The sequence below is a fragment of the Mustela erminea genome, chromosome 3, assembly GCF_009829155.1.
Source record: "Mustela erminea isolate mMusErm1 chromosome 3, mMusErm1.Pri, whole genome shotgun sequence".
NCBI lineage: Eukaryota > Metazoa > Chordata > Mammalia > Carnivora > Mustelidae > Mustela > Mustela erminea.
Window position 1 is genome coordinate 122,121,872 of NC_045616.1, and position 72,089 is coordinate 122,193,960.

The window sequence follows — 72,089 nt, forward strand, 5'->3', positions numbered from 1 at the left end:
TATTTGATGCATTCCTGTCATAAACATAATTTCCTTTAGCTTTTTGGAACTCTAAGAGCTTCTTTGGAGTCTTTGCCATATAAGTTCAAAGTTTGGGCCTCCTCAAAGTAGTTTCAATTGCCATTGTTTCTCTTGTATCGAGAGAGATACTCTATTTCTCTGCATCTCTCAGTTTTTGAGATAACAAAGGTTGGTGTGGCAACTTTGGATTCTGATACATCCCTCTCAGGGCTCACTGATGTCACTTTGTTTTGTTAATTTTGTTAGTTGGCTTCATGGTTTCCCTGGACTAGTTTCTGTGGAATCCATTTTCCCTGACAGTGTATAGTGTCTGAGGTCAGTGCTCAGTTTCCCCATGGGCTTCCTAGAAGTCACCCCAGCTCAAAAACTGTAATTTCCAGCCAGTGATCAATCAGAGGTTGTGCTTAAGCCCCATGAGCCGGTAAGGCTTCCACTCCATGTTCACGGATCTGTGTATGACTTGGGGAATTCTTTCAAGCCTGCCCCATGTCTAACAGCGACTAGCACCTTTCAAGTGCCTGTCTGGTCTGTCCTTGATGTGTGCGTGATACCTAGACAGGCGCACAGCCTTCCAGATGGATTACTGTAACTACGACTGTGCAAGGGCACTTTTTAGCTATTTCCCTGGTTCTTTCTGTTAAACTTCTGGATGGCCTGCCGTTTCATTTGTTGTTACTCATTTTATAGAACTAGTAGAGTTATAATTGTTTACAAATAAGGTCTCTATTTTCACCAATGTCTAAGTCATACATTCCTCCCACTTTGTACCAAATTAAGGCAGCTCCTTCTGTGGAGCTGCCACCCTCCCTTCTTGTCTTTCCCTTTGGACAGATGTCTCATGGCTCCAGTGCAATAAAAGAGCTGGAAGGGTCAGCCAATTTTTCCTGGAGTGACACATCTACCCTACAATTGGAGCTGTGGAGACTTCTTGGCTTCTCCTCTTGGCATGTTAACTCCACCCAACCAGTGGGATTTTGAAGGAGAAATGGGAGCTCAAGATCTTTTTGAGTCACCCCTTCCAGGACAGAACATCTGTTCTGTAAGTGGGGCCTCGGAGGATGATAGCTTGCTATCCTTTCACCTTGTTCCCTGGCATGAAACATCAGCCCTACAAACTAGAGCATGGTGGTTGGGGTGGGATCAGGATCCCAGTGTCCTTGGCTTTCCTTGCCTTAGGCAGAGCCTCTGCTGTACAAGCAGGATCTAGGTTGGGTATGGAAGCCCCAGTTTTCTCAGCTGCAGCTAACTAAAATTGAGCTACTGTAACATGGAGCCAGATCGGTAGATGTGGCTCTCCTTTGAGGATATCAGACTTGGATGAGATTTCAGAACCTTAACAGGATCTTTTTTCTGAGTCCCTTTATTTCACTGAAAAGATTTATCAGGTTTTTGATATTTAAAGTCTTTTAGAGGTGTGTGGTTGGCTCAATCCATTGAGTGTCCAACTCTTGATCTCAGCTCAGGTCTTGATCTCAGTGTTACGAGTTCAAGCCCCATGTTGGGCTCCATGCTGTGTGTGAACACTATTTAAAGAATACTAAAGAAAAAAATAAAGAAAATACAGTACTTTAAATCATTCTCTTATTATTTGAAGTCTAGGATAGTTGGTTTTTTTTTTTTTTAACTCTGTAAGTCTCCAAATGTCTGGACTCTATTTGTTTTCATTTCATAATATTTTGCCCAAGATGATCTTTCTTGTAAGAGTTTGCCAAAGGCAGCTAATATCAATCAGCAAATCTTACCAATATTCTGTTTTCTAATATTGAGGTGTCAGCACGTAGGCTTATGTAGAGGAAGGCAATATTATCGTATGTTTTGCCAGTTGGTCACCATCTTTCCAGGCTCTGACATCAGTTTTCTCTCTGCCCCAGTATTAGGCCAATGTTATGTATCTTAGTTTTTGTTAAATTAGCAGTACACTTCTAGAAGCAACCTCTAAACAAAGTGGCTTAATACAGGAAGGAGACAGGGCAGTCGTTCCAGCGGCATACCCTTGTGAGAATGAAACAGAATGATACATGCACGCCCCCACAGACCTATCCCTTCCATCAAAGCCCTGATCACAGTGAATCGTTTCCTTATCTGTTTAATTACAATAGGAACTCCAATTATACCCTTGGAAAATACAAAAATAGCTAACATCTTGTGAGAACCATACATACATGTATAATCCTTGCAATGACCCAAGAAATCATGACACTATTCTAATTCACCAAAGAGAATATGAGGCTCGAAACAAATCCAGAATCCAGATCTAGCTGGCCCCGGAACGAGAGCTCTCCCAACACCTTCTGTATGCTTCCTGTCTGTACTCCTAAATCTCTGTTAAAACTCACTTCCAAAGAATGAAGCTCCATCTTTAATTAATAAATAAGGAACAAGTAGATTTCTAATACCATAGATAGTCCTATGTGAATTTGCAGGATATCTCCACAAGTTTAATTTTTAAAAATGAATGATTCTCTGGGGTGCCTGAGTGGCTCAGTCAGTTAAGCATCTGCCTTTGGCTCAGGTCATGATCCCAGGGTCCTGGAATCAAGCCCCTCATTGGGCTCTCTGCTCAGCAGGAGGCCTGCTTCTCCCTCTCCCTCTAGCTGCTCCTCCCCCTCTTGTGCTCTCTCTCTCTGTCAAAAAAATAAAATCTTTAAAAAATAAAATAAAAATGAATGATTCTCTCTGAAAAAAATCCCTACATTTCTGAATTCTAAAATCCTTATTAAAGTATTTCTTACTATTCTAACACAAGGTGAATTAGGAAATGCCAAATAGACAGAAATGAACAGTACAATGAACCCACATCATATTGTTGGGTTACAAAATACTTATAATTTGTATCTTCCGCTTTATGAAGTAATCCAATGAAAAAGAGCATTAGCGTGTGTATTAGTTTGCTAGGGCTGCCATAACAAAATGCCAAAAACTGGGTAGCTTAAGAAACAGAAATTTGTTTTCACATACTTCTGGAGAATAGAAGCCCAAGATCAAGGTGTCAGAACGGTTGGTTTCCTCTGAGGTCACCCTCCTGCTGTCTCTTCACAGGGTCTTTCCTCTATGCACCTGAATCCCTAGTGTCCTAATCTCCTCTTATAAGGACACCAGTCAGATTGGAGTAGGGCCAACCTCATGGCCTCATTTTAATGTCACTGCACTTTAGAAGCCCTAACTCCAAATACAGTTGTACCCTGATACTGAGCATTAGGTCTTTAATTAGGGAAGACAATAACAGTATGTAAGAAGAGGGTAATTTAGTCACTGAAAACAATTATTTAAACCAGAGTGAATGTTGTAAGAAGATGTGGTTATTTTCTTCCACTCATTCTTGTATACCTATATCATACATATGTACGAACAATAATAATACATTGTCATATTCTTTCATTGATCAAAAATCAGAAGTCAAATATATGTGTGTATATATACACATACATATATATGTGTATACACACACACACACACACACACACATGTATAGCAATCAACAGAAAAAAGTTTATTTTAGACCTGGATTTTTTAAATTGAAGTATAGTTGAAATATAATATTAGTTTAAAATTCTTGAATGACATGTTTTGTGTTAAACAGAAGAAAATAGTATTATTTAATGTGGAAGATCTTGGTCAATGTCATTGTACTTGTAATACTTACTTTATATTCATATTTATATAACTTCAAATGTAGAATTCCAATATATGATTTATGTTCTGTGGTGCATAACATATTATAATACAACTAGAACTATAATGTTTTCATACTTTGCAGATTGTCCATGTATGCTTTTCTAATTATGTTCTGATTAGTCCACTTATGAATACTCCAATGGTCTTTACAGGCCACAGTGAGCATTTATACTTTAACATGGATAACATCTGAAATATGATTTCTACAAAAACAAAGCTGCATGCTTTAAAAATATGTTGAATTAATAGGGTTGACTTCTCGATACATATAAGATTTGATTTCTCCTGAGGCTTTTATTTGAGGATATTCCCATATTAGTTTCTCTTTTAAGGAATTTTTTCTTTATGAGTCCTTTTATGTCAACAGAAGGCTGAGCTATGTCTGAAGGCTTTCCCACATTGACTGCACTCATAGGGCTTTTCTCCTTTGTGAGTTCTGTGATGTATACTGAGGTCAGACTTCTCAGAAAAGTCTTTTTTACACTCATTACATTCATAAGGTTTCTCCCCATATGGACTTTCTGAAGTTTCATAAGGCAGGACACTTCACCGAAAGCTCTCTCACACCTGGTACACACATAAGGTTTCTCTCCTGTGTGTATTCTCTGATGTACAAAGAGGTGTGACTTCAAGCTGAAGGCTCTCCCACATTCATCGCACCCATAGGGTTTCTCTCCAGTATGAGGTCTCTGGTGAATGTTGAGGTGTGATTTTTGGAAAAAGGCTTTCCCACACTTAGGGCATTCATAAGGTTTCTCCCCAGTGTGGAGTCTCTGGTGTTCGATGAAGTGTGACTTATGGGTGAAAGCTTTTCTATATTCAGTACACCCATAAGGTCTCTCGTAAGTATGGATCCTCAGACGGATAACAAGATTGGATTTCTTGCTGAAGGCCTTCCCACACTCCATACACACAAACGGCTTTTCTCCTGTATGAGTTCTCTTATGCATCATGAGGTCTGACTTCTGGAAGAAGGCTTTCCCACATTCGCTACATTCATTCTTTCTTGCGTATGTTCTGTTACCATTAAATGAACCCAAATAATTCAAACTCCTGTCACAGGAGTCATATTTTGGGGGTCTTTGTTTGGAAGAAACAAAGTCTGTGCTCGGAGGAAATATATTTCTAAGTGCATTACACTTGTTGCCCTTTTTCCCCAGCACAGTTTCCTGGTCAATGAATGCAACATACTTCAAAAGTGTTTCTTGGTTCTCTTGCTGCCTTTCCAAGTGGTCATCAAGATGCCAGACTTCTTCTATAAGGAAGCATAATTAGCTATATGTTTGTGAATATTTCTGCTAATGTATTATGGCTCAAAATTTTTCACCCGATAGTGAGAATGAATCTTTACCTTAAGGCTAGTATCTCTAACAAATAGAAATACCAAGTTTAATGGAATCTATACCCTTGAGCTTTGTAAGAAAACCACAACTTAAAAAAAAAAACAACTACATTTGCAGAAACAGAAACAGAGATTATGACCAAGAACACAAATATATCTTGCTATATGCAAATAGGACTTTGCAAACTGGGAAGAGAAATGAAAATGATTACAAGGTGCAATAAAAAGGGGAAAAGGAGGACAGCTCTTACGGGGTCCACAGGAAGAGCCCATCTAGAGAATTACAATGACTGGGTGAAGTGGTGATTAGACGAAGTAAAGGAGACCCTGGAGGAGGAACAGAGAGATCTGAGCTGGTGCCTCATCGGCTCATTGGATTGCTCCAGTTTAATCCTCACACATCTCTTTGCTTCCAATGTCTCTGAGCTCTTGTCTATTCATCCACCAACGTGAAGCTGATTTGACAAAGCCATCAAGCCCGCTGGCAAGCAGGAACACCTTTGTAGCCAGTGCTTTGAAAAGCTGTAATGGTAATTCGTTCTTATATGGGTTTGAGGGCCCAGGAACTCCGTATCCAGTGACAGAGAAAAAAGCCACAGGATAAGCCAAATACTACCTGCCTCAGGGTTAGATTAACTATCGAATTCTCACTGCTGAGTGTCTCATCTTAGTCTAAAATAGTTCACAGACACTGCATTAATCCTGACTTTTAAATACTCTCCCCACCTTCTCTATCTACCACATATGGAAGAGGAATCACAGTTAAGAACACAGGTACTTAAAAAAAAAAGAAGAACACAGGTACTGAGTCCAGATTACCAGGGTTTCAATCCTAGCTCCATCACTAATTAGACATGTGGCAGAGGTCACGTTCCTTGATGTCTTTGGGCGTCAACTTCCCCTTTTATAGAAAAGGATAACAACAGTGCTTACCTCATAGCATTGTCATGAGAATTAAAGGAGTCAACAGATGTAAGGTACTCAGAATACTGCCTCACACATAATACATTTTGTTCATGAGACACCATGATTATGTGTATTATTACTGACAACTATGTGCTTGCCACTTTTGCTTTACATCATGTTTCCCAAATTTCTGGGTGCTATTAATGTGGAGATGCTAAGCAGCAGATTTCTCACTCTGGATCTAAAATCCTGTCTGTCTTCACTTTCATCTACTTTGTAAACCTCTGACAGTATGTGACTACTGTTCAACTTATGCTACCTACATCCAGAGCAATAAAGTCATTCCTTGGCTCAAAATTCAAAAATCCTCCGGAACTTCCTAACCCACTTCCTGACATAAAAGCTATCAGTCTTTAAAGACAGTGAGTAGATTTCCATTCTTTATCCAACACTGGTTCCCCAGAGGCTAGACTAGACGCCTCGCCTAGGAAGATACACAGATGGCGAAAAACACATGAAAATGTGCTCAACCTCACTAGTCATTCAGTGTAAATCAAAACCACAAAAAGATACCACTTCATATCCATCAGGACCACTGCTAGAAAAACAAAAAAAGTAACAAGTGTTGGTGAGGATGCAGAAAAACTGGAACCTTTATGCACTGCTGGTAGGAATGTAAAATTGTGTATGGTAGCTGTGGGAAAGGTCACAACAATTCCTTAAAAATGAAAACACAGAGTTACCACATGGTCCAGCAAATTCATTCCTGGGAGTATACCTAAAAGAATTGAAAACAGGGGCTCAAACAGATATTTGGACACCAATGGTGTTAGAAGCATTATTCACAGAAGTGGAAACAACTCAAATCTTCATTGCAAATGAACGGATAAGCAAAATGTGGCATATACACACAAGAGAGTACTATTCAGCTCTGAAAATGAATCAAATTCTATCACATGCTCTACAACATGGATGAACCTCGAAGACAGTATACAAAGTAAAATAAATCAGACATAAAAGGGCAGATACGGTTTGGTTTCGTTTATATGAAGTATCCAGGATAGTCAGATTCCTAGCAAAGCAAATAGAGTAGTGGTTAGCGCAGCCAGCAGGGAGGTAGTGTGGGGAGTTGATGGTGATAATGAAAGAGCTTTGGAGGTGGATGGAGGCGATGGTGCCACATCAGTGTGAATGTACTTAATGCCACTGAAATGCACACTTAAAAACAGTAAATTCTATGTGATGTATATTTTGCAAAAATTAAAAAAAAAAACTCCTCAAAGTCTTAAATGAAGTTGGTAAGAACCACAGGCAGAATGTACCTGGAAGGGGAAATGTTGCTCTCTAATAGCCATGCAAAGAGGGCACTAATATGGAAAGGTGATCTATGGAAATGGCATTCAGGTAAATAAGGAAATTATGCCGACCATCCCAGCTATTTTCAAAAGGTCCAAGGGCTTCAAGAAGAGAGTCCTGAAGCATATTTTTCAAACTGTGATCAACTGTGATCTTTAAAAAAAAATTCCTTTTAAATTCCAGTAAATATATAGTGTTGTATTAGTTTCAGGTGTACAATAGAGTGATTCAACAGTTCCATGTATTACAGTGCTCATCGTGACAAGTATACTCTTAATTTCTTTCCCCTGTTTCACCTAACCTCTCACCACTTCCCCTCTGGTAACCATCGGGTCAACTGTGATCTTAATTTCATTCCCTTCCAGTCACATGGGAAGCTAACTTACCTGCATGGCTAACCTGCATGGCTCCAACTTGGGATTTCTCTCTCCATCATCCATGGTTCTTCACCTTGTTCCAACTTGTGGATCATAGATGGCTTTGTGGTTTGATATCCTGTCAATGGGAAATGATACGGGATTTGGACCTAGCTAACTGGTCCTTTGAACCCTGAACTTCATCAGGGACTGCCTGATGAAGGTACCCATTTGTACCTGAAAAAGAGAGGTCTTTAAACAAACCTGTAGCCATACCTCCCAAAGACAGTCAATCTTAAATCTAATAAGACCTAGAGCCATACTTGTAAAAGTACTTCAAAGGGCTGATTATTTGGAGGAACTAAGAAAGGAAAAGTAGTTAACTAGGCACATGCCATCAACACTGGGAAGTGGTCCTTACCCACTGAGATGAGGTTGATATAGTTCTCTAGCATCACATCCCTGTATAGATCCCTCTGGGGAAGCAGATACTGCCACTCCTCCTGGGTGAAATCCACAGCCACGACCTTGAATGATACCGGTCCCTGCAACAACACATTCCTATTCCAACTAAAGTCATCGGTATTGCACAACATGAAAAAAAAAAAAAAAGCATGGCAACTTGTTTAAAGCATGTTCATTATTTGATAACGTTTGCTGAACTTTAGCCCCATTTCATTTTGGGTGATATTATACTAATTTGGTCTCATTCTGTTTCTCTAGCACTATGTTTTGATGTTCATTTTTCTAGTTTTATGTTTCATTTTGTGGGTAACACAAAAATCACACTTTACACTGTGTGTTCATTATTCATTAGACCATTCATTCACTAAATCATCAAGCAAACAGTTACTGAACACTCCATAAATATCTAGAACAGATTGTCCTAGATACAAGGACCAAATATTGAATCCAATCCAAATGGCATGGCACAGAAAAGATACTCACTTGGTATCAAGTTATACAAAGAGAAGAAGGCACCACATCAAACGCTCTTGATAAGTTGTTTTTTTTTTTTAAAGATTTTATTTATTTATTTGATAGAGAGAGATCACAAGTAGGCAGAGAGGCAGGCAGAGAGAGAGGAGGAAGCAGGCTCCCTGCTGAGCAGAGAGCCTGATGTGGGACTCGATCCCAGGACCCTGAGATCATGACCTGAGCTGAAGGCAGCGGCTTAACCCACTGAGCCACCCAGGCGCCCCTTGATAAGTTGTTTTAACAAAGAAATAAAATATTTTAATTGTCAATGCTTCAAAATAACAATGTACTAAATATTTGTTTTGCTACTTTTCATTTTTCTATACTTGTATGATCAACAGTAAGAGGATTTAATGTTGTAACCAAAATTTTTAAAGGTCATAGAACAACTATAACCATTAAAAAAAAAAATCCCACTGATTATTAAGATTGCTTTGCATGGTTTTAGCTCACATGGTCATTTTTAGTCTTCCACTACTGTTCCTATATAATGGAAAAAACTAATTCACTTGGGGCTTGGTCATTCTCTGCAGCCTTTGGGTAAAGACAGAGATCTATGAATACAGAGGTAAGGGGAAGGAATGGAGCCATGACAGACCAGGTATGACTTGAAGATCCCAGAATCACTGGTGTAACAAAGCCACACATAGGTGCCTCAGCTGTTGGGCTGAGGAAGCCACTCTGTGGGAGAATGTCTCCTGGGCCCTCCAGAATTCATTGTGAGAAAAACCACAGATTTGCAATAAGATTTGTCTGCAAGAATATCTGTTGCAGCACTTTTTAACACACTGAAAAGTTGGAACAACCTAAGGAACTGGTAAAACAAACAAATACACACTCCAAAGGTAATTTATAGTCATCAAAAATGATGCTGCCAAATATTTAACTGCATGTAATGGCAATTGGTGCCCATCCTTCTCTGACCATTTATTCATGCTTTCTGTGGATCCTAACCTAGGCTGTAGGAACACAGACAGGTTGGAGTCTGAAGGTAGAATATACCAGCAACACGTTCTTAGTGGGACCCAGGAACTGCGGAAGAGACACCAACAGACCCTGGAAATATAATGTCTACATGGTGAGATTCGTGCAACAGTCTTTCTGGAATCTTTCTCAGGGGAGGTGAGATCCCTGTGTTTTAAGCTAAGGGAGAGCAGAGATCAGTTAAATGCAATGTTTTAGATTGGGAGACATATAAAGAGTAGAAGATTTGGAGGAAAATATTTGGGTTTGAATTTACCTGCTGGCTATTTGATCTTGGGCAAGTGAGTCAATGTCACCTCTCCAGGCTCAGTAAAATTAGAAATAATATCTGTGTTTTATCAGTGATTAAGATAAGAATCATTGATTAAGGTAACACAAACATATTTTACAAAACAACCTAATGTTAGTATGTTAATGTGTGTGTGTGTGTGTGTGTGTGTCCATACTGACTGTTCCCTCTACCCAGCACACTCTTCTATTTCTTTCTTTCTTTCTTTTTTTTTTTTTTTAAGATTTATTTATCAGAAAGACAGAGAGTCAGGGAGGAAGGAGCAAAGGGAGATGAAGAGAATCTCAAGCACACCCCCCAGCTGAGCATGGAGCCAGACACAGGGCTCCATCTCATGACCCTGAGATCATGACCTAAGCAGAAAAAAGAGTCAGATGCCTAACCAGATTGAGTCAACCAGGTACCCCCACTCTTCTATTTCTTCAAGTCTTTGCTCAAAAATTACCAAGGAGGCCTCTGCTGTCTACCTAATTTGAACTTAATTCCCCCCATCTCCCTTACCCTGATCTACTTTTTGTATAAATTCTAATGTATCATTTACTATCTAATATACTATATGATTATGCTTATTATTAATTAGCTGTCTCTACTTATTACAAGTAAAACTTCATAACAGCAGGGATTTTTGTCTACTTCATTCAGTACTGTATATTCAGTACTATATCCCTGGCACCAGAAACAGTGCCTGGTTCATGGATGCCCAATAAATAGTCATTTTTAAAAATACAGTTATATGTAGTAAATTTCATAAAATAAGCCTTATCACAAGGGTATACATATGCAGTATTTTACAGTATTTTATCTATTTTTTAAATGTGCCTGCTTACTGTAGGATTCCATTTATATGATATTCTACAAAGGCAAAATTAACCTAGAGAGATAGAAATTGTAAAACTGGTTGGTTTTTAAGGAGATGGGGGGAAGGGCTGACTAAAAAGCAGCAGAACTTTCTGGAGAATTAAAATGTCCCGTATTTTGATGGGGGTGGTAGTTACACGGGTGCATCAACACACTTTACACTTTTGTTCTTGTAAATTATATGCAAATCATTCTGTGTAAATTATACCGGACCCAAAAGTACTGGTAAATAAAAATACTAGTCTTGGCTCATGAAACAGATTTCACCACTCATACTCACTAGTGGGTTGCAGCCGATGGTCTGAAAAACTGACTTAGAGGGCTGCTGTAAGGGTTAAAGGTTAGATGCCTTTGGAAAAGCAGGCAGCACTCCACCTAAAATATTTCAGACGTTCAGTAAAGCTCGGTTCTGTTTCTACACCCGGGAGGGCGCTTCTCACCTTAATGTCCACTACTAGGCGCGCACTGGCACCGCCGCATGCGCTCCAGGCACGACACCTGCAGCGCTAGCTACACCAGCAAGAATTCAGTCCCGGGACCTCGCCCACCCCGGGCTCACAGACCCAGGTTGAGAAGGGTCGCTGTAGCTTTTGACACCACCCCCATCCACGCATACCCCAAAGTCTTGCTGAACCCTATTGTTCTTTCTTATCCTCCACGAGCCCGCACCTCCAGCCCCGACCAAGACCAAGCAGACGCGGTGCTTAGAGCCTGTGGACTCGCCCCCTCCCCCGGGACACTGCCGTGAGAATCAGGAGGGCACACATGCGCGGAAGAGGGCGCCACGCGCGGGGCTCACGGGAGCCGGGTCCCTTCGACTGCGAAATACATCTCCCAGAATGCCTGCGCTGCGGCGCTGCACATGCGCAGCGAGAGTCCGGGAGAGCGTGAGAGGTCGCGGCACTTTGCACCTTATGCCAACACTACGCCCCCTCCCGGGGTCTCCAAGCCCTTGCTCCAAATAGACCCAGATGGAGGGACTAGTGGGCGCACTGAGCTAGGAGTCCAGCGACCCGCCTTAAGACCTCCAACGTTTCGAGAATTCTACCAGGCGTGAGCACGTTTCTTTAAAAGTTTGAGGACTTAAATCTGGAATTTGAGTTTGAGCGCAAAGCCTTTCAAATTTTTGTGGTCAGCCATTCTGCTTCCCTGAATGGACCTGTGAGTACAGAGTTTTGACGAAAGGGGAAATACGTCTCAGAGATTTCATTAAAATGCCTGTAAATCAAAGTTAACAATGGCATATTTTCTAAGAACACACACAAATTAATTTTGATTGCACAAATATGAAGATCAATAGCTAACTCGTCTGAGTAATAGTAAAAAGAAAAAACTCAGAGGGGCACCTGGTGGCTCAGTGGGGTAAAGCCTCTGCCTTCGGCTCAGGTCATGATCCCAGGGTCCTGGGATGGAGCCCCACATCAGGCTCTCTGCTCAGCAGGGAGCCTGCTTCCCTTCCACCTCTTTGCCTGCCTCTCTGCCTACTTGTGATCTATGTCTGTCAAATAAATAAATAAAATCTGAAATTAAAAAAAAAAGAAGGAAGGAAAGAAAAAGAAAAACTAGAGAAAACCTAGAAACAGTTTACCTCTACAGGGCAGTTCGATGTTATGAAGATGTTGTGGCTCCAAATTGATCTAGTGCCACGTTAATCAATGCTCTGATAGGTATCTGTAGTTCTAGGGAAATTTTATTTGGCAAAAAAATAATTTTGGATGATCATTCTGTGTTGTGCCAGGTTCCTGGCTTAAAAGTTACAACAAAAAGAAATACCTAAATAACATTTACTTGGAGTAAAGAATATGACTAGCAAAATAAAGATTTGTCCTTGTTTACTGAAAGGTAGCCTTTAGATGCTTGGAATTTCCCCAGTAATGTCCCTCCTAGGCCCTGATCATTCATCCTACCTAGATGATTCATGGTGGGCCCTTGGATAGTTAACAGTAAGAAGATGACTCAGGGTAGGGGCTGAACACTCCACAAAGATGTATGCCTAGAGAGTTGGGGTTTTGAATCACAAGATAGCATTTGGTGGACCTCTCAACCTCTGAGGGGTGAAGCAGGGTTGGAGATTGTGTTCAGTTTGAAGTCAGTGATTCAGTCACTGGCCTTCATGCCTAGGTAATGAGACCTCAATAAAAACTCTGGACATTGAGCTCAAATGAACTTCCCTTGTTGGCAATATTATATATATCGTCATACATTGAGATATTCAGAGGGAATGACATCCTGACTCAACACAGAGAGGACAACAGATGTTTCATTTTTGTAACCCTTTCCGACCTCACACTATGAGTTTCTCCCTTTGGTTAGTTCTCCTTCATATCCTAATGCTATAATAGAACTGCAATCATGAGTATAGGGCTTTCCTGAGTTCTGTGAGCTATTGAAGTATCATAGGGGTACTGAGAATCCCTGAATTTTTAGCCCACTAGCCAGAGGTGCTCTGAGGGTGGTCTGAGAACTCCTGGGCTTCTGGCTGGGGACTGAAGGGCAGACTTATGGAGGATTCTGCCCTTAACTTGTGAGGTTTGGCCCAGTTCCAGCTAGTTGGTGTCAGAAATCACTGAGACTATGTATTATGCATGATTCTAGGTGCTTTAAATATATTAACTAATTTAATGCTCCCTAACTCTATGAAGCAGATTCTATTATTAACCCCATTTTAGGCATGAAGGAACTGAGACACACAGATTAATCCACTTATTGGGGTACAGAACTAGTTAGTGGGAGAGCAAGGCAAAATGGCTGTAGAGCATAGGTTGTCAACTGCCACTCTCTGGCCACATCAACCAGCTGCCTGTTTTTGCACTCTCTGTGACCACAGAATGTTTTTTACATTTGTAAATGACCAGAAAAAAATTTTTAAAAGAATAGAGTTTTATTTGGGTCTTCGTTTATAAAAGTGCCTTGTGATGACACAGAGAGGTCTTTTCATTGAAAGAAAAGTTTGATATTACTCAAAGTTTGCCCAGAAATAGGATACAGGGTCAAAGTTTCTGGGTCCCAATTCCACTGAGGACATTCCTCACACCAACAATAAGCAATACTCTGACATCAGCCAGGTGTCCTAATATCTAACTCAATTCTGCCACATCTCCCGGGAGATAGCATCAGATCCCACAGGTTAAGGGTTCAGTCCTACAAGACTGACACCTTCCCACTTCAGACCCTAGCCACAAGCCCAGGTTATTATATGCTTCTAACCCACCAGCTACTGAGTGGAGTTCTATGCCTCTTTCTTCAATTACAGATGCCAGTCACAAGTCCAGTTGTTATTATAGTTCTGACTGACTATAAATCAGAGGTTCCTGCCACCCCTTCCTTGGGTTCAATTAATTTGGTCGAACCGCTTAGAACTCAAACATTTTACTTACTAGATTACTGATTTATTATAAAAATATATGACTCAGGGGTGCCTGGGTGGCTCAGTGGGTTAAGCCTCTGCCTTTGCTCAGGTCATGATCTCAGAGTCATGAGATCAAGCCTCGCATCGGGCTCTTTGCTCAGCTGGGAGCCTGCTTCCCCCTTTCTCTCTCTGCCTGTCTCTCTGCCTACTTGTGATCTGTCTGTCAAGTGAATGGATAAAATCTTTAAAAAAAATTAAAAAACATATGACTCAGGAATGCTGAATGGAAGACATATGGAGGCAATAATGGGGAGAGGGTGTGGAGCCTCCACGCTCACGGAACAAGCCACTCTCCCCATATCCCCACATGTTCACCAACCTGGAAACTCTTCAGACCCTGTCCTATTGGGTTTTTATGGGAGTTTCATTACATAGGCATGATTGATTAAGTCATTGGCCATTAGTTTTTTATTCAACTTCCAGTCCCTATCCCATCCCTGAAGATCAGGGAGTGGGACTGAAAGTTTCATCCCTGTATTCTTGGTTGGTTGCCCCGGCAACCAGCCACAACGTTTAGGTACTTTCCACAAGTCACATCAGTAATGTAAACCCAGTTATGGTGGAAAAGGGCTATTATGAGTAATAAGACACCCATTTCACCTTTATGGCTCTAAAGCAATTTCAGAAATTGAGGGCAGGAGACCAATAAGATGACAAAAGATGCTCCCATTGCTCTTATCACTCAGGAAATTCCAAGCGTTTTGGAAGCTGTGATACAGGAACCACTGACAATACCAAAGGTATAGAGAAATAGATTTTGGTCACCTGAGTGACCAGGTATGTTTTTCTTATAGATTATAGTATCACACGGGGCCATAGGGAGAAGCACCAATGTTAAGAGGTAGGAGTAAAGGCGTAGACCTTTTTTTTTTTTTTAAGATATGAGTGCTTTTGAAAAATTCTAGTATAGTTAACATATAGAGTTACATTAGTTTCAGGTGTACAATATGTGATTCAACAATTCCACACATCACTGAGTGCTCATCACAATAAATGCACTATAGACCATAGCCTTTACTGACGTTTTCATAGGAAAGGATAGGCAGAACAGAGCAAACAGTTTAGGATGGCTGGTTTGAATAATTCTGGTGGGCTTTGGGATATTGGGACTGTCTTTAATTTTCTATTACCTGGGCCTGGATTGATTTAGGGCCAGAGAATATTAGCTTTGTGTGTGACTGTTAGATAAAGGAGGTGGTTAAGAGCATGGACTTGGGATTGGCTGATTTACCTATGAGAGGAGTGCTGTCAGGCAAGTTATCACAGTAGGAATGAACTAGTTCTAGGAGTTTCCCCAGCCAGCAATGACCTCCATCCCAGGAGGTCAAAACAGCATAACATAGAGAAAATTAAAAATATGCTTAATATAAAATAGTATCTCAAGGTACATGAACATTATGTGAAATTCTAATTCTAACTTTATAAATAAAGTTTTATTGGAACACAGCAGCATTTATTTATTTACTATTGTCTATGGCTGCTGCTACTCTGCAATAGAGGAATTGACTTATGAGAGAGGCCATATGGCCTACAAAACCTAAATTGTTTACTATTCGGCCTCTTATTAAAAAAATTTGTCAGCCTCTGCTCTGTAGTAAATGCCCTTACTCTGTGTGAAATACTGCACTAAAATGAAACTGTAGGGGCGCCTGGGTGGCTTAGTGGGTTGAAGACTCTGCCTTCAGCTCTCCCAGGGTCCTGGGATTGAGCCCCGCATCAGGCTCTCTGCTCAGTGGGGAGCCTGCTTCCCCCGCCTCTCTGCATGCTTCCCTGCCTACTTGTGATCTGTCAAATGAATAAACAAAATCTTTAAAAATAAATAAATAAATGAAATGAAATGAAACTGTAAAATTATGAACATTTAAAAAAATATAAGGTTATATGTACTAAATCTTTGGGTGGGGAGACTCTTTAACATGTCACTATAAGGAAAAAAGATTCAAATGGAAAATATTAAAACTTTATGGTAAAGAACAATTATAAAGGTATTTCCACTTCTAGGCAGATGGAGTAGATACAGTTTTCCCTAATGCTTCCACTAAGGAAGAACTCAGAATTCTATACATCTTCTGGGACTGCATTGTTTTCTGGCTTTCTTAGTTTTTTGTTTGTTTGTTTGTTTTTAAGATTTTATTTATTTATTTGAGAGAGAGAGCAAATAAGAGAAAGCATGAGAGGGGAGAAGGTCAGAGGGAGAAGCAGACTCCCCTTGGAGCTGGGAGCTTGATTCGAGACTCGATCCTGGGACTCTGGGATCATGACCTGAGCTGAAGGCAGTTGCTTAACCAACTGAGCCCCCCAAGTGCCCCTGGCTTTCTTAGTTTCTATTAAGAGTCAATTGATAATCTTAGTCTTCAAAAGGAATATATCTGTTTTCCTGACTACTTTTAAGATTTTCAGCTTTTTAAAGAACATCTTCATTGAGATATACTTCACCCACTTAAAGTGTCTAATTTGATGGCTTTTAGTATAGTCACGGATATGTGCAACCATTGCCACACTCAATTTTAGAACATTGTTATCACTTCAGAAAGAAACCCCATACTCTTCAGCTGTCACTCCACTATTCACCACATTCCCAGCCCTAAGCAACCAGTAGTCTACTTTTAGTCTCTATAGATGTACCTATTCTATTTATATTTTCATTTAAATGGCATCATATAACATGAACTCTTTTGTGATTGGCTTCTTTCACTTAACGTAATATAGTCAAGGTTCACCGGTATGGCAGCATTTATCAGTGCTTCATTCTTTTTATGGCTGAATAATATTCCATTGTATATCCATGTACCATGTTTTCTTTATCCATTTAGCATTTGATGGATGTTGGCTTGTCTGTACCTTTTGACTTTTATGATTAATTATGTAAACAGTGTATACATTTTGGTGTGGACAAATCACTTTCAGTTGTTTTGGTTAGATTCCTGGTGGGCAGGGAGGTGCCTGGGTGACTCAGTGGGTTAAAGCCTCTGCCTTCAGCTCAGGTCATGATCCTGAGGTCCTGGGATTGAACCCCACATCGGGCTTTCTGCTCAGTGGGGAGCCTGCTTCCCCCTCTCTCTCTGCCTGCCTATCTGCCTACTTGTGATCTCTCACTCTGTCAAATAAATAAAAAATTTTTAAAAAGTAGATTTCCAGGACGCCTGGGTGGCTCAGTTGGTTAAGCAGCTGCCTTCGGCTCAGGTCATGATCCCAGCGTCCTGGGATCGAGTCCCACATCGGGCTCCTTGCTCCACAGGGAGCCTGCTTCTCCCTCTGCCTCTGCCTGACATTCTGTCTGCCTGTGCTTGCTCTCTCCTCTCTCTCCCTCTGATAAATAAATAAAATCTTAAAAAAAAAAAAAAAAAGTAGATTTCCTGGCAGGGGAATTCCTGGGTCCCATAGTAATTCTATGTTTAACCATTTGAGGAACTGCCAAGTGACTGTCTAATTTTATATTCCCACCAGCAGTGTACGAGGGTTCTGATTTCACCACATTGTCATTAACCACTAACATTTGTTACTGTCTGACTTTTTGACGCGAGCCATCCTAGTGGGTGTGAAGTGGTATCTCATTGTGGTTTTGATTTGCATTTCCTTGGTGACTAATAATGTCAAGCATTTTTCATGTGTTTGTCGGCTAATTGCATATAGTGTAAGGGAAGGACTCAGTTTCATTCTTTGTCATGTGCTTAGCAAATTTTCCCAGGACCATTCGTTGAGAGAACAGTCCTTTCGTCATTGAATCATCTTGCCACCCATGTCAAACACCACTTGAATATAGGTGCATGGGTTTATTTTTGGACTCTCCATTCTATTCTCTTGACCTGTATGTTTACCCATATGCTAGTACCACATTACTTTTATTACCATGATTTTGTAATAACTTTTGAAATGAGGAAGTGTGAGCCCTCCAACTTAGTTTTTCCTCAAGGTTGTTTTAGCTATTCTGGGTCTCTTGTAATTCCACATGTATTTAAGGATCATCTTTCCCATTTCTGTGAAAGAAGCCACTGAATTTTGATAGGAATTTCATTGAATCTGTAGATGCCTTTGGGGAATATTGCATCTAAAAAATATCAAGTTTTCCAATCAAAGATTGCATACTACCTTTACTTTTCCTTAGGTCTTTAATTTTTTTTTTCCAGGAATGTTTTTGTAGTTTTCAATGTAAAAGTGTTGTAGTTGTTTGGCTTAACTTATTCCTTGGTATTGTATTCCTTTGGAAACTTATAAATAGAGTTGTTAAGTTAATGCCCTTTTTGAATTGTTCATTGATATCATATAGAAATACCACTTACTTTCTATGCTGATCTTGTTGTGTCCTACAACTTCAATGAATTCCTTTAATAGCTTTAATAGTTTGTATGTGAGGCAGGAGGAGGATTTTTTTTTTTTTAACTAAGATTGTGTTACCTGTGAATAGATACAGTTTTACATCTCTCTTTCTAATTTGGATGCCCTTCATTTCTTTTCCTTGGCTAATTTCTCTGGCTGGAATTTCAACACAGTGTTGAATAAAGGGCTGAAAGAAAACATCCTTGTTCTGTGCTTGATCTTAGAGAAAAAACTTTTAGTCTTTTACTGATGAATATAATGTTATTTGTGAGTTATTCATAAGTAGTCTTTATCATGTTTAGCAAGTTTCTTTCTGCTTCTAGTTTGTTGTGTTTTCATCATGAAAGGGTGCTGGACTTTGTAAAATACTATTTCTGCATTAATTGAGATGCCTAGATGATCATGATTTCATCCCCCTTGGTTCTTAATGTACATTGATAGATTTTTAAATGATGAATGACTTTTTTATTTCTAGGATAAATCCCACTTTGTTTAAGGTGTATAATCCTTTTAATATGTTGTATTTGGTTTGATGACATTTTGTTGAGGATTTTCTCATATATATTCATAAGAGATGTGGGTTTGTAGTTTTCTTGTGATGTCTTTGTATGACTATCACTTCACACCCACTAGGATGGATAGCAACAAAAAGTCAAATAATCTTGGAAGGTCTGAGAATAATTTTCATTCATTCTTTATGTGTTTTATAGAATTTGCCAGTTAAGCCATCTAGCTCGGAGCTTTTCTCTTTTTTTGCTTACTGATTCAGTCTATTTGTTGTAAGTCTGCTATAAGACTGTTCTAGTTCTTTTTAAATCCATTTCAGTAGTCTGTGTGCTTCTAGGAATTTGTCTTTTTTCCAGGTTATCTAATTTGTTGGTATGGAGTTGTTCATAGTATCTTTATAATCTTACTCATCTACAGTTCTGTATTAATGTTGCCACCATCATACAGCATACATACACCATACATACAACCTTTGAACATCTTGGGGTTTAGGGGCAACTACCCACCCCCCATGCAGTTGGAAATCTATATATCACTTTTCACTCCTTCAATATGTAAATAATAGCCTACTATTAACTAGAAGCCTTACCAAAAACAGTTGATTAACACATATTTTGTATGTTGCATGTGTTATATACTGTATTCTAGCTAGAAAAAGAAAGTGTTACTAAGAAAATCATAATGAAAATACATTTACAGTAGCATACTGTATTTACTGAAAAAAAATCTTCATGTAAGTGGACCCATGCAGTTCAAACCCATGTTGTTCAAGGGTCAACTGTGTATGATTTTAGTAATTTGGGTCTTTGTTTCTTAGTCAGTCTAGTTAGAGGTGTGTGAATGTTGTTGATCTTTCAAAGAACCAACTTTTGGTTTTGTTGATGACTCCCATTGTTTTTGTTCTCTATTTTGTTATTTCCACTCAAATCTTTATTTTCTCCTTCCTTCTGCTAGCTCAGGGTTTAGTTTTCATGTCTTTCTAGTTACTGAAGTTGCAAAGTGAGGTAATTGCTTACAGTATTGCTTCTCTCTCTCTTGTTGTTTTAATGTAGGCATTTACAACTCCAAACTTGCATCCTTACACTGCCTTCGCTGTATCCCATAAGTCTGGCATGGTGTGTTTATTTCATTTGTCTCCAAGTATTTTTAAATTTACCTTGTGAATTCTTAGTTTACCCATTGGTTGTTTAAGAGTGTCCTGTTTAGTGTCTACATATTTGTCGACTTTCCAGCTTTTCTTCTCATAAATTTCCAATTTCATTCCCTTGGGTTTGGAAAACATAATATATATGATGTCAGTGTTTTAAAATGTACTGTTACTTGTTTTGTAGCCTAAAATATGGTACATCCTGAAGAATGTTCCATGTGAACTTGAAAAAATTAGTATTCTGCTATTGTTGGCTATAGTGTCCTATATGTCTAGTTTAAGTTTTAATCAAGTTCTTTATTTCCTTACTGATTTTATGTCTCTATGTTCAACCCATTATGCGAAGCGGGACGCTGAAGTCTCCTACTGTTATAGAACTGTGCACATCTCCCTTTAATAATGTCATTATTTGCCTCAATATTTTTGGTCTTTGTTGTTTAGCACATAAAGATTTATAATTATTAATCTTCTTGATAGATTGACCCTTTTGTCAATATATAAAGACCTTTTGTCTCTTGTAACAACTTCTGACCTTTTGTTAGTTTTGTCTACAATAATATCATAAAGATGAAAGTTAGGGAAGGGCAGAGTTGTAAAGGGTCAGTGCTTTGTGTGCTGTTGAAATTACGTTGGTAATGATTCAAAGTAGTTTGTTATACATTTAGGATGTTAATTGTAATTATAATAATTGCTAAATACTAAATAATACATATTCAAAGAAAAAATAAGCAGGGAATAAAAATAGTATACAGTAAAAAAAAAAAAATACAAAAGAAGGCAGTATTGAGGGATTTGAGACTCCAATATAGTAAGACACATAGAAACAAATAGCAAAATGACATAAGTTCTTAATAGTAGTCAGTTTAATGTAAATAGATTAAATTAATGGATGGGGGGGAAAATGCTCCAGCCATATGTTATCTCCAACTATATGCTGTCTCAGCACGTAAGATGTTTTCATTTTCTTTGATAAATTTATAGAGTGAATTGAACTGGCCTAGATTTACATTTGCAGTGTCTGTTGAACATTTTTTATAGATGAGCAAAGCCTAGCTTACAATTGGACAAGATACCAACAATTTTATATTGTCTTTAGTTTCATGAAAATCTTTTAAAAATGAAGATGATAGTTTGACCTCCACTTTTCAGCCCAAGAGTGAAGAGCTAGGGGATTTTTTTTCTTGTCCTGATTTGATGTATCATCTGACATACTGTTGAAAGCAGGATTGACTCTACACTGTAAGGGGCCAACACATCTGTTACCAAAATTTCTCTTTTTGTGTGTCCACAGGCCATTCTAGCTGCAACATTTGAGTTTGGAAATGTAATGTTATTCAGTTTTATATATCAATGAATAAAACTATACAATAATACATGTTTATGCTGTCTGTCTAATATAATTGGGCAATCACTATTTTCAACTCATTAACTATGTCTTTTGGGGAGACAAAAACCTTTTTATTTATTCAGAAGTACTTGCCTGTCATCCTAGATTTGTTTTAGTCTCCATATGTGCTTTCACTGCCCCTTCACCACCATGTCCAAGCCTGAATTCTCTTTTGCATATTGGGCAATTTGCTGTTTATTTACCTCTGTAATCCAGGTGTCGATGTATCTTTATATCTGTCATTAAAATAAGAGGTTTTTTGGTGATGTATGGGTCATGCTGTCATTGTTACTGTAATTCTCATTTTCATTTCTGAACTCTTAGAAAACACGGTCACAACATTTACAATATTAATAACTAAACTAGCGCTATGTCCGTACAAAGCATAACAGTTAATCCACAAAGCCAGACTGTAAATGCTTATGAGTGCCATGCATTTAAGTTACATACTTAAAACTCATCACTGCTGAGTGATGCAACGATGGATAGGTAATTCATTACTGCAAACCACAGCCATGGTTGCCAACATCAGAAACCGGCCGCGGGGGGGGGGGGGCGGGTTGGGGGGGGGTACAGCAATGATGACTAAGAAAGGCCCCAAATCTGTGCCTTATCCACTTGAGTTTAAAAACAGTGTTGCTCACCGCCTTACTTTTTGATTCACTTTACAGGTTTCACACTTTGCCTCAACTTTGCCCACCAATCTCCTCAAACCTGGACCTTTTCAGTCCAGACGAAGGATTTCTTGGGACATTCCAGACAAACCTGGACGGTCAGTCACCCTTCCCCCGTCTCTCTCTTCCACTCGTTTCAGTTTTCTCTTTCAGTGTCCCCCCTACCTTCATTCTCTCCTAGTCTCAGACCTTGGTCTCTCACTCTCATTCTTCCTCTCTCTCCTCTTTTGTCCCTTAGTCTCCCTCCATTCTGTTTCTCAGATTCTCCATTGTTTTGTGACTCAGTCTCCTCTTTCCTGTATAAATTTTCCTTTTTTCATCAGTCGGTCCCTGCAACATATTACTGTGGTTGTAATTTCCCTTAGGCAGATTCCTTCTCGTTGTTTTTAGCATAATTAGCGGTTTATAACACCCCTTCGCTCCCCTGGAACATCAGTTGTGCCCCCTCGGTCCCACAATGGAATCATCCGATGTAGGGCTGAACCATTATTAGTACTTTTTTTTCCCCCCTAAGATTTTATTTATTTATTTGACAGAGAGAGATCACAAGTAGACAGAGAGGCAGGCAGAGAGAGGAGAGGAAGCAGGCTCCCTGCTGAGCAGAGAGCCCAATGTGGGGCTCCATCCCAGGACTCTGGGATCACGACCTGAGCTGAAGGCAGCGGCTTAACCCACTGAGCCACCCAGGCGCCCCCATTATCAGTACTTTTAAGTAGAATCGCCTCCAGTGGATTGTACCATTCCAAATTCCTCTTTCCCAGTAAAGGACTGTACTATTGCAACTTCTTCTCCAATCCTCCTGTTAAAGCTCTCATTGGTTTGTGTAATACTTTCAGTCATCTTGCCTCCTTCCCCTCGCTGCCACGGTGGCACAGTCCAAACTCAGGTTAAGGATAAACCGAATTCCTCCGCGTGTACGGACCTGACAGGACTCTCAATATGGCGACTCCCACTAGGAGACACGGCGCGTGGGAGTCGCCATCTTGCTTCCTGAACAAAGCCACCGAGGACGCCGAGTGGGCAAAATCGCTCTGCAGGACTCGGCGCATGCTCGCGAGTCCCGCGCCGCACTCTCCCAGACAGGAAGCGGGAGTTCTTCGATGCATGTTAATCTGTGACAGCTGTCGGGGGTTATGCTGGGACGGACGTTTCGGGACCTGATAATCGAGCTGGGGGTCAGAAGGGGGATTTATGGATTAAGTCATTAGGAAGTCGGGGGTTGGGCGGGGGTCTGTGAGGGTCTGTAATTGGAGGTCTATGCAGACTGATGGAAATTCTGTGGGATGAATGTTGGGTACGTACAAGGGGTCAGTAATAGGGAGAGCAGTATGATCTGTGGGTCGGGGATGCAGGTGTTGGAGTATCCGTGTGCCAGTGATTTGTGGACCTGTATGGCCAGTCTTGTGATCGGGATTCCGTGGAGGTGCTCTTTGGGATTTGTGATTTCTGCATCTGGTGATTCAGTGATTTGTAGGGAGTCGGTAATGCAGCCAGAGACTGGTAAGGGTCAGCTCTAGTTTAGTGGGAAACACCTCACTTTACAATTTCTGCAGGTCAGAGGCCGCCCCCACGTTGAAACACCTCCTCAGATGTTTTCTCAAACCTCCATCTCCCTCCATCACTCACGTCCTCATAGAAGAAAACATCCTTTAGACATAAGACCAAACAAATCTAAAGGATTAACCTTATTATTGTCAATTCCCTCTAGTCAAAGACCACCAGGAACATCCTGTAGTTGAATAAGTTGGGTTTATGGCTCTGGCACCTAGCCGGGAACACGCACACCCTGGAGAAAAGGGGGGTGGGGGGGCCTTCTGGTATGAGAGCGTTAGTATTGGGTAATTTTGAGGAGGGCCTAAGGGGGTAGACCTTGCTCTGAATTGGATATTGAGAGAAGTGGGGTAGTTCAGTGATGGGGGATTTCAAATATCTAGGGTCAGGAGACTATCCTGTCAGTAAAGCTGTAATAGGTGAGGAAGTCGTCGTCGCTCCTATTAACGGAGAGGGGGTGTTTTGTGTATTGGACAATGTTGATGCTTCGTCTGTCTGTGTTCAGACATGATTTCAGGGAGGTCTTGTTTTTGGCTTATTCTATCACGGTCACAGAGTGACCTTGTCTGGTGTTGATGTTCTGTGTAATTAACTTAAAGAGGAGAATTTGAGGGTCAGGCCAGCTCTGAAATGTGAGGGCTGGTTTTTTTCTTCTTTTCTTATATGAGGTGTAATTTCAGCCCCGTGTCTTCCTGTTTATTGAAAGTGTTCTACATTCTGTTCCACAAACATTTAATAAACCCCTGCTTTTTACTTGTTTCAGAGCTCGGTGTCCAAAGAGGAGCATAACTATTGGATTGTTTGCTTCTAGGTTTATTTTGACACAGCCTGGGATAACCCCTTAGGAAACAGTCTGCCTTTCATGGGAGTACTCACTTCCTGTGAATGAGTTCAGCCTTCTCTGCATGACCCATTCTGGGACTGAGAAGAATTTACCAGGTAAGTATCTTTCTGCATTGTCGTATATTCCTGTTCATCTATGGTTCTGTGACACTATTTTCTTACATAGACGACTGCACTGTTGAATATCAGCAATACAAACTTAAACAAAAACATGTTAAAATCAACGAAGTCAACAGTTTTAATCTATGAATATTGATTTAGCAAGAGAATTTGCTAGATTAGTGGAAAAATGTAAAAGAGCTCTTAGGATTTTGTCAGCTGCTTGTGTCTAGGGAATATGGTTCTCAGTTTTCTACTTGGTCATTCCTATTCTTATTGTCAAGGAACTGCCTCATCTGTAATTAAATCTTACATACATATGTATACATGATTATTGTCTTATGGTAGAGCCTTACAGATAGAATTACAAATAGAACTGCTGGTTCAAAGGGGAACAATAAGGTGTTTGTGTATTAACAGAAATATCTGCATTCATCCAATTAAAAATACACCCTGTAGGGACGCCTGGGTGGCTCAGTGGGTTAAGCCTCTGCCTTTGGCTTAGGTCATTGTCTCAGTGTCCTGGAATTGAGCCCTGCATTGGGCTCTCTGCTCAGTGGGGAGCCTGCTTCCCCCTCTCTCTGCCTGCTGCTCTGCCTACTTGTGATCTCTGTTAAATAAATAAATAAAATCTTTTTAAAAATAAAAAAATTTTTAAAAATACACCTTGTACAAGATCTATGTAATCATATAATCACAAGAAGATTTTTTCACGTAGTGCTTATAGACCATTCTATAAGGATCAAATGACCTTCTACAAGGTGACCTGATTTCCATCTGACTTCTGGTGGTGGTTGTTTCTAGACTGGTAAATGGCTCCTGGAGACTGAGTCTTTCAATCCTGATTCCTCAGATCTCTGCTTTTTTGGAAGAGAAGCAGAAAATGACCAAGTCTCATGTAAGTTGCTTGCTTATTTTGTACTCAATTTCCCTATAGTCAAATGGAAAAGTGCAGAAAGCTAGAAATCAGAATTAGGGAAAAGGTAGAGAGAGCAAAGACTTGAAACGAGTTGCTGTGTACTATGTACATTTATGTGGTTTTAAGCCACATAAAGCAACTATTATAGTTCATGTATATGTTTGTTATATGTACATTTTATATAAATATAATCCATATCTATATTATGTATTTTATATAAGTGTGTAAAAATTAAAGTGCAAATTTGAAAAAAAATAAAGTCAAATTTATTCAGTCTTTTCTAGCAGCCACAGTGGAGAGGTAGAGGATATCATACACATGATCTCGCATTCTCCACAAATAAAATCAACTGAATTTTCAATGAAAGTATTTCTTGCCATTAAGACAAAAAGAAATTTATTTGGGGGGATCTTCTATAGATGATGTCCTGACCTATACTTCTGCATAAGTATGTCAGATTTTTTGTGGTTGTGCCTTTAAATATTTTTTTTTTAGAAGGCAGTGAGTGTAATGTTAGAGCTGAACTCTATAAGCATTATTCTTTGGGGGAACTAACGTATAGTTTATCCAGAGATAAAACCTAGAAAAGGAGGAATGATGAGGATCTGTATGTCTCAAAATCATGATTTCTTTCAAGTAGGCAGTTCTTTACTTAAAATTCAGTGGCAAACACTTGGGAATGCCGGGGTCTCTGATTCTGCGTAGCCTTTGCTATGGTCCCACAGTTGGTGAAGCTACTCCCCAATAGAATGCCAGTTTTGGTCCATTTTTTTCAATTTATAAAATCATTTTGCTATATTTTGTCTTGGCTTGAATTATCCCTACTTGGTAAAAACATTAAAAAACATTGAAAAATACAAAAAATAAAAATTATAAGGGCGCCTGGGGGGCTCAGTGGGTTAAGCCGCTGCCTTCGGCTCAGGTCATGATCCCAGGGTCCTGGGATCGAGTCCCGCATTGGGTTCTCTGCTCAGCAGGGAGCCTGCTTCCCTCTCTCTCTCTGCCTGACTGTCTGTCTACTTGTGATCTCTCTCTGTCAAATAAATAAATAAAATCTTTAAAAAAATAAAAATAATAAAGTCAAAGGGACCCTCAGTATTCCCTTTCTCCTGAGATAACCAGTATTAATAATTTGTGATGCTTTTTATTATTGAACTGATTGACTGTCCAGTGTTCCGGGAACTACTTGTTGAATACATTTATTTGAAATGCTGCCTTTATTGAATTCCCATTTGTGATTAAGCCTCTTTGCTCTTCTATTCTATTCTTTGATTCCTCTTGCTAAAGACAGAATTTTACATCATTTTTCTGAATAGGCATGGTGTAAAACTGGGCATATGATTTGGCATGCTATGGTAAAAATAAGAATGATCACTTCAGATTGAACAGGAACGTGCTGTTATAGGGTCCGTTGTCATTTGAGGATGTGGCTATAGCTTTCACCAAGGAGGAGTGGCAGCAACTGGACCACGCTCAGAGGACCCTGTACAGAGATGTGATGCTGGAGAACTTCAGCCACCTGGTCTCATTGGGTAAGGATGGCTTCCCCCATATCATAACAATTCCCAATCCAGTGCCTCTCTCTTCTCCTTTGATCAAGTTGGGTGGGTTCCTGGCATAGGTAATGACTGACTTTGTACTCTCTTTTTTCTCTTCAGCAGAAGGTCAGTGCTCTGCTGAGAGCCAGCTGGACAGCTTCACTGAGGGGCTCCTAAAATAGCACTTTTGTTGTTGTTGTTGTTGTTAATGTAGGGCTTGACTCAGGACCCTGAGATCAAGAGCTGAGCTGAGCTGAGATCAAGAGTCGGACACTTTGACTGACTGAGCCACCCAGGTGCCTAGAACCCTTTCTTTTTTTTTTCTTCAGTGTAGCCAACCGAGTTCCTCTCTGATTTCTCCATAATAGGGCATCCAATGTCCAAACCAGATGTCATCTCCAAGTTGGAACAAGGACAAGAGCCATGGATTGTAAAAAGAGATATACCAAGTTGGATCTATCCAGGTAAAAAGCTGGCAGGTGGGAGTCAAGGGAAGTGAAATCTCAGTTTCTTTGTTTTTGATTTTAATTGGCGGGTGGCTGAGATTTATGCTTCCAACCAGATTGGCCGCTCCTGTTCCTTCTTGCTCCTGTGCTGAGTATGTAGTAAGTATTCAACAACTTGTTAATTAAGTAATAGTGAGCCATAAAGAGAAGAAAAATTTCTTTCTGATTCACTCAACAATTATATCTTTAGTGGCTTTCTGGAAGAAATTCAAAGGCAATAGAAGTCAGATGCTTTTCAGGACCACAGGTTGTACATGGAAAGACAAAACATCAGAGTTCATGGCTGCATAAAATCGTACCACCAATGTAATTAATGTTTTAGGAGTTCCCTGAAAATTATAGTCTAAAGAAATGTGGCCTAACTTAAGAAGGCATGTTTCCCAAACAAGAACCAGCTACTCTGAAGTATATTTGAAGTGTGGGTTGGGCAAGAGGAGGGGGAAGGCAAGCTCAGGCAATGGGTGTGTACAAATTCTTGGAGTTAGGAATCATTGTGGCTTTTCTGCAGAAATTTTCTAGGCTTGCCTTCAATAAAAACTATTTATTCAGGGAATAATGGGATATAAGCATGGATATACAGTGCGAATATGGACAGTTAAAGTCCATACTGTAGCTGTACTCTGTATTTTCTACTATTTTATTTATACAACTTTGAGATCTAACTCACATGCCTTACAATTCACCCATTCAAAGTTAACAATATAGGGGTTTTATCATATTTGCAGATATGTGAAACGATTGCTGCAGTCAATTTTAAAACACTTTATCACCTACGAAAGAAATCCTGTACCCTTTTGCTATCACACCCCTGCTCCACATCTCCAGTCCTAAGCAGCCACTAATCTGCTTTCACTATTGATTTACCTACTCTTGATATTTTATTTAAACGAAATTGTACAATATGTGATCTTTTGTGACTGGCTTCTTTCAGTTAGCATGCTGTTTCTGAGGGTTATCACGTTATATAGTATGTATCTGTAGTTCGTTTCTTTTTTGGCTGAATAATACTCCATTGTGTGGATACACGACATTTAGTTATCCGTTCATCAGTTAATGGATATTTGGCTTGTGTCCACCTTTTGGCAACATGAATAATGCTGCTATAAACATTCATGTGCAAGTTCTCATGTAGGTGTATGTTTTACTTCTTTGGTAGAAGTGGAACTTCTGGGTTGTATGGGAACTCTGGGTTTAACTAAAATCATCTGTAATGACTAATTATGTTGAGTGTATTTTTATCTGCTTGTTGGCCATTATGTATCTTGTTCAGAAAATAGTCTGTTGAGAGACTTTGTCTATTTTGAATTATTTGCCTTTTTATTATAGAATTGTAAGAGTTCTTTATAGAGGTAAAATTCTTACGCAGAACTTACATGAAACTCCAGAAAGTCCGGTTTTTCTATTTTTCTTTTGTTGGTTTGGTATCGTACCCAAGAATCTGTTGCCAAATCCAAGGTCATGAAGATTTACCCCAAGTTTTTTTCTAGAAGTTTTATACTGTCAGTGCTCTTACATTTAGGTCTTTGAGTTAATTTTTGCACATGGTATGAAGTAAGTGTCCAACTCCCTTCTTTTGCTTGTGGCAGTCCATGTGTTCCAGCACTATTGATTGATTTTGATTTTGATTATGACATGAGTTTTAATTTATTTTCTTTAATACCACTATATGTAAATACAGTGTTGTATTAGATTCAGGTGTACAGTATAGCAGTTCAGCAATTCCGTATATTTCTCAGTGCTCATCAAGATAAGTGAGCTCTTAATCCCCTTCACCTATGTCACCCGTCCCCTCACCTAACCCCTCACCCACCTCCCCTCTGTTTGTTCTCTGTAGTTGAGTTTGTTTTTTGGTTTGTCTCTTTTTTGTTAGTTTCCTCCTTTGTTCATTTGTTTTGTTTCTTAAATTCTACATAGGAGTGAAATCAAATTGTATTTCTCTGACTGGCTTATTTCATTTAGTATTCTACTCTCTAGATCCATCCAAGTTGTTGCAAATGGCAAGATTTCATTCTTTCTTATGGTTGAATGATAAAATTCCTAAGAATTCAATATTCTGATGGCCGAATAATATATGTGTATATGTATACCACATCTTTATCCATTCATCTGTTGATGGACACTTCCATAATTTGGCTATTGTAAATAATGCTGCAATAAACATAGGGGTGTGTGTATCCCTTTGAGTTAGTGTTTTTGTATTTGGGGGATAAATACCCAGTAATGTGATTACTGGATCATAGGGTAGTTCTGTTTTTAATTTTTTGAGGAACCTCCATACTGACTTCCACAGTGGCCGCACCAGTTTGCATTCCCACCAACAGTGTGCAAGTGCTCTCTTTTCTCCACATCCTCACCAACACTTGTTTCTTGAGCTTTTGATTTTAGCCATTGTGACATGTGTGAGGTGCTATCTCATTTTGGTTTTGATTTGCATTTCCCTGATGATGAGTGATGTTGAGCATGTTTTCTGTGTCTATTGGCCACCTGGATGTCTTCTTTGGAGATATGTCTGTTCATGTCTTCTGCCCATTTTTAATTATATTATTTGGTTTTGGGTATTGAGTTGTATAAGTTCCTTATATATTTTGGATACTAACTATCTACCAGATATGTCATTTGCAAATATATTCTCCCATTTCTAGGTGGTCTTTTAGTTTTGCTGGTTTTCTTTGCTGTGCAAAAGCTTTTTATTTTGATGCAGTCCCAATAGTTTATTTTTGCTTTTTGATTGCCTTGCCTCAAGAGACACATCTAAAACGATGCTGTTAGGGCTGATGTCAGAGAAATTATTCCCTATACTCTCTTTTAGGATTTTTATGGTTTCAGTTCTTATTTAGGTCCTTAAACCATTTTGAGTTTACTTTTGCATAAGGTGTTAAGAAAGTGGTCCTTTTTCATTCTTTTGCATATAGGTGTCCAGTTTTCCCAACACCATTTGTTGGAATTATGTCTTTCCCATTGCATATTCTTGCCTCTTTTGTTGAAGATTAATTGACCATAGAATTATGGGTTTATATCTGAGCTCCCTTTTCTGTTCTTTTGAACCATGTGTCTGTTTTTGTGCCAGGACCATATTGTTTTGAATATATAACTTGAAGTCTGGAATTGTGGTGCCTCTAGTTTTGTTTTTCTTTTTCAAGATTGCTTTGGCTATTCTGGATTTTTTGTGGTTCCATACAAATTTTAGGATTATTTGTTCTAGTTCTGTGAAAAATGCTGTTGGCATTTTGGTAGGGATTGCCTTAAATGAGTGGATGGCTTTGGGTAATATAGACATTTTAACAATATTTGTTCTTCCAATCAATGAACATGGAATGTTTTTTTGTTTGTGTTATCTATAATTTCTTTCATCAGTGTTTTATAGTTTTCAGAATACAGGTCTTTTATCTCTTTGGTTAAGTTTATTCTTAGGTATTTTATTATTTTTGGTACAGTTGTAAATGAGATTGTTAATTTTTCCTTTAGCTGCTTCTTTATTAATGTATAGAAATGTAATAAATTTCTGTACATTGATGTTGTATTCTGTGACCTTGCTGAATTCATTTATCAGTTCCAGAAGTTTTTTGGTGGCATCTTTAGGGTTTTCTAAATGTGGTATCATGTCATCTGCAAATGGTGGACGTCTTACTTCTTCCTTACCAGTTTGGATGCCTTTTATTTCTTCTTGTCCGATTGCTGTGGCTAGGACTTCCAGTACTATGGAATAAAAGCGGGCATCCTTGTCTTGTTCCTGACCTGAGAGCTTTTGCTCATTGAGTATGATGTTAGCTGTGGGTTTTTCATATATAGACTTTATTATGTTGAGGTATGTGCCCTCTACACCTAATTTTTTGAGGATTTTTATCATGAATATATGTTATACTTTGTCAAATGCTTTTTCTACATCTATTGAAATGATCACTTGGCTTTATCCTTTTTCTTACTGATGTGACATATCAATTAACTTTTTGGCAAATATTAAACCATTTTGCATATGGAATAAATCCTACTTGATCATAGTGAATAAATTTTTTAATGTATTGTTGGATTCAGTTTGCTAATATTTTGTTGAGGATTTTCTCATCTATGTCCACCAGAGATATTGGCCCGTAGTTCTCTTTTTTTGCTTTCTGCTTTCTCAAATCTAATAAGCCCACCTGGTGAAATTTTAATTTCAGCCTTAGAATTTTCATTTGGGGGCGCCTGGGTGGCTCAGTGGGTTAAGCTGCTGCCTTCGGCTCAGGTCATGATCTCAGGGTCCTGGGATCGAGTCCTGCATCGGGCTCTCTGCTCAGCAGGGAGCCTGCTTCCTCCTCTCTCTCTGCCTGCCTCTCTGCCTACTTGTGATCTCTCTCTGTCAAAGAAATAAATAAAATCTTTAAAAAAAAAAGAATTTTCATTTGGTTCTTTTATGTTTTAACTTACACAAAATAAATGTTGGGCATAGAGTAAATTAACTACTACCACAATCATGATACAAAAGAGTTCTAATAGTCAAAATTTCCTCTTCCTGCCTCTTTATGGTCAAACTAGTTCCTTTATATGCTTTTTTCCTCTTTTAAAATTACATATTTGTTCACTCATTGCCTAGCAATCTTTTCCTTTAAGTTCTTTAATATGTTTATAATAGTTTCTTTGGGATCTTTGTTTACAAAATACAGCATTTGTACCCACATAGAGTCATATTCTATTGACTGATTTTACTCCTTAGTTTAGATCAGTTTTCTGTTTCTTTATATGTCTAGTAATTTTTGGTTGAAAATGCTACATCGTAGATGATCTGTTGTAGTGTGGATTCTTCTGATCCTTCTAAGGGTTTCTGTTTTGTCTTAGAGGCATTTAACTTGCTTAGGCTTAAACTGAAATCTTTTTGTCCTATAGAGTGTCATTGCTGATGGCTCTCTTTATTTCTTGTTTGTTTGTTTAAATCTGGCTCTCTAAGAGACTCCCCTCCACCTTTGGATAACGTAGAGGTAAGCTAGTGATTTGGGCAGAGGTTGTATGAGACATCATACACAAGCGTGGCTTTCACTGTTTGCTGCCTGAATAGTGCATGTTTCAGAACACTTTACAAGTATAGCAAATTTGCAAGACTCTCCAAATTTTCAATCACTGTTGGGCTCTCTAGAATATCTTTTTGTAGATCTTTTGTGGTCAAGTGGAGGTATATGGACGGTATTATCTCAACCTTTTATGACTCTTTTGCTTCCAAATTCCTGTTAAATTTCTTGCTACTCTTACTAACAGCATTAAGCTGTACCTATGGATTTGTGTTATCTTTTAATGCCCCATAAACTAGGGATGGGAGATGGGAAAACCCTGAGAAAGAATGCTAGCTCCCCATTCTTACATAATGAAGAAGTTGTTTCTGGTGAGTAGGCATTTTTCAGCTTATTACCTTCTGTTAATAGTTTTTCAGTGCCCTAAATTAGTTGCTTTTTTATTTTATTTGTTTTTGTACTTGGTTTCTTTGGGAGCAGAATTCCTCAACTCTCTCAGCCATCACCACTGGAAGTAAAGTCCATCTTTAATTACTAGTGATAAATTTACATTTTCTTTTTTTTTTTTAAAGATTTTATTTATTCACCTGATAGAGATCACAAGCAGACGGAGAGGCAGGCAGAGAGAGAGAGAGGGAAGCAGGCTCCCCGCTGAGCAGAGAGCCCGATGCGGGACTCGATCCCAGGACCCTGAGATCATGACCTAAGCCGAAGGCAGCAGCCCAATCCACTGAGCCACCCAGGCGCCCCTAAATTTACATTTTCAAATGGCCTATTACCCTCCCAGTTTTCTGTCTCCTGGACTATCATATATCATCCATTTGTTTTTACATCTTTTGTCCTCTACTAAATCTTTTTATCTGTTTGATTCTTTTTTATTCTTTCAGAGAGGGAGACTAGACTTGAAAATCCTCAGTTGGATATACTTGGAGGTGTTTCCTTCCAAAAGGAGATATTGGCAAGTGTGACAAGGGAGCATTCATTGTACTCCATTTTTAAGGTCTGGCAGGGTGATGACCAGCTGGAGAGAGATGCAGAAAATCAAGACAGACTTCTCAGGCAAGTCATGGTCATCAAAAACAAAACAGTTTCTGAAGAGTCAGGCTATTCCTATAAGACATTAGGAAAAATATTTCATGACTACGTAGACCTAGATGCTTTAAGACAAGGACTGTATGACTGTGACTCATTTGAAAAGAGCTTGGAACCTAATGTAAACTTATTCAGTTGTAATAGGGGTTATGCAAGGAAAAACACTGATGAGAATTTTGGGTGTGGGAGTACACCTATTTCTTCCTATTCTAAGCATGAAAAAATTCATAATGGAGTGAAACACTGTGAAGATCGTCAATGTGGAAAGATTATCAGCAATAAACAATCTCTTATTCAATATATGAATGTTGAAACTGGAGAGAAGACAAGTGTTTGCATTGAATGTGGAAAATATTTTCTAAAAAAGTCACAACTCATAATACATCAAAGAATTCATACTGGAGAGAAACCGTATGATTGTGGTACATGTGGGAAAGCCTTCAGTGAGAAGTCACATCTCATTGTACATCAGAGAACTCATACTGGGGAGAAACCTTATGAATGTTCTGAATGTGGAAAAGCTTTCTCTCAAAAGTCATCCCTCATTATACATCAGCGAGTTCATTCTGGGGAAAAACCGTATGAATGTAATGACTGTGGGAAAGCCTTCTCCCAGAAATCCCCCCTCATTATACATCAGAGAATTCACACTGGAGAGAAACCTTATGAATGTAATCAATGTGGGAAGGCCTTCTCCCAGAAGTCACAGCTGATTATACATCATAGAGCTCATACTGGAGAGAAACCATATGAATGTACTGAATGTGGGAAAGCTTTCTGTGAGAAGTCCCACCTCATTATACATAAAAGAATTCACACTGGGGAGAAACCCTACAAATGTGCTCAATGTGAGGAAGCCTTCAGCAGAAAGTCAGAACTCATTATACATCAGATAATTCATACTGGGGAGAAACCTTATGAATGTACTGAATGTGGGAAGACCTTCTCCCGGAAGTCACAGCTCATCATACATCAGAGAACACATACTGGAGAGAAACCCTACAAATGCAGTGAGTGTGGAAAAGCCTTCTGTCAGCAGTCACATCTCATTGGACATCAGAGAATTCACACAGGAGAAAAACCTTATATATGCAGTGAATGTGGGAAAGCCTTCTCTCAGAAGTCCCACCTCCCAGGACATCAGCGCATTCATACAGGAGAGAAACCTTACGTGTGTGCGGAATGTGGAAAGGCCTTTTCCCAGAAGTCAGACCTTGTTGTACATCGGAGAATTCATACTGGGGAGAAACCCTATCAGTGTACTATCTGTGGTAAAGCATTCATCCAGAAGTCACAACTCACTGTACACCAGAGAATTCATACAGTGGTAAAATCATAAGAATGTATTAAGCACAAAAAATGTCTTCTTCAGTATTTTCTCAAGCCTTAAAAATGACACAAAATCCATGGATTTCAGTGAGTTTGGGAGCATCTTTACTGATGAAGTTCCTAATGTATTTAATTTTTTTATCAGCAATAATACAGACATCTCTGTTATATAAATAATGGTTATTTTCACTATGACATGTAAGACTTTTGAACTTGTGAACTGAATGATTAATATCACAAGTTACATATATAGTTTATTTTGAAGTTATGTATTTATGTTATATAATAAGAATTGGATATATGATAATATTGTTAATGTTAACTTAGCATAATTATGGCTGTGCAGTAATTCCCCATAGAGGACATAAAGAAAGCTTGAGTCAAAAGATGCCGTGACCTTGAAACTGAGCCTGGGGGAAGGATTTGATTGTCATTCCTAAAGGTACCTGTAAAATTATTCTTGTAGATGGATGGAAAGATGGGTTGATAAGGTCCAATAAATGTCATCTCTTTGTTTGGTTGTTTGTTTCATTTCAAGAATTTAAGTTGATCTGTGTCTGTGGATGGACCCAGGATCTTGGAATTGACACTTCTTGCTATTTCTCTCTTTTACTCTTCCTGTCTAGGAGCTTGGCGTGTTGGAAAGACATAGATGGTCATTAGTTTTAATGCTTATTCCTCTACTCCCTGATTGTGTAACTTCGGGGAAACCTTTTTTCATCTGTTCCCTCATCTATGTGTAAAATTCTGGCAGAGAACACGTTTTAGTTCATATTTGTCCCTTCATCTTCCCTCTCTGTTCTTTTGCAGGAAGTTGCTAATACCCAGGTATATATCTTTAAATTTGATTTGCATTCCAGACACTGTGTTTTTGATTCCCCAGATTTCTTTTTCTGTCTTTTTTCCATTAACACTGCTCTTGTGTCTGGTGGCCTAATTCATACTGTTGTAGAGACCTTACTTTTATTTTATTCTGCAAATACATGTAAGTTATGGTGTTTGCACATAAAGACCCTGTGTGATACCATCACAGATCCTGTTTTACCCTTTCCCAGAAGCATCCGTTCTTTTTCCTAAGAATTGAATGGCCCTCAGGGAAAAATCCACAGGGAATGTGGAAGACATGCCTGGGGTAGCCTACATGGGCAGGTATGAATCAGGACATAAAAATCCCACCTGCTATCCCTAAAATGTTTCTCTATTCTTTGTTGTAGGCCCAGCTCTTCTCTCATAAGAATCTTTAGGAAAGCATCTTGATGAGGAGAAGTCCTATGTAGCAAGGATGTAGTGACCTGTGTGGCTAAATATGATTTCTGCAAGAAAGTTCCTACTTGATTCCTTCATATGTCCTGCTTAGCAGCTCTTTCTCTGCAGGGCCCCAGTGTTTACACTGATGATGGTGTGAAGTTTAAGACTCTGTATGGGAACCTCTGCAGAGGACATGGCATGCTTATAAAGATGTGTGAATATGTGTGAGAAAATTCTCTGTGTCATTGTAAATAACAGTGATTAATATTGGATATGATTGGCCATTTGGACCTGGGAAATAAAACATTCAGGCATGTACCATGGAGTGATCTATCTGCTTTGAGAGGTCTTGATGGCATGGGAAAATTAGGGTCTCAGGAACATACAGAAATGTTGTGAGAAGGAAATGATAATATAGTAACAGTTATGGAAATTGTGTGAGGAAAATAAATATTCAAGAGTTCTTATCTTCTCATGGGCCTTCCATTTTGCCTTTTCACCTTCCAGCGAAGCTCACTGATCTGATATGATATAATATGTACTATATATTGCCATAAAATATAGCAAAATTTAATACCTACGGGTGTATAGGAAAATTTCCCTTTATAGTCTGGAAAAAAGATAATGTCCATTCTCACCAGTTTTATTCAACATTGCATTGAAAGACCTAGTCAGGGAAAGCAGGCAAGAAAAAAAGTTGGTATAATGATTGGAAAACAATAAAACACATTATTTGTTGATAAAATTTATATGCATAGAGATGAAGATGTATAGGTTAATTATTAGAGATAGAAAGGGTTTTGAAGGGGCGGGGGTGGGAGGTTGGGGGATCCAGGTGCTGGGTATTGGAGAAGGCACGGATTGCATGGAGCACTGGGTGTGGTGCAAAAATAATGAATATTGTTACACTGAAAAAATAAAAAATAAAAAAAAGAAAGTAGCAATGTTTCTAAAAATAAAGTTTATGCAATAGATATAAAATGAAAATGTAAAGCTATCAGTTAGAGTAGCACGGAAAATACATCATGTCTAGAAACATGTATTTCCAGTACAATGTTGAAGAGAAGGGGCAAGAATTACAATACAATACAATCCTTGTATTGTTCTCGATCTTAGAGGAAGAGCTTTCTTCACCACTGATTATGATGTTAGCTGCGAGCGTGCCATATATTGCCTTCATTATGTGGAGGTACGTTCTTTCTGTGACTAGTTTGTTGAGAACTTTTATCATGAAAGGATGTTGAATTTTTGATACTTGATTTTTCTGCAATGTGTTGAGATGATTTTTTTATCCTTTATTCTGTTAATATGGTGAATTACTCCCATTAATTTGTATATGTTGAAATATCCTTGCATCCCAGGTGGTCATGGTGTATGACCCTTTAAATGTGCTGTTGAATTCTGTGTGCTTGCATTTTGTTGAGAATTTTGCATTTATATTCATCAATAATGTTGGACTTTTCTTGTAGTGCCTTTCTCTGGCTTTGGTGTCAAAGTAATGCTGGCCTTGTAAAATGAGTTTGGGAGTGTTCCATTCTTCGGTATTTTTGGAGTTTAAGTAGAATTGTTGTTAATTCTTTAAATATTTGGTGGAATTCACCAATCAAACTATCCGATCCTGGGCTTTTCTTTGTTGAGATGTTTTTGATTACTGATTCAGCCTCTTACTCATTATTGGTCTGTTAAGATTTTCTATGAATGATTCAGTCTCATATGTTGTATGTTTCTAGGAATTTATTTCTTCTCGGTTATCCAATTTGTTAGCATAATTGTTCTAAGTCACATTATGATCATTGTATTTCTATGGTATCATTTGTAATATCTCCTCTTTCATTTCTAATTTTACTTGATTCCTCTCTCCTTTTTTCTTAGTGTGACTGATGGTGTGTTAATTTTGCTCATCTTTTTTTAAAAAAAAAAACAACTTTTTAGTTTCATTGACCTTTTCTGTTGTTTTTCTGGTCTCCATTTCATTTATTTCTGCTCTGATCTTTATTATTTCCTTCCTTCTGCTAACTTTTGGCTTAATTTTTTTTCTTTTTCTATGGCTTTGAGGTGTAAATTTGGTTGTTTATTTGAGATCTTTGTTTCTTAGTGTAGGCATTTGTCACTGTAAACTACTTGCTTAGAACTGCTTTTGCTACATCCAGTAAGGTTTGGTAAGTTGTGTTTCCATTTTCATTTGTTTTCAAGATACTTTTGAAATATCTTGATTGTTCAGGTATGTGTTAAATTTCCACATATTTGTGAGACTTCAGTTTTCTTTGTTATGTCTAGTTTCATATCGTTGTGGTCAGAAAACATACTTGGTATGATTTCAGTGTTCTTAAATTTGCTCAGACTTGTTTGTGACCTACCATATGATTTATGCTAGAGAATGTTCTGTGTGCCCTTGAGAAGAGTGTGTGTTTTGCTGCTGTGGAATGAAATGTTTTGCATATGTCTGCTAGGTCCAATGGATCTAAAGTGTAGTGTTTCCTTATTGATTTTCTGTCTTCCTGATCAATCCATTGTTGTAAATAGGGCACCAAAGTCTTCTGCTCTGATTGTATTTCAGATCTGTTAGTATTTGCTTAATACATTTGAGTGCTCTGGTATTGGGTATATATATATATTTATAATTGTTATATACTCTTTAAGACTTGACCCCTTTATCAATACATAATGGGTTTTTTTTTTGGCTCTGTTACAGTTTTTAACTGAAAAGTATATTTTGTCTGATATAAGTATAGCTATCTTTGATCACTTTTGGTTTCCATTTGCTTGGAATATCTTTTTCATCTTGTCACGTTGATCCTATCCAAAATTCCATATTTGCCTCATGTAACTATGTTTTAAGCTTTTTCTTTTCAGCTAGAATTTGTTCACAAGGGTTCTTTTTTTTTTTAAGATTTTATTTATTCATTTGACAGACATTACAAATTACAAGTAGGCAGAGAAAGAGGAGGAAGCAGGGTCCTCGCTGAGCAGAGAGCCTGACATGGGGCTCGATCCCAGAACTCTGGGATCATGACCCAAGCCGAAGGCAGAGGCTTTAACCCACTGTGCCACCCAGGTGCCCCAAAAAGGGTTCTTATAGTCTGGAATCAATCCTTTTTAACCTGCTACTCTAAGATTTTCTTTCTTTTGAGAAACTGTCTGCTCCAAAGCATCTCAGCAAGGCATCATACTGAGCACCTAGCTGATGCCGTGAGGGTTTCTAATCTAGAAATGGAATCTCAGGTTTTTAAAATTTGGATCCCTTTTCTTTCTTTTTTTTTATGATTTTATTTACTTATTTGACAGAGAGAGAGATCACAAGTAGGCAGAGAGGCAGGCAGAGAGAGGGTGTGGGGGGAAGCAGGCTCCCTGCTGAGCAGAGAGCCCGTTGCTGGGCTCGATCCTAGGACCCTGGGATCATGACCTGAGCCAAAGGCAGAGGCTTAACCCACTGAGCCACCCAGGCGCCCCTGGATCCCTTTTCTATATGATTATTGTTCTTGTTTGTTTTCATTGCTGTCTTATGTCCAATATGAAGCTTCCATAGATCTTATTTCTCCTTGTTGCCATTATTCTGTGAATGATTTAGGTTGTAATTTATTTTCTCCTTTTTCCTTTTTTTTTTCCCCTCCCTCTCTTTCAATTTTCCTTTATTAATACTCTGGAGTAAACAGAAGTTACACCTACAGGACTGTTTGGCCTGTTTAGATGACTTGAAGCACAGAGTGAGCTGTTCATGGTAGACTGTGAAGAGGACAGAATGGTTGAACTTGAAGTTCAATCTGGTCTGTAATGCATTAAGTCTCCCCATATGTTGAGAAGTACCGTTGTTTACATTCATCTTCTCTGGACCTTCCTGACTCCTTTTCTCCTTGATTCTCTTTATCCCGTTTTTCTTCATTCTTATTCTCTGGTTCTGGTAGAACAACTTCTTAATGTTTTTCAGCCTCTTCAGTGTCACCCCCTGCATTGATCTTCTAGACTGTTTTGATTTTCTAGATCTTGCTTTTCTTTGGGATTCAAATTCTTTAAGACAAGTGAGGTATGATGTATATCTCTCTTTGACCTCTGATGCGGGGGAAGCAGTGCCGGCAGTAGTTATAGTTAGTGTTATTTGTTTAGAGGTTTTTGATTACTAATTCAATCTCCTTACTAGTTTTAGTTCTATTCAGATTTTCTACTTCTCTTTCATTCAGCAGTGGTTAGTTTGGGGTTTGTAAGAATTTGTCCATTTCATTTAGATTATCCAGTTTTTTGGTGTACATTTGTTCATAGGACTCTCATAATCTTTTTTATTTCTGTAAAATCACTTATATCACCTTTTAAAAATTTCTGATTTTATTTGAATCTTTTCTCTTTTTTCCTAAGTCAGTCTAGCTTAAAGTTTATCAATTTTTTTTAAGATTTATTTATTGATTTGAGAGAGAGAGAATGGGAGAGAGAGAGAGAGACAGCATGAGACGTTGGAGGTTAGAGGGAGAAGCAGACTCCCCACTGAGCAGGGAACCTAACCTGGGACTCGATCCTGGAACCCCAGGATCATGACCCGAGCTGAAGACAGTCGCTCAACCAACTGAGCCACCCAGGTGCCCTTAAAGTTTATCAATTTTGTTGAGCTTTTTGAAGAACCAATTCTTGGATTCATTGATTTTCATTATTTTTATCATGTATGTTGTTTATATCTGCTCCAGTCTTTATTATTGATTTTCTTTCTTCTGGTAGCTTTGAGCAGGCTCTCATAACTTTCATTATATAATTTTATCACTGTAGAATTGCAGTTTATTATGATTCTGTGTTCTTAGATGACTGATTAGAACAGATTTCTCTAGGACTAGCAGACCTCCGTATGTAACACAACACTCCCCCAACGGCTACTACTTATCACCTTGCTTTATTTCACTTTTTAATGTCACCGTTGTCATATAATTTGTTTTGTTTACTCTCAGTCCACTTTGGTAGCATTTAAGCACAATTAGGGCTGGAATATTTAGCTGCATTATTATAATTATATGGCTCAAGCACTAGAAGAATGCATAGTACCTAATGTTCACTAAATATTAGTTGAAGGACTAAATGATAGAGTGAATGAACAGTTTTACTGACTTAGTCTGTGTGGACTAATATTCCAAAATTTCCTACTTTAGGACGTTTATAAGGTGCAGCTAAGCTGGGATTAAGAAAGACCAGAAGAGAAAGGTATTTTTGTTTTGGGAAGATAATCTAACTCTTATTTACTATAGCAAGTGGTGAGAATAGTGGGAAGTCTATACGAGTAAGAAGAGCATCTCTAAAGCCTTGAGGTGGAAGCTGGCGAGGAACAGATTGTCTGAAGGGGAATGAATTAGGGGAAAAGGTATTTTTATTGTCAAAAAAAAAATGATGAAGGAGCAGATAAATGTAGGGCATTTTAAGCATGGTGAAGTTTTTTTTTTAAGTAAATTTATTGAGATATAGTAGACACAATAAACTGCATATATTTAAAGTACATAATTTGGAAGCTTTTGGCTTATGTATATATCAGTGAAACCATCACCACAATCAAGACCAACATGTCCATCCCTAAGACATCTTCATGCCGCTTGGGAATTAGTCTTCTTTCACCTGCTCTTTACCCTGTCCCCAGGCGACCACTGGTCTGCTTGCTGCCACTATATATTCTTCTGCATGTCCTACATTTTGATATAAATACAATAATAAAATGTAAATTCTTGTTTACTGTTTTCTTCAGCATATTGTTTTGAATTTAATCCAATTTTTTGTGTATCAAGAGGTCATTTCTTTTTCTTGCTAATTAGTCCCATTGTATGGGTAGTTTATCCATTTGCCTATGACAGATATTTGAGTTACTTCCAGTTTTTGTTACAAATAAAGCTGCTATGAGCATTCCTATATAAATATACACACATGTCATGGGTATTGTGGTGGTATATGCACATGGGCCTAATACTTATTCTCTTGGATAGGTATTAGGAATGAAATGGCTAGATCATATAGGTTTATGTTTAAAGGGAATTACCTATTTTCCAAGGTGGTTACACCACTTGACATTTCTACCAGCTCTTTGTAAGAGTTCATTTCTCTACATCCTTGCCAACACTTGGTAATACTAGTTTTTAAATTTTGGTCATTTTAGTAGGTGTGTAAGGGGTATCTCACTGTGGTTTTAATTAGTATTTCCCTGATGACTACAGATGTTGGGCATCTTTCTATGTTCTTTTTTTGCCATTAGTATATTTTTAGAAAGGTGTCTGTTTAAATCTTTTGCTCAGTATTTATTTTTTTAAGATTTTTATTTATTTGAGGGAGAGACAACGAGTGAGAGAGAGAGCACAGAGGGAGAGTGAGGGAGAGAAACAGACTCCCTGCTAAGCAGAGAGCCCAACTTGGAGCTCAGTCCCATGATCTCAATCCCTGAGATCATGACCTGAGCTGAAGACAGATGCTTAACCAACTAAGCCACCCAGGCACCCCTTTTGCTGAGTATTTAACGATTTGGTTGTTAGAACCCTTTATACATTCTAGCTGCTGGTTATTTATCATATATATGATGTGAAAATATTTTCCTCTAGTCTTTGGCTTGTCTTTCCATTCTCTTAGTGATATCTTTTGAAGACCAGATTTCCAACTTTCCATTTATTCTTTTGTGGTTCATGCTTTTATTGTCCTACCTAAGAAATCTTTGCCTAATTCTAAGTCCCAAAGGTTTACTCCTACATTTTCTCCTAGGAGCTTTATATAAAGTTTTAGATTTTATATTTAGGGATATGGCCCACTTTGAGTTAATTTTTTGTATATGATATGAGTAATAGATCAAAGTTTCATTTAAAATATAGATACCTAATTATTTGTTGAAAACACTCTTTTTCCTCCCACCTAAATGCCTTTGTTGGAAATTTGTCATTATATCAGTTGGCTCTATTTTTGGTCCATTTTGTTTCATTTATCTATTTTTCTATCTTTACAGCAACACCACACTGTCTTGATTATTGTGGCTGTGTATAAAATAAATCTTGAGGTCAGGTAGTATTAGATCTTCAGATAGGTTTTTGTTTTCTTTTCTTTTCTTTTTTTTTTTTTGTAAAGGATTTTGGCTATTCTTAGGCCTTTTCATTTTCATATGAACTTAAGAATCATCTTGTCAATTTCCTTTCAAAAGCTTGCTGCATTATTTAAATTGATTACACTGAAACTATAAGTCAATTTGAGGTTTACAATAATGAGGCTTCTGACACATAAAGAGTACATTGTCCTTTTATTTAAGCACATCATTCTTTCATTTCCATTTGCAATGTTTAGTTGTTTTCAATGTACAGATGTTTCACATTTTTTTTGTCAGACTTACCCCAAGCCTTTCCTATTTAAAAGAAATTCTTTAGATGTTTTAAATTTCAGTCTGATCATTTGTTGATAGTATATGGAAGTACCACTGCTTATTGATCTAGTATACTAAAACATTTCTAAACTTACTGATTAATTCTAATAGTAGCCATTTTGTTGTTGGTGGTAAAATACATCAGATTTTCTATATAAAAAATCATGCATCTATAAATAAAGATTGTTTACTTTTTCCTTTCCAAATTGGGCATCTTCCATTTCTTTTTGCTTTATTGCACTGATTAAAACTTCCAGTCTAGTGATGAACAGAAGCTGTGGGAATGGTTCCTTCCACTTTATTCTATTCTACGGCTTGTTCTTTACCATCAAATTTTAGAATAACTTTGTCCAAGTTTACAAACAAAAACTTGCTGTGATTTTAATAGAAATTGCATTAAACCTATACATCTGTTTGAAGAAGTAACTTCTTTTTTTTTTAATATTTTATTTATTCATTTATTTGACAGACAGAGATCACAAGTAGGCAGAGAAGCAGGCAGAGAGAGAGGAGGAAGCAGGCTCCCCGCTGAGCAGAGAGCCTGATGCAGGGCTGGATCCCAGGACCCTGGGATCATGACCTGAGCCGAAGGCAGAGGCTTTAACCCACTGAGTCACCCAGGCACCCCAAGTAGTAACTTCTTTAGAGTTTATAAATCCTCAATTCAATGGAAACAATTTATCTCTACATTTTTTTGATTTCTTTCAACAACATTTTGTAATTTTCTTCCTAAAGATCCTTTACTTGTTTTGTTAAGTGCAAGACCAAGTATTTTGGTCCCTTTGTACTGATCGAAATATTATGTTTTTATTTCCATATGCTTATTGTTAGCGAATAGAAATGTGATTGATTTTTTTTTTAAGATTTTATTTATTTATTTGACAGAGACAGCTAGAGAGGGAGCTCAGCTCCTTGCTGAGCAGGGAGCCCAGTGTGGGACTTGATCCCAGGACCCTGCGATCATGACCTGAGCTGAAGGCAGGCACTTAATGACTGAGCCACCCACGCATCCCCAAAATGTGATTGATTTTTATGCACTGATGTTCTTGTATCCTATAACTTTGCTGAACTCACATATTAAGTTTTAGGCTTAATTTTGGTACATTCCTTTGGATTTTCTATAAAGGACCAACATCACTCACATCAGTTTTATTTCTGTTCTTTCTGATCACTACAAATTTTGTCTTGTGTTATTTTAATGGGTTGAATTTCCAATACTAGGGGCGCCTGGGTGGCTCAGTGAGTTAAGCCTCTGCCTTCAGCTCAGGTAATGATCCCGGGGTCCTGGGATCGAGCCCTGCATCGGGCTCTCTGCTCAACAGGGAGCCTGCTTCCCTTCCTCTCTCTCTGCCTGCCTCTTTGCCTCCTTGTGTTCTCTCTCTGTCAAATAAATAAATAAAAATCTTTAAAAAATAAAAAAGAATTTCTAATACTATGTTGAACTAGGGTAGTGTGATGAAACACTATTGCCTTGTTCCTGATCTAAGAAGGGAAATGTGCAGTCTTTCACCATTAAATATTATTTGCTGTGGGTTTTTTTTCTTCTTTTTTGTATATGCTCTTTATCAAATTGAAGAAATTCCCCTCTCTTACTAGTTTGCTGAGTGTTTATCATGAATGATGGTGGAATTTTGTCAAATGATTTTTCTGTGTTGACTGATATAATTACATACTTTTTCTTTGTATTTTGTTGATAAATGGGTTACAGTGATTAGTTAATTTTCAAATTTGAACCAGCTTTGCATACCTGGAATACATTCCACTTTGTCATAGTGCATAATTCTTTTAATGGATTGTTGTATTTGGTTTGCTAATATTTTGTTAAGGATTTTTGTGCCTAAGTTCATGGGACACATTGGTTTGTAGTTTTCTCTCTTGGTATGGTTTTGGTAATAATTTCCTGATAAAATGATTTGGCTTGTATTCCCTTCTGTTTTGTGGAAGAGTTTATGTAAAATTGATGCTATTTAAATTTAGATGACTTCTCCAATGAAACTGTCTTTTCTTTTTGCAAGGTCTTTAATTAAGAGTCAGTTTTAATTTGGACTATGCAGATTATCTATTTCACCTTGGTTGAGTTTTGGTGTCTGAGAAAATGGCCCATCTCTTCTACCTGGTCAGATTTATGAGGCTAAAGTTGTTAATAATATTTTAGTATTATCCATTTAATGACTGCAAGATCTTGTAATAACTTGTTAACATATTTGCAATATGTTTTTCATTTCTGATCTCTTTTCCTTGGAATTTTTCCTAATTATGAGTATTATTTTCCAATTTCTATACATGTCTGATTTATTTTTTAAGGTTTTATTTATTTGTCAGAGGGAGAGAGTCAGAGAGAGCACAAGCAGGAGGAGCCGCAAGGCAGAGGGAGAAGCAGGCTCCCCACTGAGCAGGCAGTCTTATGTGAGACTCAATCCCAGGACCCTGGGATCATGACCTGAGCTGAAGGCAGACGCTTAACTGACTGAGCCACCTAGGCATCCCTACATGTCTGATAATCATTGTTTTGACACAAGACATTGTGAATTTTACCATGTTGGGTGCTACTTTTTATTCCCATTTTTTGTAAGCCTTTCTCTATGATTGTTGCTTGGAAACAGTTTGATTCTTTCAAATGTGATTTGTTAGGTGGCACCAGAGCAATATTTTAGTGTAGAGCTAACTACTTTCAGTATTGAGGCAGAACATTTTGAGTGCTCTTCCCAATGCTCCATGAATAGCAAAGTTTTCCAGTCTGGCTGGTAGAAACAGACATTGATCTTGGCTTTTTGTGAGATCTAGTTACTGTTTCCTCTTTTGTTTCATGTGTTTATTTTCCCAAACTTTGATAGTTTCCCTATATACATATATTGACCAATATTCTGATGAGAAGTAGACCCTCTGGAAGTCTTTGGAGTTTTCTTTTGGGGACAGCTTTCTCCTCTTTGGTCTTCTACTCTGTGACTCTAGCGTCCTTGGTCTGTCTGTACTGTTGGTTCTTTCTCCTCAACTCTGAGAGTCTGTGGAACTTTGCCTGTGTTCCCCTTCCCTGTGTTGTGTCTTAGAAATTTTCTCAAGGCAGTAAACTGAGCAATCAAAAGGGGTTACCTCATGTGTTTCCCATCTTTAAGGATCACTGTCCTCAAATGCCTGATGTCCAATGTCTTAAAAACCATTGTTTCATACATTTATTTGGGTTTTCCATAATTTCAGGTAAAAGTATAGTCCAATCCTTGTGACTTCACTTTGGCCAGAAGTAGAACTTTGGGGTTGTTTTATAACTAATTTTGTTTCATAATGTTGTAATTTTTTTGAGGTTCTGAAGTGAAATCAACAGAACATGTACATTCAAAGAATACTATGTACTATCTCTGTCCCCTCTATCTTATTTTCTTCTTTCCTGTGGTAGGCAGTATCTTTTATGGGCAATGATTCCCACCTCCTGATATTCACAGCCTTTGCAATACCCTCCATATAAATAAGTAACATTGAACCAACAGAATATGGCAACATAAGGTGAGTGTTACTTCTCTGATTAGGTTTTAAAAGACTGTGACTTCCATCTTGCTTACAGACTCTTTCTCCTGCCTCATTAGATACATAAGTCACAGGTTAGAGAGTCGCACATGGCAAAGTACTGTGTGTAGCTTCCATCCAACAGCCAGCAAGGATGTGAATGCCCTTCATTCAACAATCCTTGAGACAGTGCATTCTGCCAACAATCATGTCATTGAGCTTGGAAGTGGATCTTTCCTCATTTGATCCTTCAGATGAGACCCCAGCCTAGGCCAATACCTTGATGATAGATTTATGGGAGACCCCAAAGCAGAGGACCCAGGTAATCCATGTCCAGATTCCCGACACACAGAGACAAAAAATATGTGTTGTTTTAAGCCACTAGGTTTTGAGGTAAGTTCACATATTAGTAGATAAGTAACAGCATTCTTTACAGATACTATTTTGATCATTTATTCTTCCATTATTTTCTTTTTATTTTTCAGGTAAATATATATACAGTTGATCTTCATTTTTCCATATCTTCAAATTTACCTAATTTCTAAAATTGACCTGTAACCCCCAGACCAATGTGGTACTTTTGTAGTCATAGCAGACATGCACAGAACAGTGAAACATTTGAGTTGCCTCATGCACACATTTCCGTGTGAGGCTGAACTGAGGGGATGTTCTTCCTCTTGTTCCAGCTTTCAAGAGGATGGAGACAACATGGGCAGTGTAGTATAGTGTTAGAAACTCCAGCGCTGGGGCCACTCTGGTAAATCCAACTCTGGCACCTGTAAATGGAGTGACCTCAGGTAAGTAACTCAATACTTCGGAATACTTCATTTTCTCTTTTGTAAAATAAAGAAAGTAGAATCTACCAGGATGAATTGATTTTAAGGTTGTTGTAAAAGTAGTACACCCTGTAAAATTTACAAAGTTGCAATTTAAGATTATAATCCCTATAATATATATGTATTATGTGTGTACGTGTCTTATGTATATGTATGTGAATATATATTTATATATTTCACCTAGGAGCAATGTTTCAGCATTCACTAATTCTGTTTGCAACAACCTTATATAGAACATGGCTATAATGAATAATGGGACTTGACTGTATACATATTCATTCATTTTCATATTTTATAAAACTAAGTGGTAATAAACCATTTTTATTTTTCCCTATAACATTATATCCTAAATTTCACTCCATATAGTTATGAGATTTTTCTCTTACTGATGAATAATACGTTTTATGTGTATACCGTAATTTATACAACCAGACCTCTGTTAGTAGATGTTTGTCTTTTAAAAACATGACCAAAAGATTACTCATTGCAATACTAAAAATAGTATTTTTAGCTTATTTTAGTATTTACAATATTAAAAACAGTATTGTAATGAATAATCTTTTGACCTTTTTTTGTCCCTTTTTTTTGCTTATTCATCTTTGAAATATATTCTTGGAAGTGGGGTTTCTGAATCAAAGGGTAAAAGTTATGACAAGAACATGACAATTCTCCCCTTAAGAGGTGGGGCTCAATTCCCATTTGATTGTCAGTGGGCAGGCCTTACTGAATCACTTTTAGCAAACAGAATACAGAAGCAATAAGGAGGTATCATTTCCAATTTAGGTTTTAGAAAGACTGTGGCTTCTGGGCAACTGGGTGGCTTAGTCGGTTAATCAGCTGCCCTTGGCTCAGGTCATGATCCCAGAGTCCTGGGATCAAGTCCCACATTGGGCTCCCTGCTCAGCAGAGAGCCTGTTTCTCCCTCTCCCTCTGCCTGCTGCTCTGCCTACTTGTGCTCTTTATCTCCCTGTCAAATCAATAAATAATATCTTTAAAAAAAAAAAAAAGACTGTGGCTTCTATCTTATGTGCCCATGTATGCTCTCTTTTTCTCTCTCCTTTGATTCACTTGGGCTTGGTAGAAGCCAGCTATCACGTTATGAGGTAGGCATGAGGAGGGGGAGGACCACTACCATGTCAGGATAATCAAGTAGCCTATAGAAAGGTCCACACATTAAGGAACTGAGCTGGGAAAATGATATTCTGAGACTTATCATCAGTCATTTGATTGACTTGGAAAGCATATCTTTCTCCATTTGAGTCTTGAAACAATTGCAGCCCTGGTGCAACCCCATGAGACCAAATCTGAACCATCCAACTAAGCAGTTCCCAGAGTCACAGAAATGTGTGACAACAAACATTTATGGTTGCAGACTGCTAAGTTTCAGGTAATTGATCACACAGCAACAGACAACTAATACATGTATTTTTTTTAGCTATTGCTAAACCACTTATACAGGGGCTGTATCGTTTTTCTGTCCTACCAATATGTGAGAATTCCTGATTCCCATGGCCTGATCAACACCATATATTTCCAGAATTAGAATACTTTTTTTTTAAACCAAGCTAATAAATGAGAACTAGTATCTTACTGCAGCTTTAATTTGTATTTATTTCATTATGAAGGAATCTTCTTCAGTTTCTTGTTTAATGAGATACATTAAGGACAGCTTCTCATCACTCTTTGGTTGGAGAACAGCAGTTTGTACAATTCCTACAAGGCTCTCTGGTTTGGCTCCTTCTAGTATCTACAGCTTCCACTGGCATCACTCTTTGAGGATTCTGAATTAATCATCACTCCACCCTTAGTGCCTAACACAGGAGCTACACTGCCTTAAGCCCCAGGCATGCGATAAATATTGACGTAGCTGTGGAAGTTTAAATTGAAGGGAATCAGCTGCCCACTTCTTATCCTCTTCTTTGTCTTGACAAGTCAAGTTAGGCCTCTCTCTTCCCACGGGGATCTAAGCTTTGGCTCCTCCCTAAGTTTAAACACAGACCAAAGCAGTATGTATATGCAGAACATCCTCCCTTAACAGCTTTTTCTCAGAATCTGAGGACCCCCAGAAACATTTTAAAGTGCCCTGTTTTTGCCACATGCACACTTCTACCTCTTCAATGTTCCTACTAACCTGTCTTAACCCTATGTAAGAAAAAAACCAAAAAAACCGAGTCAGGGGCGGGGTCAATTTGATTTTGAGATGCTTGCAGATTTCTCAGATTTAAGTGTTCTCTCTATTGCAAACTTTTTTTTTTTTTTTAAGATTTTATTTATTTGAGAGCGAGAGCACGGAAAGGGAGAGGGAGAAGCAGAGTCCTCGCTCAGCAGGGAGCCTGACGCAGGACCCTGAGATCAGACCTGAGCCACCCAGGTGCCCCGCCAATCATCTTTCTGAATAAAATCACTCCCTAAGTCCAGATTTGTTCTTACTTGACATGAAAAATTAAAGTGCTCAATGTGAAATTGTTGCTCATTTAATTACATAGGCCAAAAATAATGGCTCCTTTTAAAACAATGATTCAAAATCGGATGTATTTAAGCCCATGAAACATGTTAACACACAGAACCCCCCCCCCCCCCACACACACACACATTCATTTATATTTTATAAATATATAAAAGCCTGGCGTAAGACCTAACCGTTACGGTAGGTTCGTTATTTTTTCACGTGATGTTTTCCTGAAATCTAGCCTCCTCGCTCGCTTCCTCTCCATTTTTTCCCCTTATTTTTCAGTCTCCGCTTTGCCTGTCTCAATCTCCCTCTGCCTCGGAGTCTCCCGCGTTGTGACCTTCAGTGCCCCACTTCGGTTCCTCTGCGCCCCGTCTGCTGCCTTCCAGGCTGCCATCGCCGCCCACACGGGCCTCCCCTTTGCCCCTCTATCGCGGCCCCGATTTCCTCCGGCTTCTCAGTGCCATCGCTCGGGGCCTCAGTCTCTTCCCTGTCTCTGTTTTCCTTTCTTCCTCCCTCCTCCAGTAGTACTGTCCCCTAGAGGATTCCTTACAACCGTTTTTAAAGTTCGTTTCTGCGATTGATTCCCATCCTCCGCCCCGCCCCAGCCACCCCCTCCACTACCGGGCATCTCTGCGGAGGGGACTGTACAAGTACAACCTCCGGGGGGTGCGGCTGTACCATTTACAAGCACGTTCAGTGTCGTCAGTGAGAGTATTTTAACATCCCCAATTCCTCCTCCTTCACCAAATACAATCTTTTAATAGAGGTCGGAGCACTCAAAACTTCTTCCCCAATCCTCCTGTAAAATCTCTCTGCACCTCAGAGAGGTCTGTATTATCCTCTCTGGTTAAGATAATACACTTCACTGGTCTGTATTATCCTCCCTTCCGTCGTCTGCCTCCTGCCCTCCCTGCCACCGTGGCACAGTCCAAAGTTAGGAATAAATCGAATTTTTCCGCCGTACGGACCCGACCGGACTCTCAAGGTGGCGGCTCCCAGCACGAGGCACAGCCTGGGAGCCGCCATCTTGCCTCCTGAACAAAGCAGCCGGGGCGGCCGAGTGGGCAAAGCCGCCCAGTACGGAACAGCGCAGGCTCGGGAGCCCCGCGCTGCACTCTCCCAGACAGGAAGCTGGAGAGTTCGCCAGTATGGCTGTGACAGCCGTCCCTGCTAGAGCGGTGGTGGGCGGCTCGGGGCATGATAACAGAGCCGCAAGGCAGAAGGCGGGCCCGTGCGGTGAGTCCGTTTAATTGGTAACAGGAGGGGAGGGGTTCGCGAGGGTCAGTGGAGGTTTATGAAGTCAGGGGTGGGGACGTTGTGGGGAGGTTTGTGCCATCGGTGTCGGGTTTTTTGGGGAGTCAGAGTTGGAGTGAGGGACGAGATTAGTAATTGGGCAATGATGTGTCAGTGATGGGGTTGTCTGTGGGATCAGAAATGGCGTGTAAGGGGACTGACTGGGGTCAGTGATTTAGGGGACTCTGGAGAATCAGTGAGTGGGGAGGGGGCTTGGACTAAATGACCGGGATATCCCTTTCGTGGTCCGTGATATGGTGGTCATGGGGGAATTCTGTGGGTGTGTCATTGCTAGGCCCTAGGATTCAGAAATTTGGACGGAGCAATAATGCGATTAGTCACGATGATCAGCCCCAATTTACTGGGAAAGACTTTTACATACAGTTAAAATTGCCATTTTAGGCATCCCTTGATTTCTTAAACGTCAGACCCCTTCTCGGTTCACCATTGCACCCTAAGCCTGGTGCCTCCCCACCCCCCCCCCCCCCATGATCATTTTGAAACAAGACCGAACAAATAAAAAAGGATGCATTATTACCAAAAGTGTGACTTTCGGCCTTTTCCTAAGCTTGTTGAAGTCATTTTATATTTTATTCAAGAAACACTTAAATGAACACCTGCCGGGTACCCAGACATGAGCATCGCTATTTTGGTTGTTTCCTTCCAGATCAGTTTTGACAGCGCCTGGAAAACAGCACATAAAACAGTCTCCCTGTCATGGGAGCATTCAGTGCCTCTGAACCAGTTCAGTCTTGTCTGCATGACTCCTCCTGGGGCTGAGAAAAATCGACCAGGTATATACCATCCTGCATTGCAGTATATTCTCTTGTATAAGTGGTTCCAACCTATCACCATTTTTATAGGCAGATGACTGCACGGTCGAAAACCTGCAATTACAGTTTAAACAGAAAACATCTTAACATTAGCATTTTGGTCCATGAATATCGATTGGCAGGAGAATTTGTGCTGAGTTGAGGGAAAATATGAAAGACCTCTTGGTAGATTATTGGAATTCAAGTGTTGATTCTTTCCAGGGAATAAGGGAATACATTTCTCAGGTTTCCGTTTGGTCATGGCCATTCTTATTGCCAAGGAAGTCCATCTGCTGTTAATCTTACTGTAAATCTATTCATGTTTATTGCCTTATAAAACTATTCTACCAATAGAATTACTGGTTCATAGGGGAATAATAAGCTGTTAGTGAGTCAATATGAAACATATCTATACAATTAAATCATCTTGATCAAGTTCTGTTTATTATAGTGTAGTCATAAGAGGACTCCTTCACCTAGTGCTTCCTGACCCTTCTACAAGGACCAAACAACCTTGTGCCTTGTTGTCCATCATCCACCTGATGTCTAGCGGTGAATGTTTCTGGATTGGTGAATGGGGAAGCTGCGGACCAAGTCTAGTCTGTGAAAATGTCCTTTTCATCACCAGTTTTGCTCTTTCAGGCATCTGCCCTTTTAGAAGAGAGCAGAAAATGAAGTCCCAGGTGAGTTGCTTTTATCTTTAATTTTTAAAATTTCCTCTTTCATTTTCTGCCCAGTCAAATGGGAAAGTACAGACAGCTAAAATTTGGAGTAGGGAAAAGGTAGCCAAAATAAAGATCAAGACCTAGAAAGGGTTTCTAGGTAACATTTGGATAACCTGGCCTGAAAACATTTTTAAAAATGGATGTACCAAGTTTTCTGATCTTGCAGACATCATCAGTGTCATGATTTGCAGTCTTCTAAAGAGAAAACAGATACATTTCTCTCCATTTTATTTCTTGCTGCGGAAGACTAAAACAGATTTCCATTCTGGGTCTTTCACTAGGTGATGGAGTACACAGTGTTCTCACCAACACTCCTGGGGTAAATGCAACAGTAGCTTTCTTATAGCTGTATCATCAAATGCTCTCTTTTAGAGGGAAGGTATCATAATGCCATAGCCAAATGCCTTGAACCTTAATCTTCAGAGCTGGGCTCATCAGACTCTGGCCTATAGGCCAAATCCAGTTCTCTATTTTTATGAACAGTTTCACTGGCAGCACAGCCATAACCTTTGTTCACGTATTATTGTCTATGGCTGTTGCCTTGCCACGGTGCCATCGTGGGTAAGTACAACAGAGACCGTATGGCCTGCAATGCTGAAAATACAAACTTTATGGAAAAAATTTGTTAGATTTCTGGTTTAGAGGACCGCATTGATTTACAGAGGCTTCCTATTGTCCTATTGTCTAAATAACACAGAATGGGTACATTTTGAATGGTCTTCCAAAATATATTTTCCTCCCAAAGGGCAGTTCTTAAAATTATAATTATCTGGCAAAGCTTTGTAGAGCACGGGCCCCTGGTGCTCATACCCTTTGCTGTGACTTCAGATTATGTAGCATCACTGTCCAACTCAAAACCAGTTCCTTCTCTGCGCTTCTGTTTTTAATAGCTTGTCTTACTTTTTCTCCTTGCCAACATTGGCTATATACACAGTATATAAATTTTAAACTATATAAATGATAAAAATTTAAAAACTGATTTTTTAACTTAAACTCTCATCCCCCTGGGATTATCAGTGTTCACCATTTGTAATCTTCCAGATATTTTCAGTATGAGTGTAACTGTGATCAGTGTGTATGTATGAAAGTACAAATATCCGAGTGTCTCTTTATTGTGTTTTTCCTTTGGAAAATAATGTTACAGTAAACATTCCATGCTGCAACTGGTTTTTTACTTTACTGTCTCATGTAAAGGTTTTTTAATATCTTCCCATGACAGTACCCAAATTTCCTTATTATCTTGGCAGATGCATAATATTTCTTTGCAGCCTGGTTGAACTGGGACTGTTTTTTTCTCTTTAAAATGGAGATTGGAATCCTTATAGGGTTGTTGTGAGAGTTAAGCAAATCAAACCATGCCCGTAAGTGTATCTGGGGAGGGTTTGTTCCACATTAAGTGTTAGTTGTTGTTATTTTTAGTATTGTGTCATCATCACTGTTATTGTCAAATCTAGAAATCTCATGTATATTTTACAGTAAAGCTTAACAAGTGAGTTCTATTGCAAAAAGATGGGGTTGTTTTCTTTTGGATGTCAGTAGCTTCCAATTATGCTGTCCAGCATAGAGCCACCAGCCATATGTCACTAAACACTTTAAATTGGCTAGTCTGAATTGAGATGTGCCATAAGTGTAGAATACACACTGAGTTTAAAGATCTAGTTCCCAAAAGCTCACTAGTAATTTTTAAAGATTGGTTACACTTCAAAATGATATTTTTAATGTATTGGGAGATATACATATATATATTTGAAAATTGGTTTTTGATTGTGGCTACTGGAAAGTTTAAAATCACCTATCTGATTAGTCTTGTATTTCTGTTAGAGCAGCTTTAGAGAAGGAAAATGGATTTGTTATTAGCTTAATACATCCAGCTTCCAGAGCTAATTAACTGATTATATGCCTCTCCCTGTAGGAAGAGGGATTTATTTTTTCCAGAGTGTCCAGAAGTGAAGTCATTGTTTGCACACATGTCTATTCTTCCTTTCTCTTTCTAACACCTGCTCTCCTCCAACTCCAATATCCCAGTCATCCAAGCCACAAAAAGGTGTTTACAGATGATAAAAATACAATTTTCCACTGGTTATTTTTCTCACAATTAACAAAATTTATACATACTTAGTTTATTGACGCATTTGAGTGTAATTTTTTAAAGACTTTATTTATTTGGGAGAGAAAGCATGCACAAGTGTTGGGGGGAGGAGCAAAGGGAGAGGGAGCAGGAGAGCTCCACACAGGGTTTGATCCCAGGACCCTGAGATTATGACCTGAGCCAAAGGCAGACACTTACTGACTGAGCCACCCAGGCACCCCAAAGCATTTGAGTAAAATTAATAAAGCAAAATCTGAACATTAGAATTTCATTTATTAATCTTCCTGTCAGAATGGATTTGCTCTATATTCCACATGTATTTTTTTTCCTCATGTCACTGTTCTTCAGATCAAAAGACTCTAACTGATTAATGCACAAAAGTATTTTTAACTAAACATGAACTTCCTTTTATTCTCTATAATCGTCATTCATTCCTTTTAGCAAACACTTTGTTGAGTACCTAATGTATGTCATATGCACTGGCTGGCTGTGGAGTATCTCAAGAAGATTTAGGTGTGGTTTTTTCCTGGAGGAATGCAGAGGAAACTTGGGTAAATAGATATGGAAACCAGTCTTGACAAATAAAAGTTCTGTAATAGACATGGGAGCCAGGAACTGCTGAGGCAGAGCTAGGGATCAACCAGCTTTCCAAGGAAGTAGAAAATAGGCATCGAAGATTATTGAACTTTGGATCATGAGGGAAGTAGGATAAGGATGAGAAACACTTGCGAAAGTGGAAAAAGTAGAGTGGTTTTAGGAAGGCTGAGAATTTGAGGAAAACTGAAAAATAGGGTGTTTCATGGGAAGTTTGCCCAAGGGTGTTATTAAAACAGTAAGATACAAAAGATCTTATTTACAGTATCAAGGAGGTAGTGTGGAGTGCGTGGTCAAGAACTCAAGCTCTCGATTCAGAACACCTGCTTTTAAATCTGCGAGTTAATCATACATTCAGTGTATATAGTCTCTGCCAAGTACTTAACCACTAATCTGCAGTTTTTCTTATATATGTAAAATGAGAAAATTAAGAAGGCTGTTTAAAGGACAAACTAAGTGCCTGGCAGCTTGATGGTGTGACTGTGGGACTTGGTGTGGGATCAGAGGTCCTTTAAGGTTGAGATGGCTGAGGCGAGACTGATTGTGTATACAAGGTTGGAACCTAAGGATGCTTTTAAGCAGGGCAATGTGGCTATTTGAAACAGTGTTTAATTTTTCTTTTTCTGAAAGCAACATTTGATAATAATGAAATTTTTAGGGGGAAGAGCTGAAAAACAGTTTAAAATAATAGAGATCACTCAGGTTCTGCTATTAGATGACAGTTGTTGTGAACATGATGGTGACATAATTAAAATAGTCACTTTTCCCTCCAGAAATACCTTATGACTACACTTACCCACATCTCTTATTTTAATGTCACATCAATAATCTGTTACTTTTTTTTCATCATTTTTTCTGCATATTTCTCATTATATCTGTTTTCAGTATTGCTGTTGTAATTGATGTACTTCATTATGTTATTAAGTATTGCATATATAAGGAAACTGTTTATTGAGGAGAAGCTATAATTATTTTCCTATAAAATGAGGGGATTAGATTATGATTTTGCAGAACTCTGACATTCTGTGATTCTCCATATGTGTGTTTTACCTTTAATGTTTTACTTTCTCTGCTCTATAATTATTTTTTTTAATATTTTGCTTTCTCTGCTCTATAATTATTACTAAAAGTCTTCCCATATTTTGTTTTGTTACTTTAATGCTCTTGGCTGTCTTTTTAGAGTTTAAATTTTTGCTCATCCAGAATCTATGTTTTCTGTTATCCAAGACGTAAGATATGGTGTATTTGTTTGCCAGGGTTACTGTGGCAAAGTACCACAAACTTGGTGGACTAAACAACAGAAACTTACTGTCTCATAGTTCTAGAAGCTAGAAGTCAAAACTCAAGTTGTCAGCAGGGTTGATTCCTTCTGAAGGCTGTGAGGGAACAGTCAATTCTAGGCCTCTCTCCTTGGCTTGTAGATGACCATCTTGTGTCTCTTCATATCATCTTTCTTCTACGTGTGTCTGTCTGTTCAAATCTGTCCTTTTGATACATCAGTCATGTGGATTGTAGACTCATGAGATTATACCTCATAGAATTACATCTGCAATGGCCCTGTTTCCAAATAAGGTCACATTCTGAGAAACTGGTGGTTAGCACTTTAATATGTGAATTACAATTCTACCTTTAACATATGGATTCAACATTAATTCTTCTGTTGACTATCCGGTTGTTTCAGTATTATTCTTTGAATAATCTGTCTTCCTCTCAGTTATTTGCATGCTGCCCTTATCATTTATTAAGTTACCATTTGCATCAAGTAAGCATCTTCTGTTTCCTGATCTGTATCTAGCTCTTCTTGTAAAGCCAGGATTTTGTTTTATTCCTCCCAAATACCGTGATGCAAAACTGGGTGTAGTTTAGTTTTATATACTGCAGTAGAAATGATGAGAATGATCACTTCAGATTGAATAAGAATATACTATTACAGGCCTTAGTATCATTCAAGGATGTGGCTGTGGATTTTACCCAAGAGGAGTGGCAGCAACTGGACCCCGCTCAGAGGACCCTGTACAGGGATGTGATGCTGGAGAACTTCAGCCACCTGGTCTCAATGGGTAAGGATGGCTTCCCTGCCTGACTCAGACTTGCCCATCCAAGTGCCTTTCCTCATCAGGTGCTGTGGTTTGTAGTTCCTGACATATATAAGGACTTTAATGATCTTCAGACCTTCCCATACGGAGGTCACTGTTTTTGCTAAGGGCCCCCTGGATTGCTTCCTTGTAGCCTTCCTGAAACTACACCTCCACTTTTTCCCAGTTCCTCTGTGATTTCCATTTAATAGGATATCCAGTTTCCAAACCAGATGTCATCTCTAAGTTGGAACAAGGAGAAGATCCATGGATCATAAAGAGAGACATGCCAGACTGGGTCTATCCGGATGAAAATCAGGCAGATGGGAGACAAGGGAAGTGAAGTATCAGTTTGTCTTGTTTTCTTAATTGATTGATACCTGAGGTTTACATTCTGTTCCTACTGAAATCTCTATTCTTTGTCCCTGTGCTGAGAATTTAGTAGGCATTAAACAAATAATTAAATAACTGTGAGCTTTTATAAGGGGCAGCTATTTCTTATTGATCTTTCTCTCTGCATATATGTATATCTTTAACACCTTTTATGAGAGGCAATAGAAAGGCAAATTCCTCCCAAGAACGTAGGTCGCATTTTAGATAGTAAGACCTTCAGGTATGGGGCTCTACACCATTATATGTCAAATATAGTTGATGTTTTAAAAATTAGAGAAAATGAGAATCTAAAGATATAATAATTTGAGAAGGCATTTTTTCAGAGCATGCAGCTGTAGCTGCTTTGAAAGTACACAAAGTGTTGATGATGCTGAAGCAGGAGGTTAAAGGCAGATTGTGGTGGGGAGAGCATATCTGAACAAAACCTGAAGTTAGAGAATTAAGGCTTTTCTGAGAGAACGTTGCTAGTTTCCCTTGGTTCATATAGAAGGCATTTATGACAAGTAGTGGAATATAATCTTGGGTTCTAAGTGTGAATCTGATTCTGAATCCATAGCAGGATCTTGGATTTTTCTGTTGCTTGTATTAGTTTTTAATTAGGAAACTAGACTGAGGAGAGTTTAAGTATTTTGAGTACAGAGGGACCTTATTTCTGTGGATAGTGGTGGCAGGATAAAAGTAGTTAAGTATATATATAACAATGGTTTATAAGAAAAATGAATTCAAAAGGTGAAAAAGGTTTCCGTTTAGAAAGCAGAGAAAATGGAAAGATTCTAAAAGAGTAATCCAGATTAGAGTGGTAACACAGATACTTTTCTGTGTCCTTCAGTTCTAATTTTCCCATGAGTCTTTTTCTCTTTAACATCTGTTCCCATCCATTCATTTGATCGTACTCTATGCTGTACTCTCCTACGAGATGGCCTGTCCCCATCCCTGTGCTCTGAGTTCATCAGCTACATTGAATTAGTCATTTGTTCTGTTCTTCTGCATTCTGTTCATTGTTCTTTACAGTTGTTTTATTTCTTTCTTTCTTTCTTTCTTTTTTTAGACAGGAAAAGTAACCTTGACAACACCAAATCATGTATTTTGGGGTCTGTTTCCTTCCGTAATAATATCCTGAAAGGAGTCACAAAGGATGGTTCATTTTACTCCATCTTAAAAGTCAGTCAAGATGGTGGCCAGCTGCAGAGATGTCAGGAAAACCAAGACAGACTTTTCAGGCAAGTAGCAGTCATCAACAACAAAACCGTCACTGTGGAGTCAGGCCATAAATATCCACTGGGAAAAATATTTCACGAGTGCATAGAGCCAGATACTTTAAGGCAAAGATCCCATAACTATGATGTATTTAAAAAGAACTTGAAATACAATGTTGACCTACACAGCTGTAATAAGAGCAATTCAAGAAAAAACCCTGATGAGAGTTTTGGATGTGGAAAATCATCTAGCCATGGTGCATCTGATTCTAATCTTGAAATAATTCACAATGGAGTATTGCCCTGTAATAATAATCAGTGTGGAAACATTTTTAATAGTAAACAATCCCTTATTCAATATCACAATGTTGAAACTAAGGAGAAAACCTGTGTATGTATTACCTGTGGAAAAGCCTTTGCTAAGAAGTCACAGCTCATTGTACATCAACGAATTCATACTGGAAAGAAACCATATGATTGTGGTGCATGTGGGAAAGCCTTCAGTGAGAAGTTTCATCTCATTGTACATCAGAGAACTCATACTGGGGAGAAACCTTATGAATGTTCTGAATGTGGAAAAGCTTTCTCTCAAAAGTCATCCCTCATTATACATCAGAGAGTTCACACCGGGGAAAAACCGTATCAATGTAGTGAATGTGGGAAAGCCTTCTCCCAGAAATCCCCCCTTATTATACATCAGAGAATTCACACTGGAGAGAAACCTTACGGATGTAGAGAGTGTGGGAAGGCCTTCTCCCAGAAGTCACAGCTGATTATACATCATAGAGCTCATACTGGAGAGAAGCCATATGAATGTACTGAATGTGGGAAAGCCTTCTGTGAGAAGTCCCACCTCATTATACATAAAAGAATTCACACTGGGGAGAAACCCTACAAATGTGCTCAATGTGAGGAAGCCTTCAGCAGGAAGACAGAACTCATTACACATCAGTTAATTCATACTGGGGAGAAACCTTATGAATGTACTGAATGTGGAAAGACCTTCTCCCGGAAGTCACAGCTCATCATACATCAGAGAACACATACTGGAGAGAAACCCTATAAATGCAGTGAATGCGGAAAAGCCTTCTGTCAGAAATCACATCTCATTGGACATCAGAGAATTCACACAGGAGAAAAACCTTATATATGCAGTGAATGTGGGAAAGCCTTCTCTCAGAAGTCCCACCTCCCGGGGCATCAGCGCATTCATACAGGAGAGAAACCTTACGTGTGTGCTGAGTGTGGAAAGGCCTTTTCCCAGAAGTCAGACCTTGTTTTACATCGGAGAATTCATACCGGGGAAAGACCCTATCGGTGCACTGTATGTGGGAAAGCGTTCATCCAGAAGTCACAACTCACTGTACACCAGAGAATTCATAACGGTGGTAAAATCATAATGAACTGAACACAGAAAAGCCTTCTCAGTATTAGCTCAAGCCTTAATAAATACTAGGAACCTGATTGATACTTATGGGACATCTTTATAGATAAAATTTAATAAGAGAATTCATGTCTATAGTGAGATGATACCTAGCTCAGCAAAGATGATGGAAAATAATCTTAAATGAAGAACATTTTCAACATGGTATGTAAAAATTTTTAAAGTCATGGTCTGTAGAACAAATTATGTATATAGACTATTGTCAAGTGACATATTCTTTATTATACTACATTAACAATAACCAGACATTGTGAAGTTGCTAATATTAGCTTGGCATAATTTTGGTCATACAGTAAGTCCCAACAAAGGACATGAAGAAAGCTTGAGGAAAAAAAAAAAATCCATTCCTAGAAACTACATCATATGGAGGGGCTTAGCATGACCCCTAAAGATATATGTAAAATTCTTGTACAAAGATGGAAATATGGGGAGTCAGATTCAATACAGGTGATGTTTATGCATTTTCCCATTTCAAGCATATAAGCTGACCTGTCTCTCTAGAAGGATCCTGTACCTTGAAATTGATGCACCTTGACCAGGTCTCCATTTTATTCTTCTTCCCTGAGAGTTTGGTATTGTGGAAACGGTAAGGTTCTGAGCCAGATGGCCTTGTGTTTTAATCCTGGCTCAACTGTTCACAGATTGTGTGACTTCAAGCAAGCCTATTTCGCCCATCTGAATATTTTTTCTTATCATTAAAAAAAAAAAGTATAATATAGAGCACGTTTTCAGTTAATATTGGTTCTTTTTAACTTTCTATCCTGCAATTGGATGCTAAGACTAATGTGTAAAAGCTGCATCTAAACTTCCTTTGCATTTCAGACACTCTGCTTTTGATATCCCATTCCCATGACTGTTCATTTGACTGTCTTTGACCCTGGTGGCCTTGATTTTTGGCATGTTAAAGTGACATTTTATTATACTTTTATTATTTTTTACATACATTTATATAAACTGTGGTCATTACACAGATAGAGTCTGTCTAATGTTTCTTCAGTTCTTTTCTGACTCCCACCCTATAGCCCCAACTGTTTTCCCTGGGAACAAAGGACACTTGCAGAGCAAAACTCCTGGGATGAGAAATTATGCCTGCCACAGGTTTGAGAACTTGGTATTGCTGAACTATCTCCTGCTCTCCTCCCGTGCTTCTGCCTGTTTGTTGCTCCATGAGCAGCTTTAGATGAGGACCCTTGTTGGAGGTGTCTACAGAAGAGCAATACTTGGCAAGAATGAGGGGGAGTCTGTATACTTGTGTTCACATAGTTCTTCATATAGTTCCCACTTGGTTCCTTCACATTTCCTGCCCACTGGATCCTCTTCCTGAATGGCTGACCTGTCTCTGGTGAAAAGATGGGGACCCTCTGGGTGAGAACCTCTGCAGGGGAGAAGGCATGCCTAATAAGGATGTGGGAAATTCTTAGTCTGTGTGGACAAATTCTTGGTTTCATTATGAACAGTGAGCTGAGAACACTGACGTCAGATGTAAATTGACCATTCAGACTTGGGAAAGGAGGCCTAGGTGTACATCTTTTAGGTTGAGCTACTCTGAGGTTTTCTCATGGAAGATGTCCCAACTGATCCTGATGAATGCATGAGAAGGACAAAGAAAGGAAAAGGAAAAAAAAAAGATAATTGTGTGAACACAGAAATTTAGGGAAGAGTGAGTTCTATGTAGTGACAGCTATGGAACTAATGTAGATATAACAAAGATTCATAATTCCTACTTTACAGGCCTCCCATTTGGTTTTCCACTGTCACAAACCTCCAGGCAACATTGATCTGATGATGAGCTTCTATAAGTATCCCAGTTTAGACTTAGCACCTACTGATTTAATACTTCACTTCTTTTTTGAGCATTTTATTAAAGGAGCTGATCAGTGCAATGAAGCAAGAATAGGAAAATGGGCATAAGGATTAGAAAGGAAACGGTACTATGGACATTGTAGGTTATGGAATTCTAAGAAAAGCAAGAATATATTGATTAAGTATTAGAGATAAAGGAGTTTAGTTGCTTTATACAGTTTTAATACTGAAAAATAAACTAATTCTACATACTAGCAGCAGACTGAAAATTTAAAGATAATTTTACACTAGCATCAAAAATATGAAACACCTGAAATAAATCTAATCACATAGTGTAGGATCTAGGACCACTATATACAAATTATAAAATATTACTGAATAAATTAAGGCTTAAATCAATTGAGAGATTCATCAAGGCTGAAAGACTCAATATTAAAGATGCCTATTTCCCCTCAAAGTGATTTATACATTGGGGAGTCAAGGAAAAGCATTAAAATCCAAAGGAATAAGCCTATCATAAATACAGAGTTAGCTTATTTTATTATTGAGCAGCAATATATACCATATAGCATGCAGGTAACCAGCAACTGGCTACAAATTTCTGTGTGAATTTTTAGCTCTATTATATGGAATTAAAGCTACACTTGTTATGAATCATCCTACTGTTAGTAAATGGCAGATATTCCATTTTTACCAGTAGTTAAAATTCTGTATCAGGCTTATTCTGATAGTCTATTCTTCATAATTTTAATGTTACCTCTTCCTATTGGTTGCCCATGGCACTGGATGTAGCACATGTGATTATTCGTATGCTTTGGCATTCCTCAATAAAGATCAATTTCCCACAATATTCAATGCATTTCATATCAAAACCTCTTTTGGGGGAGGTTTTACAATTTAATTTTAAAATCACATATGGAGATGCTAAAAGGCCAGAACAGCCAAGATACTTTTGAAGAGCAAATTTGGAGAATTTACCAGAATAAGATTTCCCATAAACTAATAATAATTAAGACAATGTGATATTGCTCATGGGTAGTCAAATAGACCAATGGTAAGAATCTAGAAACAGACAGTTACCTGTAGATCTTGAGTTATGACAAAGGTGGCAATGTAGAATAGTAGGAGAAAAGCGGTACTTCAATAAATGTTTCTGGTTAAGTTATTCATACAGGTAAAACGAAAAATGAAAACTTAAATTACTGCATACTATTCACAAAATCAGTTCCACCCAAACCAGTGATAGAAGGAAATGTATTACAATAAGTGTAGATCAGGCAAGAAGAAAGCCTGAAAATATCTAAGCATCCCACTCAATAGGTTAGAATAAAAATATTGTGAACTAAACTCCAAGAAAGTAAAAAAGGAAGTGAAAAAAAGAAGATAAAAATAGAGGGGGAGGGGCAACAATGTTGTTTTGTCCTTCCTATTTTATGGGTGCCCCTCTGCCTTTGGCTCAGGTGATGAAAGGAAACAGCATCGCTTCAGAAACCAATTGGTGTACTTCATCATGTCAGTAGCCTAAATAAATAAATAAATAACTATATGATCATTTCAATAGATCCAGGAAAATTATTTGACAAAATTCCACATCTACTTAGAATAAAAACTCAGCAAGCTATAAATAAAGGACAGCTTCCTTCTATTGCTACAAGGCATCTGTAAAAAAAAAATCTAGTCATCATATTTAATGGTGAAAGACTAAATGCCCCCAAGCATTTTTTTCTTTTTTCCAAAAGTCAAAGCTGTATGCTTTGTTCTTCCTAGTGAACTCCGTGCTGGTGATCTTAGCTACTGCAGTAGGGAAAACAAAAAAGGAAGTGGTGGGGGGTGGGGGGGGAGTAGTGCATACATTTGGGAAAGGAAGAAATCGAATTGTCTCTATTTGCAGACAACACTGTCTTCTACACATAAGATCTCAAAAACTACAGAAAACCTAATAGACCTAGTAAGTGGCCTTGTGTGGAATTTAAGAAATGAGCAAAGGATGAAAATAAGAAAGAGGCAAACTAAAAAACAGTCTCCTAACTATAGAGAACAAACTGAAAAAATAAACCCAAAGTGGGTGGGGGGTGGAAATGGGTGAAACAGGTGATGAAGATTTAGGAGTGAATTTGTGATGAGCACCAAGTGATGTATGGAAATGCCCAATCACTATATTGTACACCTGAAACTAATGTTACACTGTATGTTAACTAACTGGAATTAATTAAAAAAAAAACAACTTGTTAAAAAGTGGCTCTTACAAAATATCTAAGTAAATGGAAAGAGACACTATGTTTATGGATGGAAAGACTCAGTGTTAAAACATTAATTCCCCTCAAATTGATGTGTGTATTCAATCTCATCACCCACAAAGAATTCCAGGATGAATTTTTGTAGAAATTGACAAGCTGACTCAAAAATTTATATGGAAATGCAAAAGACCTAGAATAAACAGAAAACCTTCAGGAAAAAAAGAGGAAGATTCATATTACCTTATTTCAAGGCTTATAAAGTTAGAATAATCAAGCCTGTGGTATTGGTATAGGAATAGATATGTCAATGGAACAAGATAGAGAGTCTAGAAACCAAACCATGCATATGTGGGCAACAGATTTTCAACAAAGTCGTCAAGGTAACTCAATGGACAAATGGTAGTCTTTTCAACAAATAACTGGAATAATTGGAAATCCATATGCAAACAACAACAAGAAGAAGAACTTTAATCCATAGTTCACACCATATACAAAAATCAACTTGAAATAGGTCATGAACATACATGTAAAAGTAGAAACTATAAAGTTCTAGAAGGAACAGAAGATAACCGATTTTCATTATGCAAAGGTTTTTCAGGCAGGACACACAAAAAGGCATTAAATTAAAAATTGGTAAATTAGAGTTCATTATAATGATAACTTGTTTTTTAAATGGATTAGAGAGGTTCTAATACTTTTCTGCCACAGGGAAATAATGTTTTTCTGAGTTGATGGGACTAAAAATCACAGATTTCTCTAGGAATTCACTCAGTTACTGTCCAACACTTATTTATGCAAATCTGGATTTGTGAGAGATCTCAGGTAATCCCTGAGACGGTTATATGGAATCTTCTCCAGTTTCCTGAAGGACTATATCTCTTTCACTCCACGAGGAGTTTCATAACTTTGTTGACAATAGACTGCACACCCGTCATGACTTATACCTTCACCACATCGATGCATCCCATGTCACCACACCCTCTTGGACTCTTTTCACTGACTAAGACAGCATCTTCATACAAAGGCTGATATCAATATTTTAAAGCAGGAGAGCTGTTTTGAAGCACACATTTTTCTATCCTCAAAACAAAACAAAAAGGTGTTTTTAACTTCTTTGTTTTATACCTAAAAGAAAGCCAAAATATCTAACAAACAAAAGAGCTACTTAGTTTTAATTCATAACTCAAAAGTCATAACTCAAAAGTTCATAACTCAGAAGTCATAACTCAAGCCCAGGTATTCTGATTTCAGAGTCCACACTTAAAACCACTGTGTTGTGCTGCCCCTCCTGCTTGGCTCTCCCTTCTAAACTGTTCTTTGAGCTAGTTCATGATTTGTGATGCCTGCAGAAAGGCAGTATATAATTGCCTTCTATTTAACCAACTTCCATTTTTGACAAAAAAAAAAAAAAGTCTGCACTTAAAAAAAAAAAACTTTTTAAATCACTATTTTAAACAAATCAAAATTTTATCTTAACCCTTAATTTTGGGTGTTTGAAAGGACCCATCCTATGTCCTGGCAATGAGAGCTGATTGGAAACACATAAACGTGGAAATAGGGCTGGATTTTTAAATAAGCTAAGAGAATCAGTGCATAAAGAACATTGGGGAAGCCATTGATGCTGCATATTCAGTGAACCCCCTTAAGCATGGGCTTCGAAGACTGGACCATCTAGAAATATAGTCCTTTGGGAGGTATGTCCTGATTAATGATACTCTTTTTGTTTCAGGTGGTGCCAAAAAATTACCAGCAGACACTGGCTCTGGATTTTGTTGATGTGACCAAGAGGAAGCCTGATTGAATGTCTCACATTGCTTTGAGATTGCTTATCTAAGGAAATCCTTGGTGAGCTCCTGGATATGGCTGTTTGAAGAAGGTCATACCATCCATAATTATACCTGTGAAAGGTAGGCCAAGCCAGTCACTGGAGGGACCATAAGGCATAATATTAAAATATTAAAATATAATACATATAATATTAAAATATAATATTATTAATATAATAGTAAAATATATTTAAAATAATATTTTTCATAATTATGAATATATTGTAAGGCTCTCATACTGCACATGAAGTGTTATATTACTTGTAGGTAGATTGGGACAAACTAAAAGTATATAGTAGAAATGTTAAATAATACACTAAAATAACAAAACAGTTGTCACTTATGGTCCAAAACTGGATAAAATGAAATCACAACAAATATACAACTAACCCAATTGAAATCAGAAAAAGGGAAAAGATAACAAAAAATAGATAGGACACATAGAAAATAAAATTGAGATGATAGGCTTAATTTAACAATGTAAAACAATCATATTAACTATAAATGATCTAAACACCAGTTAAAAGAATAGATTGTCATATTGGATAAAAAAGCACAGCCCAACTTTATACTACCTACAAGAAACATGCTTTAAATATAAAGACACAAATAGGTTAAAAGAATGAAAAAAGATATAGCAGACTAACACAATTAAAAATGAAACTGAAGGAACTATAATAATATTAGACAAAATATATTTCAGAACTAAGAATAATTACAAGGAATAAAGAAAAACACTTGATAATGCTAAAGGGGTCAGTATATTAAGAGGATGTAATCCTAAAAGTTTACATACCCAGTAGCTGAAATTCAAAAAGTATGAAGCAAAAACTGATAGAACTATAAGGAGAACTAGACAAATTCACAATTGTAGTTGGAAATTTCAGTCCTATCTCTTAGTAATTAATTGAATAAAGACATAAGCAATCAGCCAGAATATAGTAGATAGATTTGAACATCATCACTACCAACCAACTTAACCTATTTCGCATTTGTAGAACATTCCACCCAAAGATGACAGGACATATTCTTTCTGAGTGCATGTAAAATATTTACCAAGGAAGGTCATATTCAGGGGTCATAAAACAAGTCTTAATAAATTTAAAAGATTAAGTTGTGTTTTCTGAGCACAACAGCACTGAGTTAGAAATTAGTAACGAAAGTTATCTGGACAATCCCCCAGTATTTGGAAATACAGCCTTTAAATAATCCACTGGTCAAAGAAAAAAATCAAAAGGGAAATAAAGTATTATGAACTGAATGAAAATGAAAATATAACATACCTAAATTTATGGATTGCCTCTAAAATAGTACTTAGAGGGAAATATGAGGCACTAAATACCTTTATTGGAAAGGATGAAAGGTCGTAAGTCAGTAACTCACTTTCCATCTTAAGAAACTAGAAAAAGGAAAAAAAACTCATGGCAAACAGAAGAAAGGAAACAGTCATTCAGAGAAGAAATCAAATGGAAAAAAAAATAGAGAAAATATAGTTGACTGTTGAACATCGTGGGGATCAGAGGTGCCAATCCCCCATGCAGCTGAAAATCTGCATGTAACTTTTGACTCCCCCAAAACTTAACCACTAATAGCCGGCTGTTGACTGAAAACCTTACTGATAACATAGTCAATTAACACAATTTTTAACACATATTTTGTATATGTATTATGTATTATATACTGTATTCTTCCAATAAAGTAAGTTAGGGAAAAGAAAATATTTTAAAGAAAATCACAAGGAACAGAAAATATAACTAGAGTGCTATACTGCATTCACTGAAAAAAATAAATGTATAAGGAGACCCACACAGTTCAAATCCATGCTGTTAAAGGATCACCTGTAATGGAACGCAAAAGCAGGCTTTTTGGGGAGACTGATGTGAGTCACAGTCTCATCAGGATACAAGAGAGAAGACAAATAATCACAATCAGAATGAGAGAAATGATGTAACTACAGGATTTGCAGATATCCAGATAATAATAAGAAAATATTATGGATATCCTAATGCCAGGAAACTTGATAACTTAGATTAAATGGGCAATTCCCTCAAAAGATCAAAATACAAAAATCAAATGTACATCCACATACTAACAACAATCATAAAACTGAAATTAAAAAACAGTAATAATTATAGCATAGATATATCTAATAAAATATATGCAAAATCTATACACCAAATATTGTAGAACATTGTTGAAAGAAAAAGAACCAAAATAAATGGAAAACGTATCTGGTAGGTTGGGCAGTAGACTCAAGATATCAATTCTCCTTTAATTGATCTATATATTTGACATATCTTAACAGGCAATTTTTGTTCGTTTTTGTAGAATTTGATAGACTGATTCTAAAATTCATATGGAAACATGAAAAACCTAAAATAGCCAAAAAATTATTGAAAAGGAAATACAAATTTGGAGAGCTTACTATACAAGTTCAATACTTTGTGTAAAATTACAAAATTACAGTATGAGGACAGCATGGTACTAGTTTAAAGTTCGTAAGATATGTATGACCCCACTTCAGTAAGGCCGTGGAATAGGCTAAGTTAATCTATTGTATAAGATATCAGAATTGTACATCTGAAACTAATAGATCACTGTATGTTAACCACACTGGAATTAAAGAAAAAAAAAAAAGTGACCGTAGTGGTTACCTCAGTGAGTGGATTAACTGGGAAGGGACAGGAAGGAACATTTTCGTTTGATGAAAATGTGCTGGTATGCACAATACGAGCATAATTGGGTATACATTTCTTAAAATTCATCAGTGACAGTGACAAAGCATTCTGGAATGTGAGAGGGCCAAAAATGAGGGAGGTGAACCTAATCCCTATCCCCCAAGATCCAGTCTAGCTAAACCTTCCTGGCCACTAGATCCCTCCTGGTTCTTTCCATTTTCTACCTACAACCTACAATTTTATTTTCTACCTAAAATTTGGCATATCCTATGTATGTTTATGTACACCTTAGTACAAGTTTCTCTTTACTCCCATCTCTAACCCAGATATTAGTGGTTTCTGTTTCCTCCCTGGACATATAGGCTTGGACCTTACTAATTCCACAGCCTTTGGAGGTCCACAGACCTCCCAGGAGTTTTTACTAATTTCCAGGCTCTATTTTTAAAAATATATTTTTAAGAAATATAATGCACAGAAACTGAAAATATATTCAGCAGGCAGTATGATGAATCTTCACACACTAAATATACTGTGAAACTAGCACATACATTAAAGACAGATTTTTTCTTTCAGGACCTGAAGTCCTCCCTTGTGCTCCCCTCCTCACCTCTCCTCTTGTGTGCTGAGGGTAACCCCTACTGAGCACTCTAACATAACCAGTACTTTTGCCAGGCACACTTTTATGCCCTTCATGTATATTTACTCATCTAATCTTTACAATAACCATATGACTTAAATATTATTATTGCCCTCATATTACTTATGAGGAAACTAGGGAGCATAGGATTTAAGCTATTTGCCAAGATTGCGCAGGTAGTAAATAGCAGAGCCAATATCTAATCTGGGAACTCTGGCTCCGGGGTCAAGTTCTTTACCACCAAGCTGTGTCATGTAACCTATCATGCAGGCGGGATTAATAGTCCACATCAGTGTAATTGGATGTGTTGAAGATTTACCACTTACCTCCATTTAGCACTTAGCACATGATTTCAAATATACCCTTTTTTTAAAAAGATTTATTTATTTGAGAGAAGTGGGGGAGGGACAGAGAGAGAGTGAGAGAGAATCTCCAGTAGACTCCCCGCTGAGCAAGGAGCCCAGTGCAGGGATCTATGACCCTGAGATCATGACCCAAGTCAGAATGAAGAGTCGAGTACTTAACCTACTGAGCCACACGGGTGCCCTTCAAACACACTCTTAATTGACACAGTTAGATTTGTGGCTCAGGATACTGTGGGAAACATGAGACTCTGAGAAAGGGACTTGCCCAAGGGTCACAATTGTTAAAGAGCGGACAGATCTGAGCCCTCAATAGATTAGGGTGCATTATTTTCTTCTCTATTTCTCAAAGGACAGGAGAAAACTGAGGCCAAGAGAGGTTGAAGGAGTGATAGTGCCCTGTCTCTAACTTGTCCAGCTCAGCACTCTGCATGTGGTTGTTGCTAAACTTGTATAAAGTCTTTCTTAGCCCTGGTGTCTGTCCTGAATATTTATTTATTTATTTATTTAAAGATTTTATTTATTTATTTGAGAGAGAGACAGTGAGAGAGAACATGAGCGAGGAGGTCAGAGGGAGAAGCAGACTCCCCATGGAGCTGGGAGCCCAATGTGGGACTCGATCCCGGGACTCCAGGATCATGACCTGAGCTGAAGGCAGTCGTCCAACCAACTGAGCCACCCAGGAGCCCTGTCCTGAATATTTAAATGAAGCTTGACCTTTGGGGAAATCTGGGTTCTTGACAGCATTTATGCAGATAGTAGATTTTTCTCCCTGTCCACACAGATACTGCAGAAAGATGAAAGGAGAATTAGGGATATAAAGAAGGCAGAGGGTGAGCAGGATATAGCATCTCTGTGAATTTGGGGATCCAGTAGGAGTGACTTGCGGGCACTTGGCCTGTCTTTATAGCTACAACCACTTTTGGAAAGGAGTGAACAGTAACTACTTAAGGCTGTGGGGCATTGGGGCTTCCATCAGTACACCTGGGCTGACATCCTAGCTCTGCAAGTCACTAGTTGTATACCCTGGATGGATCATTCCATCCCTCAGGGTCCTGCTTTCTTCATTTTTAAAGTAGTGTTGATAGTATGACCGCTCACTAATACGATAGTTGGATTAAATAAGGGCATCTGTTATTTACCTTATAGGTGGCACAAAAGAGGCCATCAGTACATTTTGTTTCTCTTCCCCATGTCCTGTCTTTGTTGAACTCTCTTCCCTTGATACTGATTTAGGGTAAGTATTGATGACATCTTACTCCCTTGCAAAAGAGAAATGAAGTGAAAAATAATGTTTGTTTTTTTAAAGACCACTTTATTGAGGTATGATTGACATATAAAAATTGTACACATCTAATATATACAACTTGATGAGTTTGGAGATAATAATAAGGCTTTCGTTAATATCTTTTCTTTTTTAAGATTTACTTATTAGAAAGAGAGAGTGCATGTGTGAATTGGGGGAGGGACAGAAGAAG

At 38.2% G+C, this 72,089-nt stretch overlaps 2 protein-coding genes and 1 pseudogene across 7 annotated transcripts; 2 read left to right on the top strand and 1 right to left on the bottom strand.

Annotated features, from left to right (window-relative positions):
• Positions 1-4,239: 4,239 nt before the first annotated feature.
• On the bottom strand, positions 4,240-11,571 carry LOC116586837 (annotated as a pseudogene).
• A 6,779-nt stretch (positions 11,572-18,350) lies between these two features.
• On the top strand, positions 18,351-47,064 carry LOC116586839 (zinc finger protein 300-like). 4 transcript variants are annotated; one of them, XR_004284170.1, is made up of 7 exons: positions 23,263-23,500; positions 24,521-24,696; positions 25,504-25,597; positions 27,024-27,150; positions 27,525-27,620; positions 33,529-35,785; positions 47,053-47,064. XR_004284170.1 is itself a non-coding variant. In XM_032337287.1 (6 exons), the coding sequence occupies exons 3-6, from the start codon at positions 25,583-25,585 to the stop codon at positions 35,070-35,072; spliced, it is 1,782 nt and encodes a 593-aa protein (XP_032193178.1). In that variant the 5' UTR covers positions 18,351-18,362; positions 24,039-24,696; positions 25,504-25,582; the 3' UTR covers positions 35,073-37,108. The 4 variants fall into 4 exon arrangements, 3 of the variants coding, with proteins under 3 accessions (XP_032193178.1, XP_032193177.1, XP_032193179.1); XM_032337287.1 differs by lacking the exons at positions 23,263-23,500; positions 47,053-47,064 and adding an exon at positions 18,351-18,362 and having other exon boundaries at positions 24,039-24,696; positions 33,529-37,108; XM_032337286.1 differs by lacking the exon at positions 47,053-47,064 and having other exon boundaries at positions 33,529-37,108.
• A 4,392-nt stretch (positions 47,065-51,456) lies between these two features.
• ZNF300 (zinc finger protein 300) lies at positions 51,457-62,036 on the top strand. 3 transcript variants are annotated; one of them, XM_032337282.1, is made up of 6 exons: positions 51,457-51,683; positions 52,408-52,534; positions 53,033-53,235; positions 57,894-58,020; positions 58,248-58,370; positions 59,477-62,036. In XM_032337282.1, the coding sequence occupies exons 1-6, from the start codon at positions 51,645-51,647 to the stop codon at positions 61,030-61,032; spliced, it is 2,175 nt and encodes a 724-aa protein (XP_032193173.1). In that variant the 5' UTR covers positions 51,457-51,644; the 3' UTR covers positions 61,033-62,036. The 3 variants fall into 3 exon arrangements, with proteins under 3 accessions (XP_032193173.1, XP_032193174.1, XP_032193175.1); XM_032337283.1 differs by having other exon boundaries at positions 51,460-51,683; positions 53,195-53,235; XM_032337284.1 differs by lacking the exon at positions 51,457-51,683 and having other exon boundaries at positions 52,449-52,534; positions 53,004-53,235.
• The last annotated feature ends 10,053 nt before the right edge of the window (positions 62,037-72,089 follow it).

Bases quoted from the DNA above. Each gene is read 5' to 3' on its own strand.
- LOC116586839 (XM_032337287.1), top strand. The intron at 27,151-27,524 runs GTAAGGATGGCT...TCTCCATAATAG, and splicing joins CAGCCACCTGGTCTCATTGG to GGCATCCAATGTCCAAACCA. The intron at 27,621-33,528 runs GTAAAAAGCTGG...TTATTCTTTCAG, and splicing joins ACCAAGTTGGATCTATCCAG to AGAGGGAGACTAGACTTGAA.
- ZNF300 (XM_032337282.1), top strand. From the start codon at position 51,645: ATGATAACAGAGCCGCAAGGCAGAAGGCGGGCCCGTGCG. The intron at 52,535-53,032 runs GTATATACCATC...TCCTTCACCTAG, and splicing joins GGCTGAGAAAAATCGACCAG to TGCTTCCTGACCCTTCTACA. The intron at 53,236-57,893 runs GTGAGTTGCTTT...ATACTATTACAG, and splicing joins AGCAGAAAATGAAGTCCCAG to GCCTTAGTATCATTCAAGGA.